The sequence below is a fragment of the Sceloporus occidentalis genome, unplaced genomic scaffold (genome assembly GCF_023333645.1).
Source record: "Sceloporus occidentalis isolate IW3139 unplaced genomic scaffold, rSceOcc1.0.p SCAF_246, whole genome shotgun sequence".
Classification (NCBI taxonomy): domain Eukaryota; kingdom Metazoa; phylum Chordata; class Lepidosauria; order Squamata; family Phrynosomatidae; genus Sceloporus; species Sceloporus occidentalis.
The window spans coordinates 675,368-747,456 of record NW_028317226.1 but is presented as its reverse complement, the minus strand read 5'-3'; the positions used below and the strand labels follow the sequence as shown (position 1 = coordinate 747,456).

Below are 72,089 nucleotides of genomic sequence, written 5' to 3'. Positions count from 1 at the left end.
GAGGGTGAGGGTAAAAAGAGAAATGGGCTAAGGGATATAAACATACATGGGAACTGTCCGGGTTTGACCCAGAGATCTTCTGGTGCAGCGCCTCTTCTGCGGGTCAACACCTGAATCCTCTGGGTTGTGGGAGTGGGGTCTTGACTCACCCCGCTCACTGCCCATTTGTCCTTTAAATGGGGGTGTTTCCCACATCAGCAGGCAGTCCTGGCCGCGTCCCGTGAAGATGTTCCCAGGTATGGATTTAAAGAAGTAAAAGGGGTAGGGGGTGAGAGTGAGGAAAAGTGCCAAGGGGCATTGACAGATTTATCTGTGCCACTTGCACCCTGTGCAAACAATTTCTCTTTTACCACCCAGGGAAAGCAGGAACACAACAGGGTCACGTGATGTAACCATAGGAATGACTATGCCCGCGGCAGCTGCCCCTTTTGCCCCACGTAAGACGTCCTTAACACACATAAGAAGGGGTTAAATTCCATACTTTAGCTGAAGGAACATAATATAGGCAGAAAAAACACCTCTGCAAGTATTCAACCTTCTTGCACCTCCCTACTTTTGAGGGTCACAAATCCCATAAATCTGGATTGGGGTGTTTTAAAGTATGATGGACACACGTGAGATTAGCGGGTTGTTTGCATGCTAGCCAGTCGAAGTCACGATAGATCAGCTTGTAGCATACCGTCACTTACATTTTATCGCCACCGTGTGTTAATATTGCTAATTGCATCCCTTTACCAAGCACAACGCCCAGCCTACCTCCTTATTGGCTGTAAACAGACCTATCGCAAATGCATTAAGATGCATGCTCAGAGGCGCTGCGGAAAGAGTCGCGTTATGATATCGCAACTATCGTCGGAGCCATTTTTGTAAAGGGCAACCAGAATTACATTTTGTAAGATAATAGTTATTGTTGAACTAACAAAACACGGTAGGCATAAATAATACATAAAGGAACAGTACACGACGACGTCTGTAAGGTTAAGGTGCTTCTCATAAGAACTGTTAAATATTAAGAAACCGTATTTCTGTTTCCTGGCAACCAAAAGACCACCCCCACCTTTTAGCGGCTGAGCAACATGGCGGCGCCTCCAGCGGCTGCGGGTAATAACACGGGGTGATGTTTTGGGGTGGATGTGGCTGATCGGATCATGGGTGCACATTGTTTCGGTGAAGAAATCAGTGTAATTGGAAAATTGTTTTGTTCGTTGTTAGAATCACAAACAAATAGTGACATAGATCCATCTGGAAAAGTTGGATATAATTGAATTTTCTGCCTCTCCAGATGTTGATTAATGCGAATAGTTTAACATGTTGAAGGAGTACGTTTCTTCATTGAGCATAATATATTTAACTGCGTGTTAGAGAATAAATTCATGCACTTTACGTGAATAAGTGATGCTGTAATATAGACTTACCTATATGTGTATACATTCTCATGAACTCCTGATTACTATATACTGAGCCAGACATTGACAATAGTGCAGCATAACCCCTATGCTACAGTAAGACTTTGACGTGGTATGCCTCTGCCCCTGAGGCAGCCTCCCCGTGCCGCAGCTGGCCCTGAGGCAGCCTCCCCGTGCCGCAGCCGCCCCCGCCCCGTGCCGCAGTTGCCCCTAAAGCAGCCTGTCTGTGCCCCCTCTGCCCCACTAAACAGCCTGCTTGTCTGCCATTTCTGCCCCTAAACACTTACTCACTTCATGCATTCATTCACCCACTCGATCTCCTGCACCCCTCTACCTCTCTTGCAGAATTCACTGGTCCGGGGGGGCCACCTAACACATACCTGCAGCAGCGTGAGGAAACTCTTTACCCGCCCAGGTTCCTGCTCCCCCTGGGCGAGAAAAGCGTTTCCTCACACAGTGCATGGGCGCCACAAAAGTGAGCTGCAGGCCCACGTTAGGCTGCCGTCGTGGCACCCCCCTGATGAGTGACACCCTTCCCCCTTTAGGTATGCTAAGGTATGCTTACAGTAAGAAATAGTTAATAGAGTCATACCCCTCTGTAAGGACGTTTTCTTTAAGGACGCTAAAGAGGAAGGACATAGTTGCAGCTCGACCATTCCCCATTCTTCACGAGAACAGACTCTCAACAGCATGGCGGCAGCAAGTCAGTCTGTCTTTCGAACCTTTTGTGGTGGAAATGATCCAATGATTGCAGTAACATAGTAACATAGTTCATAAGGTTGAAAAAAGACCAAAGTCCATCAAGTTCAACCTATATACATATTGTGTCCCTACTGTGTTGATCCAGAGGAAGGCAAAAAACCCTTATGAAGCAGATACCAATTGCCCCATACCAGGGGGAAAATTCCTTCCTACAGGCATTGATAAATGTAATAAGGTAGTACATTCTAATTTTAGATACATGCTCTGGACCCCATTGTGACCGATAACGTGGGGTATAGCTGGTTGGGCCAGCATTGTCTGCAGTCTGACATCTGGCTCGTACTGGTTTATTAAGAGGGGAAGAGCAGGAGCCAGATCCAGACTGACTGTCTTGTTTAGGATTCATGGCTAGGTCTTTCCTTACATTGAGGCCATGTCCAGCTCATCACATACGCATCGGCATGTGCCATGTCACTGGCTCGCTACTCAGCTGTAGTATTTGGTTTATTGACTAATATGTGAATTTCAGGGAAGTGGATTTAAAAAAAAAAAAAATCCGTACATAAATGAGGAGTAATGTCCAATGACCAAATTTTTAATGATGATAGCCATGACTTATTTAACACCATTCTCTGTGTAAAGATTTGAATTGCTGTACAGACTCCGTGCCACCTCACATGCACAGGGGAGGAAATTATAGTTTTAAGGGGCACTCAGCTGTCAGGGACACTTTTGATTATTTTATTATTATTATTTTTTATATAAATTAGCTCCTTCCCGTTCAACACAAAAAAGTAAAAATGTTTTCTTTTTCTAAGACCCTCATTCTTTGTCAACACCAGAATAGTCTTTTTAAGTCACAGATTAAAAAAAAGATAATTGTATATCAATATGGAGAGTATATGTGTTCTATGTGTGCATGTTATATAGAATTGTTACAGTCATTAAAATTGCTTCTTAATTCTGTTTACAACTTGTCCTCTGGCACTCGGTTTGTAAATATATGATGGAAGGAAGTGGGCCACCCCCTCCCTTTTTTGTTTGTTATACACAACCATCCTCTCAGCTTCCATTAATGTATGTGTTTCATATATATATATATATATATATATATATATATATATACGTTAAATGTACGTAGTACACAGTATGTGTGTTAAGAGTTTTAATGACTCATTATGGGAAGATGTTCATCCTGGTTACTAAAAATAGGAAATCCCACTTTTTGAGGCTTGTGTTAAAAAAAAAAAATAAAAGGTTCTTGTGGCTAATGACGCAGGAGGATATTTGAGACATGGTTGAAGTGGCATTATTTGTTGCGAGTGCCATTCCCTGAAGCTCACATACTTTTCATTTTTTCTCTTAAGCAAGATATATGTTTTTACTTTCGGGCATCAAAAGTTTCCCTTTCAGGCTCCTTCTTTTGTCAGCACTGGTGGTATTGTTTCATAATATGGTCATTTTTGGTCCTCTGAGTCATATTTGGCTTTTTCCATTACTGCTGTTAACAAAAATATATATGTACGTGGCTTACAGGCTGTTCCAAATTTGCGTTTCACTTCATGCCACCACTGGAATTTCACATTGAGTTCCAAGGGTTTCACACTAGGCTCTGAAATCATAACTTCCAACTGTCAGGAGAGGCATGAGTTATATGTTTGTACATTTTTCTGTATATGAGTTATATGTTGCATGGGGGTTTTGAAGACACTGGCGACAGATACAAACTAAGGTACACCAAAAAAAAAAAACTGTCAATTTTATGTAAATGTTTTTTTTATTATTATTATTATTATGTAGGTTTTCCAAACAAAAACAGAGTTGCAATTTTAGCAGAACTAGACAAGGAAAAAAGGAAATTACTTATGCAAAACCAGTCGTCAACCAATAATCCAGGTGCCAGGTAAGCATATATATATATATATGTTTGTGTCCAATGTACATATTCTAGTTTGGTTTTGTACATGGGCAGTCTGATTAGGTTTCTGTGCCATGGGTGTGTGTGTATGCAAAAAATGATAATAATGGTTAAACAACTTATTGCTAAAGTCAACAAAAAAATTAATGTTGTAGAAGGTAGGAGCCAGCCGCCATACAAATCTGGAAGCCAGCTCAATATTTTTTTTCAAGGAGACAAGATGTACAAAAACTATCCCCACTTATAAATGAAATGCAACAAACTTTGTTGGAAATTACATTTATTTGTAGCAGTAATATGTTTCATGTGTCTTTAGCATTGCCCTTTCAAGACCTAATGTGAACAAAGATTTACGTGACCACGCAGAGCAACAGCATATAGCAGCTCAACAGAAAGCTGCCTTACAAGTAAGTCTACCATAGAAATAATCATTCCTTGCCAAGAAGAGGCAACCAAATCCCACTCACCGAAACACAAATTACCATCATCTCAGAAATGGGGGTGATAACTATAATTATTTATGTTACTCAACACTTGTTTTTTTTTTTGTCTGTTCCTGCAGCATGCTCATGCACATTCATCTGGATATTTCATAACTCAAGACTCTGCTTTTGGAAACCTGATTCTCCCAGTTATACCACGCCTTGAAGCAGATTAAAGATGGAGTCCTTTCTAGATGCTTTTCTCCGGCAACGCACTGTGAATACTATACAATGGGAAATGCATACTGAACTTTTAAGGGATCCAATGTCTTGGTATAAATTATTGTTCTGGTTGTTTTTATATTATATGTAAACCTCTCTGATAAAAGCCTTAGTAAATGAGACGTTTGGACAGTAATCGAGTGTCTTATCCCAAGCAATCAGTAAAAGGTGGCATGGCAGTTTCTTTAAGTAGATTCTGGGATGCTTGGCAACATTAGTTCCCTTTTCACTATCCTGCCTGACTCAATTGCTTCCTAAACCTAAAACCAGGAAAGCCATAATCTTCCAGTATTTAGCCACATAGACCTTACAAAAGTTGATGACCCCCACTGAAATAGCTAGAAGCATCTCCACATCAAATCTGGGCCCGCTTTACTTTGTTAAAATGGTAAGAACCTGGTACTTCCAATGAGATGTACCTGTTTACTTTGTGCAGTGTAATTTCCCTAAGTGTATGCCTGCGTCCTGTATTAAAGTTTTACATTTTCTGTCATAACGTCCACATGTTCTTGAAGATTTGTTTTGGGTACGATGATTGTCCAGATCATCACATCTCTTGGGTTTTCTGCCGTCTAGCACAAGAGCGCACACCAATGTTCCCTCTACCATAGCTTCTCTTATTATCTCACTAACACTTCCCACCTTTGATTCTGTCATAGACTCTTCAGATGGTAGTCCAACAGAAATCTTAAATGTAAAATGCATCCTTTCGCAATATTGTAAATCATGCCAGCAGGGTACACATAGTAGAAGTTGGAAAGTGACAGGGTTCTCAGAATTAATATTAAATTTGTGTTTTTTCACACATTAAATTTGTATAATCTGTTGTGTCTTATTTGAAATGCAGACTTGAATATTTTTAGCTGCAGCCATATGTTTAGAGTTTTTACTTTAACAGAAAAGATATTTATTCTTAAAGGCGTATGTCTCTGAAATTCCTGAAATGGAAACAGACTCATTTAGCAAATGCAACTGAGTTTCCTCATATTGAACGGTATATTCAGTTTTAATCTTGTGGTTTTGTTTAACCAGATTAAAGCAAACTGCTGGATAGCCAACTGAGATCAAACCTATAGAACAGGTGGGTCAATGCTGAATTAGGGGAGTTATGGTGCTGAACATTTCGATGAACCTAATTATGGTAATATGCAGTGAGAAAACAGTAAGATTAAGTATTTTCTTATATTTCATTGTCTAGGGGGTCCAAAGAGTTAGTAATAGGGCACATGGTTGCCATAGAGTTAGTAGTGTAGTACATGATATGTGGAGGAAAACACACTATATCACCAAAAGAACGTTGACACTTGAACATCGCACCTTTATGTTTTTCACTTGGCGACCCCTCTGTCACTTTCTTTTCCACTAAGATGATTGGACTACCGTCACACTCAACCAAAGCATAAGGGTAGTGAGATGGATCACATCCCCATTAAGTTCATCTAGCCCAACGATGGGGAACCTATGGCACGCGTGCCACAACGGGCACACAAAGCCTTTAGTTGTTGCGCATGGCCAGGTTGACGACTCTACATAGCAATACTAAAAGGTATACATCTAAGAAATTCTTAACACACCATCTAAATCGTCACTTTCTAAATCATACTTTTTAGTACTTGCACCTCCATTATTTCCAGTAAACATTTAGTTGGCTCTTTGAATGGGATGCAGTGTTTCTCGCAAAAATCTATTGAGGGGGATTTAATGTTCTACGAGAGAAAAAAAAATGGCCATCAGTGTTTCTTTGTCAATATGTCAAGAAAACTATGTTCTCATCTCCACCTAGGTAAAAATAGTAACATTGCTTAAGATTCTTATGAAATAATGTTTTCTGGTTTAGATTCCTCTGTTATATGGGAGCTGAAGTGCAGAATATGTTTTTTAACAAAAAATTTACTAGCTGAATTCATTTTACAATTATGTACTGATTTCTAAAAGTAGACATCCATTATATTGATCTTTTATGATGTGTTGTTAACAGTATGACAAAAATATCTTAAAAAATCATTAATACTATGTGAACTTGAATTCGGTAGCATGATTTTAAAAAAGAGGTATCCAACCTAGTAGTTACTATCGGGGTTGGAAAATATCTATTTGCCAGGGGTTCAGAGGAAAATACAATGTATATAGGGAGTCCAAAATTTTACTTAGCACAAGCTTACATGTCGGTAGTCAATACGTTCTCCCCTAGCTTTCCTCATTGCCCTTAGTTTGTTGATATAGGACATTAACAAATTACCTCTCGCATCCCTATATGCATCGGAGAGAATCCAATCAATGCTGCTTTGTACTTCATCATCATTTTGTAGATTTGCCATCATTCATCAAAGTCTGCAACACGATAATTATATACCTGTACACACTATATGACCAAATATATGTCACTATATGTTGACTCCTGACCATCGCACCTATATAAGTTGTGGGAAATCCTATTCCAAAACCATGGGCATTAATATGGAGTTGCCACCGCTTTGTGGCTGTAACAGCCTCCACTCTCATAGGAAGACTTACCACAAGGAACTTGTGTGAGATCGGACACTGATGTTGGACGAGAAGGCCTAACTCGGCGTTCCAATTCATCCCAAAGTTGATCTATGGTGGTTAAAGTCAGAGCTCTGTGCAGGCCACTCAATTTCCTTCACATCAAACCTGTCAAATCATGTATTTATGGACCCTGCTTTGTGCACAGGAGCAAACGTATGCTGTAACAGGAAGGGGCCTTCCCCAAACTAGTGCTGCAAAGTTGGAATGATACAATTGTTTAAATTGTCTGTGTATGCTGTAGTTATTCACATTACCCTTTGGTAGAGCTAACCTAAGCCTAGCCTAAACCCAAACAGCCTCAGACCATTATCCTCTGCCAAACTTTACAGTAGGCACTATGCATTCCAGTAGGTAGTGTTGTCCTTGCATCCATCAAACTCCGATTTGACCATCAGACTTTCAGAAAGTGAAGCATGATTCATCACTTCAAAGTACGCATTTCTACTGCTCCAGATTCCAGTGGTGTGTGCTTTACGTCAGTAGAGGCTTGGCATTGCGCCCAGTAATCTTCAGCTTGTGTCCAGCTGCTCAGCTGTGGAAACCCATTTCATGGAGCTTTCCGATGCACAGTGCTTATGCTGATGTTGCTTCCAGAGGCAGTTTGGAACTCTGGTGTGTAATGCTACAGAGAACAGGTGATTTTTACACAATACGCACTTCAGCACTTGGCCACCCTGCTCTGTGAGTGTGTATGGTCTACATCTTTGTGATTGAATTGTTGTTACTCCTAAACGTTTCTACTTTGCAATAACAGCACTTGCAGTGATGAGTGTGCTACCAGATGCTACAATGGCTACCCCTTCTGGACAAATTTTTTTTAGGGGATTGAGGGCATTTTTAAGTAACAAACTATTGAAAACACACAGCACACAGAGGTTCCGAAAACACGGATGGGTGCTGTGTGGAGGTGCAGACTAACGCTCCAACAACACCCCTTCACATAACTTTGCAAGCAGCATAATACATTATTTATTAATTCTGTTGCTATAAAATTTTTAGAAAACAAATTTGGTCAGTATTTGTAATATTATATATTACCTGGAGTTTAGACACATCATTGAATCTCTAAGCACACATTCAAGCTATAAAACACAAACGGTGTTCATTGGGGACCCAAACATGGTATGGGAAGAGGCACTTTAACCAGCTCAATGCCCAGATCCCACTCATCACCACATCTGGGCTCAGTCAGTCAATGTACTGTTAAACCCTAAGGTCAAAGGCCGAGTTCCAGTGGCAACTCTAGTTAAATCTGGGGGAGGCACTAAAAAGGTCGACCACTAAATCATGCCACTGAATAATCCCCCACCCCTTGACCCCCTGTAGCGAGGCCTATGCGGAGTTCACTATACAAGAATGGCTGAGCTGGCCCTGCACAATTCCTGGTCCAGTCAGGTGAATTTCAAGAATTCTCATTGATTTAAATATGCTTTATACTGGGTCATCCAAGCTATCCTTGGGGTCAGGCAAGACTGGCGATGACAACGCAGCCCTTGCACTTTATTGCCACTTTTTACTCGTGTAGTGTTTTCATAGGCATTTCTAGCCATTGGGCACACATTTCCCTGGTGCGCTAAATGGCCAGTCCTACCTGCTTGGGGTAGATTATAACTGGGGTTGGCCCTTTCATAATGTAAAGTGACATCAGAAACTGCTTCTCTTCTGCAAATATTTCTGACTGAACCTTCAAGTCACAGCTTAGATATCAGATATATTCTAGCAGAAGATAATAAAATGATGGAATTTAAGTCTATCCTGCACAGAAGACAAGACCAAGGACCAAAAAAGTTTGGATTTATTTACAGCAGGAAAAATGGTCAGACTATGTTGGTCGGATGGTTCTTATCTCCTGAAGTTTCCATTGTTAATTTTGTATTATTCCTCTGTTGTTGCCATAGTGCTATAGAATCTACTGGTGCTCTATAAGTAAAATAGAACATAATTTCCATCTATACAGTTTTATAGCTACTGCCGACCTACCTTAGTTTTCTCAGTCTCCACTTACTGCTACTGGTTTCTGAATGACACATAATGTATCCTTATACTGTTCTGTAGTATTATCATCTACAGTAATTACCATTGTCAGTGTGCCATGGCAGCGCTAAATGCCATCCATTTGGTTAATTCTTGGAAACTAAAGCCTAAAACTCAACCGCTAGACACGGCAGTGAGTAACATATAACAGATGTCACTAATTCAAAGGTTGGAAAATAATTCTGTACTATACGTGTAATGCATTAGAACCTTCAATGCTGAATCAACCTGAGCTTCAAAGAAATAACTTCTTCTATTGATGCAGCCACTTCTGCAAAAACGGAAATACGCTCTAATGTATTAAGTACGGATACTTTAAGACTCACACTCGGCGTTACCTATGGCTCTGTATACTTTTTTGTGAGCACAAGTGGTTAAGAGCCATTAAAACCATCTAAGGTCACGTGATAGGCACTTACCTTATAAAAAGCACATTTAGCCCTTAAAAAGCCAAGACGCCATTGTAAGACAAGCTAAATAAAGAGACCTGGGGAAAGGTACTAATAATACGATGAAAACTTTAGTAATAATGATATTGCTTCTGATTTCACTATCCTGCTTTATAGGTAAGTTCTTGAATATACATTTGCCGATATTATGATACAATTTCATATTTAATAACTGTTATTATATAAATTTAATAACTGCATTCAATAACTGTCAAGCAATTATATTAACAACAAAATAGGAAAATATACGGTTTTCTTTTCTCTGAATAACTTACTGTCATTGAATTTATATAAATTAGAAAAAAGTTAAAATATAAACATTTTATTTTTTTATGAAATTACAGTTTTAAATTCTACACAGGTATCTTATTGTTTTCTTTAATACAATAATAATGGTTTCTGAGAATATGTTTTTCCTCCTCAATGTAGATAATTACGTTTAGGATTTAACTACCATATGTATTTTTTTTTCTGTTTTATTTGCGCCACAAAGTGTACTTCTTACTGGTATTTTTTTTTCAAGTCTAGTTACGAAGTTTGTTGTATCCTCATTTCTCTCGCGTAAAGTCTCTTTTTGCCTTTTATTGAGCTATGAATACTATAGTTGACTTCTAAAATACATTTTCTAATCATAATTGCATAAAATGCATTGCAGTGTGTCTGGAAACAAAGATGGTATGTGCTAGGATGCGACGAGCAGTATTCATTTTAATGTTTTCTGTATTATTACACAGATGCTTAGCCTTTGTGAGACTTATGCATATTGGTCCCACTGAATCTCATTGTTTCAAGAATTTTATGTCTAACTATCCATGATTTATTCAATTTCTCCTATACATAATGGTGACCTGCTTTCCTATTTAACCAATGACACTTCTACGCAGTGCATTCTCCAGGGCTGCCTACCCCTAAAGATATTTGCCACTCTTGTATCGATACGCTAAAGTGCAGTCATCTTGAACACATTTTTATTAGCGCAAAGCAGAAAAATGAGTAGATTAATGTAGGTGGTACGAACCAGGCATTTATATTTGCAGATAAAACAGTAAAAGGAGACCTTACAATAAATTTGAAAATATATGACATTTTCACAAAGGATTTCTAATTTTTTTCCCATATATTCAAGCAAAACAAGTTTCTAAAGTTCGTGACTATTGGCTCATGGCACAAGTTATTTATTTGGCTATTAATAGGGTTTTGACTTTATTTTTTAATTATTGCCAACAAAGACATTTCACAGTTACACCACAGCAGCTACAAATTGAGCTATGATGTTCCACCTATTGGATTTAATTAATTTAATAATTTGCTTAGTTAATGTAACATTAGAAACATAATACCTAGTACTACTGAATGCCCAAATCCTTCCCGGAATACATTTTGTTATCATCTAGAGCTTTGTGTCATTAATATTTTTTGCCAGGAATACTAGCACCTTTCATTTGATGGAATAGGCTTTGTGATCAAAAGGGATGAAGTCACAGTCTGGCAATTACCATAATTAACTGCTTAATGGCTTATTGCCAGTCAGTTTTAAACAATGCATTTAATTCTCTATTGGACAAATGTAGTGAATGGTTATTAATTATTTTAACCCACATAAATGTCTTAACATTACCTAAGAAAAAAATATTATACCCTCTACAAATAATGTATTTATGCCATTTTGTTTTCTGCCTTAAAAAATATTTTAAATTATGTTTATATATACGCACATGCCTGCTTGCACATGCCTGCTTTTTGAAGTTGCAGTTCCACTTACTCTGCTGAATTTAACACTTGCAGCAACTAAATGCAGCATTAGAAACATCATTCCTAGTACTGCCCAATTTTATCATAGTCATATTTTTTGTACTGATATCTTGTCATAAGAAATGAAAATGCTTCTTAAAATTTCTATGTTTTTGTGTGGTGTAACCTTCAAGGGAATGAATACAACGGCAGATCTATCTGTACTTGAGAGTACAATTAATGTTTTGTTAAGTGGAGCAATACTTTTATGTTTTCAAATGTAATTTTTTCATAAAATGCAAATCACCTGTAACACAATGGCTTGTGAAAGGAAAAAAAAGTGTCCTGGTCTCTCTACTGTATAGTTCAATATATATATATATAGTGTTATTTTGTTCACTTTAGGGCAAAGACAATGGGAAAGAAACTGGACCTCCAGTTCTATTGCATACATTTTATAATTTATGATGGAGTTAAATTTGTGCACAAGTGAAGAATATTAACCGCAGTGTTTAATATACATTTTATTCTGTATTGTAATTATTCCAGATGCTAATGGAGGATTTGAGTCTTTCAAAAGATCAAAGCCAAGGAGAGGTATGGTTATTAATATAATTGCTTTTGCAATGAAAGAAAAAATAGAAGTTAATGGAGGAAATGTAAGAAGGCGAATATCGAGAAATGATTACATTCATTATTAATGGGCCGTGTTTAAAATCTGCATCTAGGCTACAAACAGTTTTATAGCAAGCATGTACCCTGTAATAGAAAGAAGATAAAGTTATGCTAATATATTAAAAAATGTGTGTATCTCAATGTCTGTCTGTCCAAAACACAGCACAATGTTAACTTTAAAGTTTAAAGTGGCCAATAAATTATATATATTATAGAAGTAATAACATTAAATCAATGTACGTAGCTGCGTGTGGAAATAGTATGTACTCTGGATGAGTTATAACGTACAGTAATTATATGTATTTAGGACAATCTTTAAATATCTGATTCTATAAACATTAGCAAATCAGTACTTATGCTATACTGTGTATGGCGGCCATAGTTCTGTATTTAGTATATAAAAATTAATGCAGATATATTCAGAAACTGTGCACCAAGAAAACATTTGAATATGTTTAGCATTTTGATGACTGCTTGCTTATTGCCTATTTAGTAAAAACATTATTAAGCAATATCCATCTATCCATCCATCTATCCACATGCCCCCATGTAACCTGTCTCCAAGGTTGATATACTACAGGTCAGGGCTGGCACTCATTGGTGTTAAAAGATGGAACAAATGATTAGCCCTATACTAAGGGAACTTCCGAGGAGCCAAGCTGGTGAGCAGCGTCACCAGCAGATGTTAGTAAGCAAGTTCAGGCCTGCTAAAGATTAAGGTGTCATGAGTTTCTAAGTAGTTTGAGTAAAATATTTAACTCACCTCTGTTTACCTCATGTCTCTACTGGTGCTTTGGCTCTTGAAAATGTCAAATAGTAGAAACATATGCTGGTATTATCTCTAACAAATCAATTAACTCATTATTATGAGGCTGTGTAGTACTTGTTTTCCCTTGCCACCTCCTTACATAGAGGGCTGTAACTTCCACAGAGCAAGAGACCCCAGGTTCCACAAGAAGTTGGGCATGATAGAGCTGTGATCAGCATGAGAGGGGTCCTTTGACCCTGTCCCAGACGCCAAGTGCCCAAATTATGTCTCTGCAAGCCCTTTTAAGACGTGGGACGAAGTGCTGAGGCACTGCCATTGGGCGGTGCGGTGTGTGCACCGCCCCCCTTAACTTCATTAGGCGCCGGCGGCAGGAGGAGGCGGCCTGGGTGCCGCTTTCAATACCGCTCGTAGCCACTCAGCGGCTGTTTTGAAGGTTGGTCTGCCGCCGCCCGGCCCACGGAGCAACCGGCCCACGGGGAAATTTCCCGGTATCCCAGTGGGCCAGCCTGGCCCTGGTATGGACTACCATAGAAGCCTAATGTGAGCCCAAACTGTAACTGAAATTCACTATAATAAAGCTTGCTTGAGTTTAAGTGAAAGTTCAATAAATATTTTTTTTAAAAAAAATGTATTTTTGGAAAGATTTATAATAGCATCAAACTTACCTTTCATCATAAGGTCTAGTGTTCACATTTTTAATCAGTATGTAGTGATAAATACATTTTTTATGCACTTGAAATTGCATCTGGCAACCAGATTTTCAACAGAATGACATCCCTGGCATAACAAATGGAATATTGTGTGCAATCCTTGACAAAAGTGATATATATTTCTCTCTTTGTAGCTTTCTTTTCAAAAAGGTCCTTTCCACTTGATTACATTGAAAATACTGAATATGGTAAGTACTTATCTTCTTTGCAATGACATATCTTCATTGTTGTATGGATTAATTAAAATACAATAACTGTTACATTTACTTTACAGCCATGTTTCAATTTACTTAGTATTATTCCTTAGTATTCCTTAGTTTTAAGAAGCTCATTGCAACGCAGCACAAAATGTTGTTATGTGTTTGGTTCCTTTATGGAATTACTCGGCTTAAACGAACACCATTCCAGAGACGCAAGTTGATTCGTTATATACAGTATTTCAGCAATCTGGTTTCTGGGTAGGGTGTGCCTATAAAGGATTAATACGGAACTAAACATTTATGGATATGCTATTTACCATTGTCTGTGTTCTAGGTTTCATACCTCTTCTAGCTCATTTGGTAAAAGTCACAGTGTGTAGCTTCAGGTAATTCAATCCAGCCCCATATATATATTTTTTTGGAGGTGGGCAAAGCTCTAGCATACACATTGTCAAGATTTCATACATGATTGTTGCCAAAAAATGTGCAATAAGAGGGCAAGGAAATCACTTTGAAATGGTAAATAAAGCAGTGGATTCACTAGTGTGCAACAGCATTTAACATGGATACTGAAATTGCAAAGGTGCCTTTTAGAGAAAGATATCAATAATTAATATTGTGACGCACAGGCAAAAAGCATCCATGAACTTTAGTGGTCCAGCAACTGTATAGCCATGTGGCATCAGCACAGAGCTTAAGGTTTATCCCGGAAAATGGTATATTAACACACATATTCACCTTCTGCTCAGACTGCATCATCAAATCATGCGTACCTGTCCAAGAGAGATGCACGGAGGAAAACAGTCACCAATTTCAAGGTATATTTGCACCTAGTTATAATGTCTTTTGGGGGAAGGCAAGCTAGGTTTTTAATTCAATTTTTTTTTTTAACGTACAGATAAAATGAAAAGGGAAATTGAAGACATTACGTGCGTTATCAGCTTTGCAGTCTGTGCAGCTAAGTGTTTGGACAAATGGGGCAATCTCTGAAAGGACGTTTACCTGGTGATGGGGGTTTTATTCGGTGTCTTATAGTTCTTCTACATGGAACAGACATAAATCTGCAGTGCTGACTTATAATATATGTCCCATGTATGTCTATGTAATTTATTTCAATCCTCCCACATAAACACTTACTTTGTATACTGCCTGTGATTAATGTAATGTACTGTAATATAAATATATATATGCTATATTTTATGTGTTTATTCATGATTACTATTTATACAATATGTAAGTGCAGCTATTTTTAAATATTTCTTGCTATTGGTAATTTACTCCTTCTAAGGAAAACGTCAAAATGTTTTGGGGGTTACAATTCTGTTATTTCATGACAATTATTTTTTTTTATATTCAAGTATATTACTGGAAATGTAGATATACATTAAAGGGACAGCCATGCTCAAATCTGTTTTGTTAAAAGAATGTATGATTGGCAACAAACTATATATGAATAAAAAGAAATCTAATAAATGGTTTTTTTGTTATTTTCATAAACTCAACATATATCTGACATATCGTTATACGCAGGGTCAGATCTACCATAGACCCTGCTTCTTTGGCTTCTACTGTGCATGTGCAATAAGCATGCCTTAGTATGCTCCCTTCTTTAAATATAGGCAGCTAAGGGAGAAGTTAAATAAGATAAAAAAGTTATAATAACTAAAGTACGTATGTACCGATTTGCATGAAGTCAAATGTACCCAATGTGAACATATGGCTTTAATGATATCTGAGCATCTTAGTTGGTGCTTTTCTCACTGGTACATCACAACTGAAATCCCTGATTAAATACAAGTGACTTTATTAATAATATATTTACTTCCCTATGACAACTCTTATTAAGTATCCAGGATTCCTGTGTTGTTCCATTACACTTCAGTCTAAACCTGTTAACGTACAACCCTTGAAAGAGTTCCGGTTACACTAAATAACAAGACTAATTTGGCCACCATGTTTTTATTTAATAGTGTGTCCAAATATTCATCAAAACTTGTTATATGAAACGTATCATTAAAGCAGCGTGAAGAAAAAAATGACAGAATAGTTTTTATTGATTTAAGAACATTTTTGTCTAAAATTACCTTCAACAGTAAGAGAAGATCCAGTGTATAACATAGGGAAAACACATCTCCTTTCGGACAACAAACATGGCGCAAACAATAGTTCAAAATATTATACCACCTTTGAAGGGATAAACATATAAATGAGGCACTTCCAGATTTAGTTAAACTGTTTGATAAACAGAATTCAGATAGTACTTCAGAAGTAAAGTTACTATCTACTATTAGAGGACTTCAAGACATTTTTAATGAAACATTTCTAATTATGTTAGCTTATGTATGCAGAAACTAAATTCAATAACTCCTCTAAGGTGTAAAAACAAAAGTGTCATTACAGGAAGGGAACTTTTTTTGTGCCCCTACGTAACATTTTATGTAACATTTGAAGTAAAACTTTATTAATTCGCAAAAGTTGTACAAAACAAGATGAAGTATGTAAGAGAAAAGGTAGAACTTTATCCATCTTGGGCAAAAAGCCAATCACTAAGAGTCATACATTCCAAGCAACTACGGCAAAACTACTAGCAATGCAAAAATCTCTTACTTTTCATCATTATCTACATATGAGGATAAAGGCAAAAGTTCAGAAAGCCAGAAACGTTTGCTTGGAGGGTTACATTTCTGTTACTCCATGAAAATGGAAGTCGGATCCTCCGCCCTAAGCCTAATTCCTAGGCCTAGTTAGACTAGGCCGAAATACACGGCTAAAGTAGTGAGCAATAAGTGTTGACTTAGCTATATCTTAGCTATGTGTTAGAATTTGATTTAGCACATTCAATACTTATGTAAGATTTTTAAGAATCATTGTAATTGAATACTGGGGCAGGTAGTGGGATTATGTCTCTCATGGCTACTCGATAACCCCAAAAAATATCCTGTAAAAAACATTTTGAATAAGAGGAACCAGTTAAACATGTTCCACTGCTGTTCACAGTAATGACCAAATGAAATGTGCTGGTGAATCAGTCATTTTTACACTTTTAGATAAAAAAAAACCTTTGAAAACATTTCAGATTTCCAGAGCTCACCTTTATAATATCTCCTGCTGGTTAAAGCTACATACAAGTTATAATTGTAATATTTACTGGAGCGTGAATAAGGTGGTTAAAAGTTATTAAGAGGACCAAATTTTCTGAATGTCTGAGTAAACGAAACAAATGTGTAATTGTCACACTGATCAAGCTTAATTCGTTTTGCCAATTTTGGGACAACACCGCGCAAAGAGCGGAGCCCCATCCTCTGCTCCTCATACCAGATATTTTCCATCCCGCTGATCTCTTTTCGAGCTGTCAGATAAAAGGCTGAATGTGGCTCCATCTGAGTAGGTGGGCGGAAAGTATACATGTACTTGTACAGGAGACAGTATGGACACCGCTTGTGGCCATGTGAATGCTCATGATATATCTGCCCATAGCTCATTCTATTTGGGTTAACTTGCTTGTCTCTTTTTGCACCGTCTGTTCTAGCAAAAAATGGTCTGTTATTTGCGTCCTTGAGAAGTTCTATATCACCGTACATCAGATCTGCATGTTCCTGTAATGTCCTCATATTAAGGAACTGACTATTATATTTTACCACAGAGGACAGCAATGAGACTGGCCCATCATCACCCAAACAACCAATTTTCCACATTTCCTCTTCATCAGCCAGAGAAAAGTAGACAATGTTTCGTGACCGAGAGCCAGACATTCCAGCTTTGTTGAGCATTTTTAACTTTTCCTTGAGCTTTTGGGATGAGGAATTAAAGACACTACTGGTAATAGAGAACCCAGCACCAGCATTCTTCAGAATGCGGTCCAAACCCCGGCGGATGGCATGAAGGGAGGTGGCAAGGAAATCTGATCCATCAGTTTTTTTCACAGTGATATAAAAGTCCTCCAGAAGTTCATTCAGCTTAACAGCTGGGACCTTAGAAGAAAAATGAACAAATATGATGATTTATTATAGACACTACTCATAACAAAGGACTATCAGTCATTTCATTCTTATTTAGTACAATATATAATTATAGGCCTTCAAGCACTACACTTTTAATTCCTATGAACTTGAATGGAAGCTGCAAGTTGACCTGACAAGTGCATGTACATTTAGGTGTCCAAATCTAGACACCTGTCCTGGGGTGTGGCTAAGGGGGGGTCTGTGTTGCAACAGTACATACCTTAATTGATTTCAGAGCTTCTTGGACCAGTCAGGGAGATCAGAGGATCTTAACAACTGGACAATTGTCCAAAAACTGTGATACTTGGGAGGTATGAAATATTAAGAAACCCATTTTAACTGAATACCTCCAAGGATTTATAGCTAGTGTGAAGCTATTTATGTGTTCTTGATGCTTGTATTTTTGTGTCCCTCTATGCATTTAGGTACACTATATATTTTTTATGTCTCCAGCATATTTTGTTTTCAAAAAGGTGTATGTTGAGTCAAAAACATGTTCTTTCTTACACTGTACCACATTTTACTAGTAAATACTAATAAAAAACCAAAAGCAACCAGTGTAATAAAAGTCTCACTAACCTTTGTGAAGTCCATGCAGTCTTTGAGCCCTCTTGTCATGCACCAGTAACGCCATACATTTAAGGCATACAAGGTAGCCTTGGTAGTGTTTGAGCTCACGGCACTAATGCACAGGTCTTTCAGATCATCTTGAAAATTAAAAATTGGAAACCTGTTGAGTTTGGTTGAATAGGCTGAAAACACAAATATATAAAAAAACAAACAAAAAAAAAAAAAACGCAAGAAATTTATTGGAGTCCCAAGAACATTGAACCTAATATGATGTTCGAGTCACAATATAAGTGTTTGGGTTGAATATTAGACAGAAAAACATTCATAAAATTCATATTAGCCCATATGTATAAAAAAAAGAAGAGAAAAATACAAAAAGGGCACTCAGGAAAAACAGCAGAGAAGCGGCTGTGGTTTAATGATTGTTCAAGAGATCATTATATGCTTTTCGATTAATTATAAGACTAGAAGCTGAAACTAAAACATCTATTGCATAATATGAACCGTGTGCTTTTGTTATTATCATGAAAATGTGTGAATTGACCATAGAACCAAAGAGTGTTTGGATAATGGAAGCAATAGTGACACTACTGTAAAGGCAGATAAAGCTGCTGCCTACAGCTCCTCAGAAAATTATATTACTGTGATGCGTCTTTCAGATAAAGTCAATCAGAATAAGCAATGTACTGTATTTACCTTGGGCATTGCCCCAGGCCTTTCCCATGGCATCTTATCATGGTGCTTTACCTCTCAAGGACACATGGGCAGAGTATATTACAATATGGAGGCAGTGTGAATGGGCCTGTTGGGGAGATCAAAACTCTCCCTTGTAACCCACCCCTATCCAGGGGCACATCAAGGGCCGTGATTGTCCAATGGGGTGATCTGCCCCCCAGTTTTGTATAGACTTGGGCACCAGGGGGCTCTTCGTGTTCGTCTTCGGGAAAAAAACAAACAACTTAGTATTCCGCGAATATTCGCCTGGTCCGGTCTTCTCTTTGGGCGAATATTCGTGGACATTCTTCGTGTTCGTTTTTTCTTCGTTTTCCCCGGTTAAGGGGTTAATACGGGGTTAAAGCCGCTCTAGCGCCAGGAGTTTAAATGTCCATATGAGCAACTCTATTGGTTGATGGCAGACGAGCCCCCTGCTGGCGACCAATAGGGTCGCTCATACAGACTGCTAAACTCCTGGTGCCGTAACTTGTCCGTCAGATCCCACTGGTCTCCCTGTTCTAGCATTTATTAACTGATAGAACAGGGAGACCAGTGGGATCTGCCGGGTAAGTTGCAGCATTGGGGTTTTAAAAGTCTGCACGAGCGACTCTGTTGGTCGCTCGTACAGACTTTTAGGCTCCTGGTGCTGTAACTTACCCGGCACATCCCACTGGTCTCCCTATTCTATCAGTTAAATGTCCGTACGAGCGACCAATAAAGTCGTTCGTACGGACATTTAACTGATAGAACAGGGAGACCAGTGGGATGTGCCGGGAAGTTGCAGCATTGGGGTTTTAAAAGTCTGCACGAGCGACCAACAGAGTCGCTCGTGCAGACTTTTAAAACCCCGATGCTGCAACTTACCCTGCAGATGCCACTGGTCTCCCTCCCTGTTCAATTAGTTAAATGTCCGTACGAGCGACTTTATTGGTCGCTCGTACGGACATTTAACTAATTGAACAGGGAGGGAGACCAGTGGGATGTGCCGGGTAAGTTGCAGCATTGAGGTTTTAAAACCCCAATGCTGCAACTTACCCTGCAGATGCACTTTACCCTGCAATAGCACTTTATGGTCTGTGGTTGTCAAGTAAGCCGATGGGTGGACATGAGAGGCCGCATGTTACGCTATCATTCTCACGTAGTGTGGGATTGGCATATCCACTCAGTGGCCGTACACTGCAGCGCCTGATCTCCCGTGCCATATGGAGTGTTTGTGGTCAGAGGCCCACTAGGCATTTGCCCAGTGTGCCAGATGGCCAGTCTAAGCCTGCCCAAAACTCTCCCAGAAATAATTTAAAAATATTTTTTTAATTTTCTTCTGGGGAGCATATGTATCAGATACTGAAAATGCACTCTTAAAAGAAACAAGATGTGACTTTGTTTGTCATACTAGAACCCAATGTATTGTCTAAAAAGAACAGCACATTTAAGAACCACTAATGACAGGCTTAATGATTGCTGGGGTTCACTAAAATTGATATGAGCCAACTCTGTTAGAAGAAAGTGTCAGTAGTAATCGTTCTTGGGTGAGCTGTAGGCAAGAAGATTTAGGAACAGTGAGGGAGTAGATGACCTGGCCAAAGATCCATAGCAAAAGGGAAGGGAAAAAGGTATAATACCGCATAAACGTCAATGTTTACATAGTACTATGGATCAATGGTATAAATATGGCCGCCAGCTAAATGGACACTGCCTCATGTGGATAGATTATTGCTTATAATTGGACTTGTCCATTGTGCTGAGGATCATATTAGTTTCATTGTTGCCTCTGTTACGCTTTGAGGAAAAGCGTGATCAATTCAACGATACCTCCCAAGTGTCCTGTTTTTTTCTCTCTCCAAACTTTTATTAATTTGCATTTTAACATCAACATTTATACAACGTATATAGCATTGTAATGAGTCGTGGCATCAATGTTCAAACAGCATATTGCTATAGCAGTGGGAGATTATAGCCTGTTCGCCTGATAGACCCTGTCGAAATTTATGTGGTTTACATTTCCAGGTCTCTATATTACACACTTAGTTCTTGATATGTTTCATCAGGAACCTGTAATATTACCTCCTGCCTACAAACTCATGTCATCAGGGATTTGACTCCTTGTACGTGTAACCCTTAATAATTGTATCCACAGTGCCCTCTAACCAACTACCTCTCCCTCACCCTTCTCTGACCTCACCAACTGGTCAACTAATCGTATGTTGTTTTGTTCCACAGGTTTTTTCCCCACTCACCCCTTTTGATGCATTCTCTCCATCGTCCAAGTGTCCTGTTTTTATCAAGGGAGTCCTGATTTTCAGGAATTGTCTAGCTGTCCTGTTTTTGTGGGCAGTGGGGATGATTAAGCATCCCCTTCATCTCCCCTGACCAGACCAGGGAGCTGTACAATTGATTTAGGTCTGTGCTGTTGCAGCAAACAAGCAAACACCTCTTTTGCAGCTCCCCAGAGGCCAACTCTCAATGCTAGAAAGCTGAGTGGTAAAGGGTGGCTCTTCAGTTAGGTGAGTTTTTAGAATTTTTTTTGCCATTTCTGATAAACGCGAAAAAAGAGGAATTTTTAAATAAATTATGGGTAACCGTTTTGGATGATTATCATTATATTACATTTTTACGTTTTTTTTCTTCTTCCCTTTTGAAATAAAAAAAGGTACCTTAATTTTATGAATGAGATGATCCCATTCCTGTTTCCCTGTTTCCATTGTGTCCTTAATGTGAAAAATAAATTTGACAAATCTTACATATTAAATATACACATGCTTTTGCAATATTTTGTACCGAATTGACAAAAAGATTGTACGTTATTAAAATTTGGGTGTACAATGCTGTCTGTTTGGAAGTTTACTGTTAGGAAAAAATATATGTGTTATAGAAAACCATGAAATCTATTAATTGGTTGAGTCATGGCATTAAAATAATTACAGGCTTTAATGGATCTTGTAACTCAGGAAACAGACACACTCTAGATTATTCATGATACCAAATCTTACTAACACCTTTATATAACATTTTAACTTATTTTCTAGGCTGTATCTTTACAAAGGAATGGCAAAAGTGTAAACAATTTCCAAAGCTAGAGGCTCATGCTTTTGCTAAACCAAAAGCGGTAGAGTCCAAGAACCGGGTAACAATTTCCTATTTGTAGTGACACAATGATTCCAGTTGACTTTTTAATACTAAATTTTAGGAAAGCTAAAATTCTAAAAGCAATTGTCTACTTTGAGAAAAATTAATAACAGGTTAACATTGTAAGCAAGCAGCCGCCAACCTTTTTTCTCACCTCTACAGCCAACACTCCATTCTCACAAAATTTTGCGCCTATCCATACCTCCAAAGTGTCCCTTTAAGGACTGACAGGCCCTCTTTTGGAACCATATCCCTTTGTCCCTCTTCTCTTCCCTGATGTGCCTCTTTTGATCATCAAGCCAATCATAAGCCTGAGTGTCTATATGGCTGTAATAAGGACAAAAAAAACTTAAGCGGTGGAGCTAGTCTACTTGGCTCTGGCTTGCACGCTTTGATTTCTGATGAGCTGGACCAAGCCAGGTGTTTGGCTCAAGACCATTAATGCTTGCCTAGCTATAGGCAGATGTGGCAAATGCAACATACAATTGCTATTTGAGCTTTACATAATATGGATTTAATGTAAGACAATGAATGAAAAGGGACAAAAAGGCACATACCAATACAAAAAATTGATAGGTTAATTTTAAATAATTTACTGGGGCAGACCTGAATGACCAAGCAAGACGAAGCTCTTTACTCTTATGACAACATGAAAGCGGCTGCACAGCATTTAACCCCCACACACATCCTTCACTATACATGAGTGGCGATGGCTGCACATAGCAATGGGAAAACGCTAAGCAAAAAAAGTAGATATTTTGATCCTAAAACAAAGAAAATGGACTTGCCAGAATTAGGGAGAGAAGACCTAGATAGCACAAATTGTGTCAATGGTTTTGACAGTCCATGTGCAGAGTCACAGAGACCCTCCTTAGCAGTTATGCACAAGACCATCTACAAAGCACAACTTCCATACTGGTAATAAAAGAACTTCTCAATGAGCTCAAACGCAAAAGTTGATAAGTTGGTTGATAACCATATGGCCAATAGGCATGTCTCCTTAATAATATGCCAAGTATGAATAACCTCCATATGTGGTATCCTAGAGATATTCCACAATCTAGTTTTGTACATTTTTTTATGTTTTAATGGCTATCCCAGCTAAAGAGAACATTTTATATCATGTCCACTGATTCCCTAAGCTTTAGGCTACCAAGACAGAATTAGCTTAACCCCTTAAAGACAATGGGCGGTCCCTAAACCCATTGAAAACAATAAATTTTGAGCCCGTACATGTACGGGCTTTGTCATTAAGGGGTTAAAATGATATCGCAAAATACATTATTTCTATGTTCCCAAGTTGCCAAGAAATGTGCATATCTGTCTATCCCTGTAGACATTACAACGCAGAAGGTAGTTTCCTCCAGTCCCCACCAAAAATTTAACCACTGTATCCTCAATCACTGGCGGTTCCTAGCTTGTGGTGCTACAATGACTGTTACTGAGTTGTAAAATGTATCAGTAGGGAATAGACCATCCAATCTCCCAATCCCAAAATACAAACCAGTATATTAAACACATGGAAAAGTAAAAAAAAAAACCAAAACAGTACAGGGCAAATGATCATCTAAAGATTGTTCATCATATTCTGCAACATACAGAAAATAAGTTCTGACAATACTGTCCCTACTTCCTGATACCCTATGTGGCCAAACGTAGGTGTACATATAAAGCTTGTTGGACATGCCATTTCAAAACCATGGGCATCAATATGGAGTTGGTCCCACCTATTACAGCCTCCACTCTTGTCAGAAGGCTTTCCAAAAGATTTTGGAGGGTGTCTGTGGGAAATTGTGTTCATCCAGCCAAAACATTTCTGAGGTCCGGCGCCGCTGTTGGATGGGCAGTCCTGGCTCGCAATCGTTCCAATTCATCCCACAGATGTTCAATGGGGTTAAGGTCAGGGCTCTGTGCAGGCCTCTTGGGTTCCCCCACATCACTTGTCACACCATTTTGGACCTTTCCTGTTCATGCTTGAAGAGGAAAGGGCTTTCCCCCAAACTGGTGCCACAAAGTACCCTTCACTAGAACTAAGGGGCCTAGTCCAAACCCTGAAATACCAAATAAGTAGGTAGCTTTCTCTTGTCATCCACCAAACCCAGATTAATCCATAAGACTCATCACTCAAGAGAACAAATTTCCACTGATCCAGAGTCAATTGGAGGTGTGCTTTGCACCACTCTAGTCGACGCTTGGTATTGCAGTGTTCTTCAGCTTGTGTGCAACTGCTCGGCCATGGAAACCCATTTCATAAAGCTCCAAATGCAAGGCGCTTGTGCTGATGATGCTTCCATAGGCAGTTTGGAACTCAGTAGCAAGTATAGGGGACAGGTGATTTTTAATCACTACATGCTTCCACAACGAAACAGCTCCCCCATCTGTGTGTGTAGTATTGCTTTGTGGCTGAGCTGCTGTTACTCCTAGATGCTTTTACTTCACAATAATAGCACTTACAGTGCCGTGGCAGATCTAGCAGATCCATGTTTAAAGTCACAAAGCTCTTTAGTATGAACCATTCTTGGCTACCTATGTGCTTTTATGGATTCTATATATTTGTTAGCAAAGGTCATATAGTGTATCTGAGAAGGTAGGTTACTACAAGGGGATTGGCAGTCTTACAACCGAAGGTGGCCTGAGCTTGAGTTTGTTTAAATTTTCCATTTACTTTCTTGAAGAAGACCCAACTAATTATTTTCCTTTAGGCTATGTTCCCTTGATTATGACCTCAGCTTTCTTGGCTGGATAAGGACAACTCTGCTTGATAAGTTTTAAACATGGACAGATATAAGAGCTATAAGACTTACCTGATATCCTTAAAATGCAGCATGTGAGGATATGACATAGCATAAAGGCTGGTAGCTTCAGAGAGAAACTGGAGATGTTGTAGTCCTCTAAAGTGGACATTTACAATAGAATACCGCTATTCTCATGCTTAATTTTTAAGAGCTTTAACATTTTTAAGTGCTTCAACATTTTTTTATCCATATATTTCTTTATATACCATTAGTACAAATGACCAACAGGTTTGAAAAATTGAAATACAATTTATCATTCACATGCTTTGTTACTTCACTTGAAATTTCCTCTCCAGTTGGGCATTTTTTTTTGTTTTAATCAATGCGCAAATAAATCCACAGCTATGAAGTAAAAAGCAGAACCCATTGCTTTTCTGCTCACTAGACTAGTACAGATATCAGCAGTAATAGAAAAGTCAGCTATTCTTCTTTGTACAGTTATGCGTAGTTTCCTCTTTTCTGGACATAACAAAAACACAGCAAATAATGTACTTTTTTTTTTTTTTTTTTAAATCACCTTTTGTGAATCTTTTGCCACCAGGAGCAATATCGCTTTCTATTTGAAAGGTTACTTTAAATACCATTTTCAGTGATTACTTTCTTTAAAAAAAATATTTAATTTATTTTAATTTCATTTGGGCTCAATTTGGTGGAAATAGCACAGGTAGTTTCAAATTGTGAAGTAATCACTCCTTAGCTTACATTAAGTGATATTCAAGTATTTTGCCTTTGGAAGGAATATATTAGGAATTGCCATTTCATTTTGAAAACTATATGCTCTTTTTTCCCACTTATGTTAAAAAAAATAAAAAATAAAATATATATATATATATTAAAAAAAAGAAGAACCTGGAAATTATTTGTGTCAACACAGATTTACTAAATACCCCCCCACACACACAATGTGTAAAAGGGAAAACATTTGCATAAAATAAAAGCAAAGCTTAAAAAAAAAAGGTATAGCCCTCCTTTGAGCTGAAATATATATGATATGATCTTCACACAAACAGCTAATTGGGAATTATAGTCTGCTATGCATTGTGGGTAACACTATAGATATAGAATAATCCTTTTATGAACTAAATTGCTTTTCAGGATCCAGCATGTAAAAACTGCAATAAGCAACTTCCAACTCACGGTAACAGCAAATAGTGTTGAGAAAAGTGTGCTATGTATTGTGAAAAACAAATTATTAATAAAACTGATGTCCATCAAAGCAAAACGAAAGAAGTCAATTTCTGATCAATGCTCCTAGTGGGTACATGCAATATCTGATCAATATTTCACCCAATTGTTGATTCTACCTACAAAGCACGGGTACAATTCATCTAGAACATTACCCATTACGTCATTTCAGTTTGCATTTAATACTACAATAGTGAAAGTTACACAATTTAGCTCTAACTTCCAAACATCACTGACAAATCCAGCTATGTAGGGCTCCTGGCCACTAAATATATAAGCGTGTATATTTAGATTACTTAGCATATACTCATTTGTATCAAATTAATTGGAAATAAAAATCAGCACTTTAACAGCAAATATATATTGCAATAAACCCTTAAAAAGTACATGATCAATAAATAGACCAATAAATAAAAATAATGCATCATATATTATATACCAACAATAATCAAGGAGTATGAATGAAATAAATGTTGCATATTAGTGGATAAATAGTTTAAAGTGCTATATTATCTTTTTGTTCTAGTTAGTTCAGATTTATTTTTTCAATCATGTACTTCATGTATCTCTCACTACATACTGTTTTTTTAAATACAATACAAAAAGATCCAACTTAAAAATCCGCGTTTAAGAAAACATAACCGAATATGTACTAAGCAGTACAAAGACATTCATTTTGGTGCCCTGCGTTTCCAAGGGGAGAGCAGGATTTAACACAGAGCTAGAGCATTCATTTGCATTAAAAATGTATATTTCTGCTTGATTTGTGAACCTAATTACTTAAGATAAAATTAAATATAAAAAAATCCTCTCTATATTAAAAACATTTGCATTGAAATCAGAAGTCAGAAGTACAGCTTAGCTCTCCAACCAGTGGGGCTTAGGTTCTTCTATAAACCCACTTGACTAACATTCTCAACTCATACTCAACTAGAATCTGCAGTTTTCAAAAATCTCAGTGCACATTCCGTTGGCTCTCTATGGGGTAAATCACTTATGTTCGATTTGTCACTCAAATGAATAATTTTGTCATTCTAATAATGTCAGAAGTTATGCTATTTATCAATACCTAGCATCCAACAATATAGTAAAAAAAACAACCCTACATTTTCCCCACTATTTCCCCATATATGCCAAACTAAAATATATGACAGCGATCAGATTTTACTGCAGAGAAATTCTCAGATTTTAACTATACATGCAAGGCTTTAACAAAAAAAACTTCTGCTAGGAGGTGAAAGATGTCTGACGGCTAAGAAGTGGTTGCCATCTTGGTTTCATATTGCCAGCCACATATCATACATGTGCTAGGCACTGAAATGGTTAAAGAGCTAACTCTTTAACAACTATACATCAACTAAATAACTTGAATATTCAACACCTAAAACTATAAGTACGGTAGTTAAAATAGGAAAATTGCAGTTGAATGTTTGTAAACTGGAATTCAAGATTAACTCAACTTCCAATTTGCATGAACTTAAATGCAACTAGTGAGAGTGGTCAAGTTATCTATGGCCCTTTCACCATAACCAGTATAATTTGGGATGTGTTAATAAGTAGGACAGACTCCATAACTCTGCTTCAATCCATCCATTGGTTCTTGTGCCACTGTCTCATGTACCCATAGCCGATACTGCTCTCTTGTGGTCCATACTATTACTATTTCTCTGTACTATATTATTTCTCTGTAAAACATATCTCTTGGAAACTAATCAATTTGATACTCATTGTGCATTCATAAAAAAAAAAAAAAAAAAAAAAAAAAAAGAGTAATAATATTTGCAAGGTCGCAAGGCACCTTTGACCTTACCAAGGTTGATACTAAAGGCATGGTCAACTAATTTGATGAACTCAACCAATTTCCAAAGAAAACATCAACTGCAACTGATTTGACAGATGCCCATACAGGTCTCACCATAGGTAATTTGGCGCCCTGTGACATTCATCCTGTTATGATGTTGGTACACCCATTTAATCCGCAGTTACATGCAGCTATATTTGACAAAGGCAATCTATTTCTGTTCTAGAAGGCTTCAAATCCCAAGGCCTGGCCTTGCTATGAATTTAGTGTTCGATTCACACATGGAGCGACACTTTAGAAAGGGGAGATACCTGAGTAGATCTATTCACTACCATGCAAGGACATGCTAATTTGCTAGTATAACCCCATTGAGGATTAGATGGGTCTACATGGGCTCCAGGCCACCAAGGACATACATAAACTCTGTGTAATCCTATGGATTAAATGCATCTGGACAGACAAAACCCTGTGGGAACTGTTTATTTCAGATAAATTCTGAAAAACCATCATTATGCGGTTCATATTGCTTTCCTTACATGCAAAGATTTCCAATTCAGTGTCTAAACAGTACAATGTATAAACACAGGTACCGAAGTATGTAAATCAGGTTTGTAACAGATGGATTTTATGAGCTGAAATTTACAGGTGAGAGTTCTCCGGTGAAATGTCATGAATACTTGGGGCTATTAGGTGATTTCTCCTAGCTACAGACACCTGGAATGATTTTGGAAATTACCCTATGCTCTATGTTTAAACATCATTAATTGGAGTCATAGACAGTACCTTGATCTTTTGAACAACAGGATTAATTTGTAAATCTTTGTAACCCGATATGTAACAAGTGAATAGGATGAAACAAGAATTCATTTTAATTTGAGTTTTCCATTTAACAGACACCATGAACAAATTATTGAATCTCAACTGTTTTAAAATGTTAATGCGGCATAGGCTAATTGATGCCATATTGATTAATGAAATATCTTGTTCAGGAATCCTATAGAAGGTTTGCAAGGCAATATTATCAGACCTGACTATTTTATTAGCAGCAAAAATTACACAGAAAGGGGAGTGCACAACCAAAGAAGCATTAAAGCCATACACATGCAGATTCCCAGGTTGTTACTATAATAATAATGACCAATAAGTACACAAAACAAAGCAAGAATTCAGAGCATACCCAGTGAACGCCATTCAAAAAACACCTGAGGCATACATATTGGGCATTCCGTCAAAGTACCAAGTTTGATGAGCCCTAATTTTGCATTGCTATATTGCTCACCAAGGAGTTGGATCAGTGGGACTCTATTGCATGTAAACCGGATGAATTTAAAACAATATCTGGACACCAATAACGAGGCAACTGTGTGACAGGTAGGGCTGATCAACGCTAAGGTTGCATGAGTTCTCATTGGGTTAAAATGCAGTCCCTTCATTTGTTTTGTGTATGTATTGGCTGTTATCCCAGCAGCAACTGTGAATATGAATGTATATGCCTTTAGGTTGTCTGCTCCCCTTTCTGTACATTTTTGTACTATACATATTTGTAGGTTCCGACACACAGCAGCCTCATTGATAGAGTCTAGAAAAGGCTTTAAATTGCTTGTCTCAGAGGGCTAAAATGCAATGCAGTCCCACTAATTCAGCTCCTTGTTAAGCCGTTTAGCCATGAAAAATTAAAAATAGGCCAGAGTTGATGTACTTTGATGTAATGGTGGAATAGGCAATATCTGGCCATATAGTGTGACAGACTTCCCAATATTTATGCCTTAGATGCTCTTTTGATGGTATTCACTGAATTCTTGATTTGTTTTCTGTTATTAGCAGCATGAGCCTGCAGATTATTTGGCAAGCAAACTAGTGTTCAACACAATGATTGCGCCATACATTAAGCCTGGCCAAATATCTCCTTCATGATGGGCTTGCTCTATTTAATCCAAACTTCAGTTAGTGAGGAAAGGCAATATGAACAGGGATGAAGAAGATCTTCTTGCAGAAGAAACTTGTTGAGGTTGGCCTTACTCAATGCATAGTGAGTTTAAAGTGTAAGCTCATTGGCCAACTACCGCTTTAGTGAATATATATATATATATATATATATATATATATATATATATATAGCGATTATACCGTAAAACCTTTCATGAAGAGTTTATACTCTTTTTGACTCCAATCAGGAACATTTTAAATCCTTTAATTGGTGTAATATTTACGACTGTAAAAAAGAAAGTTGCCTATTTTTTTGGTAGAAATGTGTGAAAACAAAACGCGCTAAATGGGAATCCACTGGTATTGAATGGTGCATTGTCTAGAATTTTCATACAAATGTAACTGCCAGGCTTCCATTAATATATCCCTGTAGATGTGAAGTCTAGAGTAAAATAAAATTGTCAAATTCATTCAAATTTTTTTGTGAAATATTTTGGAACAATGAATAAAGTCATGAAAGAGATACTGTAATATTGATGCTGCCTGGTGTATCACCATTTTGCTTTGCATTTAAATTTTATTTTTTTAGTTTTTAAAATCTCGTTTCTTCTCCCCAACTCTTTCTTGTTTTAGATGTTTCCAATATCCCTGGCTTATTTGAATGAAAGGGTTGAATTCTGACACAATTTGAATACTTCTTCGATAATACTAAATCAATTTATTCATAGTTTAGCAAAGTGTAGCATTTATATTGGTGGCTTTTAAGTGAATTATAACAGTAATAACGTGTGTGATTAACAGGGGTTTCAGATGAGAAGAAAATGTATAAATGCATAAAACGTAGTGGTTCTATATACCAAATAGTCAAACAGTGATGCAGATAGGCAGGTAAATAGAAAAATTAAAATATTAATACTAATAATAATAATAAAGCCACCCAATTCAAGATTTTTTAAAATTATTTCTACAGGGGAAATATTTCCTCATGCTAGGAGCTTCTTTGATTAATAAGGGAGTTGACTTTCATACATAGTAAAATAGTAATTTAGGTTGGAAAAACTCCATCAAGTTCAGCCTTTACACTTATCCTTCCTGCTTTTGATCCAAAAGAATGCAAAAAAATGATATAACCGATTTAAATATGCTTAACACAGGCCATCTAAGATACTATTGGAAAGCTAATACATAGCTTTAAGTTGGTGAGATGAAACTCTCCTGCAAACTCCCCCTTTAGGCTGATGTCGTCTTCCTACCTGTTAGTATATCTGAAAATGGCTTACTTTCAAGTTAAAAGGCAACAATTCATTTTTAGCAAAAAAGTTAAAACAAAATCCTGGAAGATAAAACCATGGGGAAAAAATCTCCATAAAAAGCACGTGTTTATAGTCAGGGACTTACTAAAAAAAACACAGGGTCCTGGAACAAAACCTGCCCCAGGCCCCCCAACAGCTGGTCTGCGCCATCACTGTCCCCCAATCTCGTTACCCCAGCACATGCAGATTTCCAAAAGTACTCCCATCTATTATTCAATATATTTTGGTCAACATATGCAGAATACCCAACTCAGATTTTATGCTATGTATTACAAACAAGATTTTGTTTGAAAATTCCAAAAATGCGAAGGCATTGTAGGTTTTTTCCATAGGGGCACTAGGAATGAAAAATTGTCCATCAAACCAATGAGAAATCCCTGCTCCTAGCGGACCAAGGTGTTAATACAGAATCACTTTACAGAAGTACTTCTGAAAGGACAATGGGATACTTATTACCTGCTTTATCAGTTAGCGGTTAATAAACATAAATGGCATTTCTTTGCTAACTGAAGTATCTCTCCGAATAAAAGTTGACATAAAAGGGAACGTAATTGGAAAAAGGATAAAACATTATTCGAGATGTTTGAATCTGCACACTGAGCTGGCAAATATTCACTCATCTGCTGGATGGAATACATAAACCTCATTCTAACTTGAAGAAGATAAAAGTCTGTACATGTATTAACGTGGCTGTATTATAAACATGACATGTTTGTCATTATCAAGGTTACACAATGAATACATGGAAAACCCTTTGCAAGAATCAATGTGTGGAAGTATTTAACAGGTAGTGATAAAACTGCAACCAGCTAGCTTTGATGTCATAATTACAAGATTTTACACAGGAGCCAATTGTGAGATTATGTGAGAAGAAAACAGAAACTCGGTCTTGCGAGTCTTCTAAGAATACCGGCTCTCCCTGAAATAGAATACAAACAGGCGGTATTTGACTCCCAAAACATTTGTCTAAAATATAATAATTTGCTTCAACAAGGGACACTGGTCACACAAGAGACTTTAAAAGCACACACCAAAAAAAAATGCAAATCTCATGTATTTAGTTGTTCAAATGTAACATTTCAGTAGTTTTACATGCCTCGGTAAGCACAGTTTCATTAATGACATGAACATTTGTAGCTGTGGCTTGGCTAACAGTTCAACTACTTTCTAGAACAGTCTTAATGCCATGGGCACATGTGCATATTGCTATTAGTGAGATCTTGCTCCAGTGCTCTAATTGTACCAGTCCAAACATGGCCACTAGCATTTGTTGGATTGAGAGTCACGTAAAAAAAAAAAAAAATCCGCCAGAGGCAAACACGACAACGTTACCACTACCTGGCACCGGCCAGTGTCCCAAACCCGACTATCCTTCTAAACCAACATGTGTATTAGACATATTAAAAATAAAACACTTAATCGGCTACCCTGTGTTTTAAGTTCTAAGATTACACGGGGAGTTCTAAATCCATTTAAAGTAATTAAGTGCAAGATGAAAAAAAAGGCCGCTTTGCATACTTTTAAAGTACCATTCCTTGTTTTAAACCTTGCAGGTATTTGGGAGCTAGAACAGCTTCATGCTCATTACTTTTAAATTATTGTTCCTAAAGATAAAATATTATTAAAATATTAGCACCCTTTATAGACATGTCAGTCTTCTTGCTGTGCTCCCCAGTGAAGACATATGTATCAATTTAAAATACTTTAAAATAACATTTTTTTTAAAAAGCCCCTTAAATTTTTACTTCTCAGCTTTTTGCTTTTGAATAGTTCATCTTTGTCAAGGCTACAACATGCATTTTGGTTGAACACTACTGTATAAATACTATGTCAGGTGCAATACTAAAACTAGATCTGAGAAAAAAAAGAAAAAATATATATATTACAGATTTCAATTTTCATAAACAAAGGGAAGAAGGAGAGGGACTCACATACAATCACAGTTTTGCTTTTTAGTGCTAGTAAAATAGTCACGTGTTAGACATTTTAGGATGGCCACCACTCAGGTGGTGTCCGAAGATGAATCGTATGAAGCAGAGACTATAAAGTTTCCAGGACCAGAATGACTGGCCATAGACTGGGCAGCTTGCTGGCTCAAATTGTTACATATAAGCACTAACTGATTGCTTTGTGCTTCAGACAATGTGCTGCAACTTTGGTAAACACTGAAGTTGGTTTTCCGCCCAGGGATGTTTCCCTTCTCACACATTGTCTTCACCATCTTTGCCAGTTTGTTTTTCCCAAGGGCCTGGCAGTTATACCAGTGAAGAGCAGCTAGGTTTACAACAGGCTTAATGGACAAATAAAAAGGAGCATCTTCATAACGCATGGCTGGTGGACGCCTCTGTGCATATTCCTTGTAGTCCTGTACAGGGCAGGTCTGTGGAGAGTGTGGCGTGGCATAAACCCTGCATTCAGTCCCTGCTCTCTTTATTTTGGCATCAGGGCTTTCTTGACCCATCCATTCGAGGAACTCCAGCCCAGTCTCCAACACTCGAAGTCGAACATCACCCCATTTGAGTGTAGAGCCATGAAAGCCAGTGCAGTGCCCAAAAGCTTTGGTGTTATTCAACCAAACAAGGTTTAGCAGTCCTTCGGGATTGTATCGGCTAAGAAGGCCTCTCTTACGAAGTATGAGTTCATCAGCAAATGTAAGCTTCATAGACTTGTGTGGTTTGTTACCCTTTCCTTTACACCGTAGTTCAATTTGTTTTTGTTTCAAGGCTTCCTGGGATCTCTTAAACTCCTTGTCTCTAGTGATGCTATAACCATACCTATGTTCTTTCAGGTAACGCTCCAGTCCACATTGATAGTTGGCAAGACTATTGGGTTCATATTCAGATCCATCTTTCTGTCTGGCATCAACAAAGAAAGAAGCCAAGTAGTCATCTAGTTCTTTGCAAGGGATCATATAGATTTCTCGAGTCTCCATTGGGTATTTGGAGATGATGAACTCCCTAAAGTTGCGCAGAGCTGTTTGTGTGCTACGTATAGTTTTTTCATTTTGCTCTCTGTTCAACTCAGCTGCTGCCTCGTCTTCGTCTAAGGAGAGAAAAAAAGGGAAGGAAGGGAATAGGAAAGAAAGGAAAAATGGAATAAAGTAAGTTGAGTGAAAAGGATGTTAGGAAAGAATTCAAGTCAATATAAATAAAACAAATGTTTAAAAAAAGGGAATTAAATTAAATACATGTTGATAGAGAAAAACAGATAACAAGTGGAGAGAAAAAAAAAATGAAGAAGCAAAAGTGAAGTCAAAGAGAGAGGGAAATTGGGAAGAAAAAAAATAAATGGTGAATTTTTTGAATATTGGGTTCTTTCCATTAAAATTAAATCAAGGGCTCATCTTATAACTTTGTTACATACCTTTCTTGTTTGGAAAGCCAACTTCAGTAGTTTCACAAATGATGTACAAGTACATGAGAAAAAACGAATTCAAAACACAAATTCTTCATGTCACTGGGTACTTTTACATTGCATGTAGATTTGCAGGGAAAAAAATACAAATTGGCGATAACCTTCATTTTTTTTTTTTTAGATTGGGGAGGAGTGAGATACAAGCAATTTCATTTTTCTTTTCTATTTATTTATCCCATTGCATCACGCATGTCAAATGAATTGCTAAAGCCATTTGCATGTGCTTCATTTGTGAAACCAGATGTTGTACTGGTTCCAGTTTGTTAGTTTTATCTTTCACGATAGTTTTCACATGCATTAAGAAAAAAATATGGTATCGATTTACATATAGCCTGCAGGAAAACAGAAACTAAATATTTTATCCCTAATAATATGGCAAATAACATGACTGTCTGAATTGCCAACACAAGTGGGTAAATATAAAACCAGCAATTGGTTGCTACACAGTTTTTTTCTACATTCTTATTTCAAGTTTCCTAAAATAAAGCAATAACAAAACCGCATTTTATACTGATCAATAGAGAAGTGTTATGGTAACACTTCTTTCTACTGAAACCAGAAAGCATACCTAAGTATGCTTCCACCACTAGCTCAGTAGCATCCCCGCTTAAGTTAAATGGTGCTGAGCTCCCTCTGAAATCATTATGGATAGTTGCAGTGAATCAGATATATTCTAGCTAAACACACATGTTCAGCTAGGATACATGTGATTGGCTGTTGCCGCTCTCATTGCTACAGAGCATGTGCAGGAAGTGTACTAAAGTATGCTTTTGACTTACACGTATTGGTTTCGGTACAGGCAACAGGGAGGATTTAAATGAGATAGAAATCTAATTTTCTCGCTCCAATAACTACAGAATGCATGCTCTATTTGCATAAAAAAATGGGGGACTGGACTTTTCTTTTTAAAAAACAAAAAAATTGAAGAAATATACCAACATACTAAGAGTAAGATATATTTACTTCAAATTGCCTATGTATAGAGCTCATTGTTGCATTTTTTTTACTTAACATGTTTAAAATACCATTTTTTGTTTCATTATTTCTTCACCTAAATAATCGGTCAGTAACATTGAAAATTAAATCAAAGCAGGAACACATTTGCCATTCAGCACAGGGGCATTGGAAATCAGTTCAGCAATGGAGTCGAGAGCCACAAAATATCAGCATAGATAAATGTTCAGATTCATATAAATACATATGAATGCATTTTCAGCATTTTAAGATGCTAATACATCCACCCATACTTTTCAATATCAAAAGTAAAAAAAAAACAAAAAAAACCCTCCAGATCAGATTCAGTATAGGTGCCAGGTCCTTCTAATTGTACTTTTTATTTCTTCTCAGATGAGCACACGCAAATCTATACGCAAGTATATAACCTGTGCTCATGTAATGAGAAAATGAAAACCCACCTCAAGATAAGCACCACTTAAAGTTAAAAAATAAAAAAAGGTAATAGACATACACCAGCATTTTCATGCAAATGATACTCCAGTAACTTACAAAAAATGATGACATACAGGCAGGTTACTTGCAATGAATCCCATAAAGGAAAATGTCTGGATCACTGGGTTCATCGATAGCCCCAAGCTACAAGGGTTGAACATATATAATTGTATTTATTATTTGGTAATGGCTATTATTGTATGCCACACCACAGGACCTGAATCTGTCCAGGACATTAGCTAATTAGGTCTCTGGGTGGAACACGTCAGTTTGTTACCTTATCTGCACCTTCCTGCCTATGCCAGAGAGTGCTCATTGCAAGTGATTATATACTCATTGTTAGATAACAGGTCATTCGGTTCACGTCTTCTTAATGTCTGCTTGATCTGCCAAACTGGATCACCGAAAACAGACATTAAAACAGGAAAGCCTTGAAAATGCAGATAAATGAAATCCAAGCTCCTAGAATTTCCTGTGGTATATTTTACATGCCTTCTCTCCACTATCACCACACAGGAATATGGCAGTCAGTCTTAAGAATTTTCACCACTTGCTCTGGTTTGTCTGGTATTGTGAAATATCTCTAGAGCGGAAGGGGAGGTTATTATGGATGCTGTGGGCATTTAGTATAAAGCACAAGTAAATGGATACTAGTAGTGAATACATGGTTCTTCATTTCTGACAATGTGAGTCAAATATTTAATCTTGTCAACCTTTCTATGCAATATGAAGGGGAAATTGTATACATTCTACTTCCCGGAGGGTTGGTCTTGCACAACACATTGTGAAACTGGTAAGAGTTATATGTGGCCAGATGGACCCTTCTTGTGGGAGAAGCTTGCCAGGGTTGGTCAATCATAATGCATATGTAATGAAGCAAGATTGAAAAATCACACCTAAAATACAGAATGAACCCTCGTATCCTAGGCTGTTCAAGTAAATGGCTTATATACAATATTGGGTATTTTGAGAATTTTGAGAGAATTGAAAACCAGTTCTAGCATAGAATGCAATGGAAAATATGTGCTACAATGGGAATAGCTACATCTTGTTTAATTAAATCTGGCATCATGTGTGTATAAAACAACAACACGTTACTAAATTTACCATATTTCCATTTTCGGGAACTCGTAATGCAGCAGAGTTCTTCTACCTAGGCTAATTATCAAGTCACTCTATAAATAAAACCTTGCAATGCTATTATCTCAGAGTGGAGAGATTGGTACAATAGGAGGTCGTATTGAATAAAAGGCATACAAGCTTAATGGAGACGGCTTTAAAAAATAAAATAAAAAAGCTTAATGGATCCAAATGTGACTGCCAATGTGGTCATGCTGTTCTTGACATGTAATGAGCACCATTCTGTAGGTTTACAGAAGGAACAAACAAGAGGTCGACATTAATGCCGTGAACCGAAGGCTGAGACATTCAATACTTAATGCTTTCAACCAAGCCAAGTGGCTCTTAAAGTGGGTACTATCAGAACAACGTTATCGTTAATAAAAAAAGAAGCATGTTATATTAGCGTTCAACCCTCTTTATCACAGATGAACAAGTGAAACATTGATAGAGAGTAAAGACATGTGAGACACCTGGTAAGTGTGAAGCAGTAATATAAGCAAGTGATATAGGAGGTGACAACTTATAGCACAGATCGCAGCCAAGGCTGCCATCTGTCTCATTATCCCTCAACCTCGTAATAGATTGTAAGCTCGTAAGAGCAGGGCCCTCCTCTCCTTCTCTACCAGTATGCCGTAACACGTGTTCATCTTATTATCAAATTGTATATTGTCAATTGTAATGTTGTTGTTCCCCCTACAAAATCTGCTGGTTATCTATAAATAAAGGTAATGTAATAAAAAAAAGACTGGATGGTATGATCGACAAACATAGGAACATCCAGGCTCCAACTACCTACCCAGAGCACTCCCTTTTCGGGATGTGGGTAGGGTGTCCCGCTTCCAGCCATGGGAAGTCCCGGTGAGGAGAGGGGAAGCATGGAGTGCCGCAACACCACTTTCAGTGCCCAGAGTTTCTCCACGGTGACCCAGAGATGTGGCGTTTCACCCAGAGAGTTCCTAGGCATGATGGTCAATGGCATGAGAAGGCAGGGGTTCCTTTTTAATTTTCACATTCTACATTCTGAATTTTCATGCCTGTTTTTTGAGACACTAAAGTTCTAATTGAAGGAACCATCCTAACATGCACTAATTATTAAGAATAATTGAAATCTTAAAAAAATAAATCACACTTTTGTGACTCGAAAAAACTATGCACTATTATTTTCTCTTTGTAATCTAAGTCAACCATCTGGTGACACGCTGGCTTTGAAGTGTATTATTTAAAGCTGGAGCAGGCAAGTGGATTCAACTCCCTGTATAAGAGGGACTGTCCCTGTTTCAAGTGTCTCATTAAGAATAAGTGATCTGTCCCTTGCCTAACACGAGGGATGGTCAAAGTTTCTGCACTTTTACAATTTCGTTGGAAGCGGTCAAAGCGGGAGGAGTAGTAATTGGTTGTGTATTGGCGTGTCACGTAACTAGTTCTGTCTGGCAAGCTGGCTGCCCTTGCAGTTTAAGAGTGTTCATCCCGGGGTGAAGATGGCTGCAAAACTTATAAATTGCACCTAAGAGGAACAACGTTCTGTCTTACGCTTTTTGTGTGCCAAGAGCACAAATTCATCTTGGCATTTGTGCTCTGTATCGAAATAACATTCTCTCGCCTAGAGTCCTCTGTGAGCGGATTGAAAAGTTTGAAAATGGCGGTCCTGGTGTGACTGATGTAGAGCACGCCAGACGTCCAGCTACAGCCACGACCAATGAAAAAAACCCTGGAACTGATCCGTATAAACACAAAAGAACATTTGAAGGGGTTGCAGGAAAGCTGAATGCGAGTGTTGGACCTGCCTATGCCCTGATTCATGCCTTAAGTTCTGTAAATAAAGTGTGTGTCAGGTGGGTGTCTAAGCAGCTGACAGAGGAGCACAAGCACAGACATTTGTTCCTGACACATGGCCCGTTATCATGAAGAAGTTGATGATTTTCCACAGAAGATAGTGACTGGTGATGATAAGTGGGTTTCACCATTACAAGCTCAAAAGCAAGCGGCAGAGTATGCAGCGGAAGTATCCATCATCTCCTGTATCAAAGAAATTCAAGATGCAACCGTCAGCAGGAAAGTCTTCTGGGACTCTCAGGGGCCTAATCCCAAAACGTATCGTGACATGCTTTAGAGACAATTCAAACCCACGATTCGCTCTAAAAGAAGAGGAATTCTGGTGTTGCACGACAATGCCCAACTCCACACAGTGGAAACCCTCAGACAATTGAAGTAGGAGGTTATGGAACACCCAGCTTATAGTCCAGATTTCCACCTTTTTGGACCGCTCAAAGAAGCTTTAGAGGGAAGATTTTCATGCGATGATGATGATGATGATGATGTGAAAGCAGAAGTGGAAACGTGACTATGCCTTCAACCAAAAACATTTTTTGCTGACGGCATTAAAAAGTTGTTAAAACGTTGGGAAGATTGCATTGCAAAGGAAAGTGACTATGTAGAAAAGTGATGTAATTTGTTTTTGATGTGATTAAATTTTGAAATAAATAGTTAAACAAATGGAAACCTTTCGAACGTCCCTCATATACATTTCATTAAGAGATCTCACTTCATACACAGCCATGTATGTTATTTTTTCAGTAGAAGCTTGCTTGGGTTGTCCTTTCACTATGTAAAGTGCAGTCAATGATGTAAATCTGCAATTCTCAGTCCAACTATCTCTTTATTGAATACATTTATTTAAGAGATGAGTGTCTGCATGCACATCTGCTTAACTACTATATCTGAATCCCGATACATGAACTGGGAATAGCACAAAATCCCTTCATACCAAGAAAACTTCACAGACATATTTCAAATAAGTCAAAATTGGGATGGCTTTAAGTTGCTGGGGGCTATAAATGAAAAGGTTTAGGGCTACTTGTAACAAGTTGAGTAAAATATACACTAATAAAAAAAACAACTACATGGGTGGTATGTATAAAAATGATTGGGGTGCAAAGTTTGGAACATGGTCTTATCACCATACCAACCAATTAAATTGTCAATTTGGCTAAACGTGGTCCCACTTTTAGAGAAAGGAGAGTTCACGGGTACATCCACTCAGCGAAAGAGTCCATAGATACCAATTTGAGGTAGCAGGAAGATGCTTAGGGAACGCTGAATTTTCAAAAAAATCTGCACTCTTGGCATTTTTTAGTTTCTCAAGCAAAACACAGGAACTTCTTCACACATATAAAACTAGGTATGTAGATAACCTGAGGAACATGTCAGGTGATTTAAATACTACAGGTTCAGAAATGCCAGTATACATGTTAAATAAAAAAACTTATGTAAATTGTTGATTTACTCCTTTGTAACACAGGGTTTAAACCCATGAGTGACAGGAGCTTTTTTCTTGCCGTTTTTAGCATATTTTTTGTTCAGTGATGATCCTTCTTTTCCATGGTTAGTGTACCCATGCAAATGACATATAATCAATATAATCTTTTATTTAGCAAGAATTATATGTAGAACATTTCCAAGGATTGAGTTATGTTCAGCAACATCCCCTTAGTAGACTATTACCTGACATGGATAGGCTTTTTTTATTATTAGAATTATTATTATTTTATACATACTAATTATATATATTTATTATAAAATGTTTTTGCTTGCACTTTTTTTTTTTTGAGATCCCTTAGGGATCTCTCCTGGAAGAGGACGAGGGTACCTCTTATGATGTCATGGTGACATCATTGGAGTCTGTATTAAATTTTCTAAATAAACCCCCCCCCCCAAGTATTTTTTGAAGAGGGAGCCTTTTCCCTCTTTTCATTTTGATCCTTACTGCTGCTGAACACAGGACGATCAACAAGCAGGTCTCCGTTTGCATTACAGACCCTCTGGGAAACTCTTTACATTAAATATTGTTTCTGGTGGTGTCATGACTGTGCCACTACACTGGATCCGTCAGCAGGAAGCTAGCAATGCTGGCTTCTGCTGACAGGGGAGACCACATGCTGTCGAATACCTTGTACCAGTAGGGAGATGTCCCACGTCGCAAAACCATAGTATGTACTATTACATCCTCTGTCATCTATGGCATGTTTTAGAAAACATTAGTACATCTTTTGTAAAGATGGGATTAAGCGCTAACAGATTTAATTTCTGCTTTACAGCTTTAAGTATAATGAAAGATCTCAAAAAGCGTCCTGGTCGAAGAGCTGTTATAAAACCGGCAATGACAGATAATTTGCAGGTGCAAACTTGTATTGAGCAGAATGTGATGACATGCTAATTTAAATAAGGTGATCTCATTTTGGTAGAGCAGGGCTAACTCAAAACAGGTTACCAATAGGTGGGCAATTCAACTCTTGCATTATTTGAGGGAACACAAAAATATAACAAGTTAAACATACTTGGTAAATTGATAACCAAGATACAGGTGAAATCACACAGATGTGTTATTCATTATTGCCTTTCAGCTCAATTCAATGAACCCCAAGCAATGTTACTTTTTTCTAAGAGCATTCAAAGATATGTGCTTTTGTTTTCCCCCTTGAGAATTCAATGCATTCATTTACATATAACAGAAGAGAGTATATATTATGATGCTGAAACATAGCGAAAGAAACACTGGCACGGAAGACCCGGCGGACCAGGCATAGCAGGTAGGGCCCTATTTAGCAGTGGACCACAATGCCAGCACCAACACCACCCCTCCATGCAGCGCAAATTGCTGGGGTGGCAGGCCACGCTCAACCAGTCCCAGCACCAAGATATGACATCATTTCCCAGATGCAGGGTGTCATGGTCAGGACTACTTGCCAAGACGTGACTGTGTGGAGGGCGTGGGCATGAAGGGGTTAATAGCACCAGGCCTCTGGATTTACTAACTTCACCCCTTAACAAGGCATAAGTTATACCAAATTAACCCCCAAATCCTGCCTGTATCCCCACAGGTAGTCTGTCACCACTCACGATTTTGGTAACGTGTTATCGTCTCTTAGGGTTTGTGGATATCGATACTAGAGCCCAAAGACAGACTTGGATTATGAATATTTTAATAACAAAAAGACAAAGACTACACAGTGACAGAATTACAAAAAACAAGACATACAAAAGAAAAAGAAAATGGCAAACAGTTCTTAAAAAGAATGGGACTTAAACACAGGACCCTCACTCACGAGTTTCTCCAATAAGTAGGCCTGTGGGAACTCCTTAAGTCCAGATGGTTTCTTATAATGTTGTTCTGATCACAGTATATCATGGAGTTCTGCTTTTCGGTCACTGCATTGTCCCTAAATCAGACTCTGTTTCAAGAAAATGCCCCTCTGACCACATGTCCAATTATATGACACCTTTTCCAAGAATTGGTTCCCATCTTTGATGTGCCAATAAGTTATGGTGGGGTAAAGGTGATGGAAACCCCTCCACTTAAGATAGGAATGGAATTCCTATAACTAAGGATCCTTATCTGTTAGGCCATGAATCATCACAGGGGTCCTTTGGGAAGATGACACCTCTTGCCAGAACAGATACAGAGGGCATTCACAAAGAAACACATTTAATTAACCTCAGATTAACTCATTGAATGCTTAAACAAAGAAACTAACCACCTCTGCTGGGTTACCCTTCCATACATCCACTACATTATATGAGTTATTCATGACACAGGGAGCATGAGGACTGCGAGGGAGTAGAATGATTGTCACTGGCCGTTAAAATATCAGCGCTTTCCAGAGCATGCTCACCGAGCCAGTGCTGAAGCGGACTGGGCTATTACATACTTGAGATGTGTTCAATCCCAGCCTTTATTGAAGGTTATGAGTGAGAGGATCTCAACTTTTCAAGATGCAGAAATAGTTCATGGCCGTTATAGTATAGTGAAAGAAAAAAAAGCCAAACATAAAAGTAAAATGTTTGGATATTTTCTTATATTTCTTTTTTAGTTAATGATCAATTACACTGTACTATAGTATCAGTAGTATTCTGATCTGTGTCTTCTTTGGCTTGCCCTGTGTCTTCTTTGGCTTGCCCTATTACACAAAAGTTATTTTGGTGAGAAATTCAATATTGAGAAGGCTGAGCATTGTGACCCATCCCTGACTACCAGGACTTGCAACTTGATATCTTAGCTTATTCACTATCCACTTACCTACTCATTCAATACCTTACCCTACTTCTTGCATTGCTTTGGCCTAAGTGCTCTATCATCTCCTTGTGTGGTTTTAACAGGAAAGGTCTAGACCAGTGGTTCTCAACCCGTGTATCCTCAGGACCCACATTTGTCTTTGGTCATTAAGTCGCGACCCAAAAATAACCTCAGAAAAGATGAGGGAGTGGAAAGGCTGTCCGCGGGCTGCAGCAGGGAGAGGGGAGGAGCAATCAGAGAAAAACTTTATTCACCTCCCACTAGGAGCAGACAGCAACCGCAAATCAATCAAGCAACTTGCTTTGCGGTCGAGGAGTAATACTAAATTACATGCTGGACCGGAGGCTGCCTGACGGCCCTGATTGTTGTGGCCGCGGTCCTGAACGCCTGCTGCTCGCGCATTGCCGCTAGAATGTGTAAGGCAGCCCCGAGAAAGTTAAATTTACCCGGTATGCCTCCAGTCTGGCCCTGACCCTCCGCGACTTTTGGGTCGCGACCCATGATTTGAGAACCACTGGTCTAGACGGTTGTCCATCTGACTTTGCCTACATGATCAACTTGAATCAAAGGTCAACCAGGCACACGGCGGCCCCAACATCATAGAACAGTCATCCAGTGACCACTGAACAACCAACTGGTTGCACTGGGTCCTTTCAGCATTCATATTTTTATAATTTGTGCAATAACATTCTAGCACATGCGTGTAGCACACCATGTAATCCGTTCATGTTTATTAAAAGCATCCCTTAGAAATGTGTATAAATATAGATTTCATAAGAAACTGTAGCATTTTTTGTCTGTTTAACGTTCAACAAAGATTACATATTTTTTAACCAATTTTGCATCATTTTTAGGCAAGCTAATAGCATGGTTTTCCAAGTATTTTTGCCAGTAGAATCACCTTTTATTTTCCTTCTGCCATTGTTTTAGGCATCCATAATAATGTGTGGTCATAACTACTTTATTCAAAAATGTATGTTTCATAAACATATGTTTAACAGTAACTTCTCTTTCATATTTAAATTTTAATAGCAAAGAGGTTGGTTTATAAGGCTCTTCTTTTTGTTAACGATCTCATGCATAACATAGTTGGGTCTAATTTGTTAAAACCATGGACCCGAGTTACCTGAACTTTTATTGCTTGTGGTAGCCAGTAAACAAGACTTTCTTTAGCCATCATTAGGGGGAGTAGCAGCAAACAGAAATATGTCCATGTGCGTGTGGCCTTTCCCTCGATATTCGTAAGATTGAGATATTGGGAGAGAAGCTTTATTTCAAGGACTTTCCACAAGGCTAGACAAATCCCAGGAACTCAGAACATGTTGTGCTACGGTATATTATCTCTATGCATGCATATTTTCCTGGCTCCCACAAAGTATACAAGCTGGCTGCTAAATTCCACTTACATTTGTCAAACCCTGCTTATCATTATATCAATACAGGTATCTAAAAATAACAAACACCAACATATCTGGAGGAACACCTTGTTGTGTGTCTAACATGTAGGTATTGTTGAAAATATTTTTCTCAGAAGGTTAATTGAGAATGGTAGGGCAATTATTAGCAGTGCAAGTATAATTCAGACTAGAAAAGAAAAAAAAAAAAAGAAATCAAAACAGGGCAATGAAAGACCGAGTAGATATGATATCAGGAGTGGATATAATAAATATATATATATATATATATATATATATTGTAGGGGACAGCTCACGCATGGGGCGGCAATGACAGTTTCACACAGGTTTCCAACGTAAATGCGTGTTTATTTAGATGTTGTAATCACAGAGCACCTTGTAAACAAAACAAACTATAAGCCTGTCCGGCTCTAACTAAACAGCAGGATACCTCTCTAGCAGCCTAAGGTCTGACGCAAAGCAAAGTAACCAGTTTTGTATGGGGTAAAGCTTCATACCTGGTGGGCTGCAGCGCTGGCTGTAGCTGCTCCTTCTTTCAGTGTCTCCCTCCCTCTGAAAACCTAACAGCCCTTTCTTTTAAGGCCTCCTCCCCAGTAACGAGCTTAGGAAGCCTCACCTGAGAGCACCTGGGATTGCTACCAGGCCTGGCTGAGGTAACCAGGTGAGACATATATCCCATCAACCACTCTCCCATACACTTTACCACAATATATATATATATATATATTTATAGCCACACACAAAAACAAGGAGAAATACATTGCTGAAAACAAAGAAAAAGGTCAAGAATCAGACAGGAGTGAGACAGACATGGAAGAAAGCCATGTGCTCCCTGTTAAAGTGAGAAGTGCCTAATGGATGGGCAGAATACAAAGCAATGTGCCATTATCTTTTTTTCATCCACCTTTACAGAATTATAATTAATTTAGGATTTTTGACATTAAATGCACAGGTAATTACCGTAAGTGTGTCCCAAGAGCATAGCCTTGTATGTTCAGGGCAGAACAGATGGGTTGAATAGTTATCTGCCACCAAATACTGTTACAGGGAAGGTGACAAAACAAGACTGAAGTACTGCCTAAGTACTTTAACCCCTTCGTGACAAAGGCTGATTCTATTTTTTGTACCCTTCGTGACAATGGCTGTTTTATCGTTTCTGCGGTGTTTGTGTTTAGCTGTAATTTTCTCTTAACCCATTTACTAAACCCACACAAGTTATATATAGTTTTTTTCAGGACAAGAAGGGCTTTCTTCAGACACCATAATTTTTTATATATGATGTAATTTTCTATAATAAAAATAATAAAATATGACGAAAAATTGAAAAAAAAAAAAAATTTCTCACTTTTATTTGAAAAATCTTTTATTCATCATAAAAAACTACTGAAAAAAACCTGCTAAATAGATTCTACTATTTGTCCCGAGTTTAGAAATACCCAATGTTTTTATGTTTTTTTGCTTTCTTCTACACGTTATGGGGCAATAAGTACAAGTAGCGTTTTGCTATTTCAAAACCATTTTTCTCTGAATCTGGTAATTCTGTCTCCATGTGGTATTTGGGGCATCTTTGAAGCCAGCAAATTAAATTTACCCCACCAAACCATATATTTTTGAAAACTAGACACCCCAGGGTATTTTAGATGCTGATAGTTTAACCCTTTCCATGCACTAATCCTACCACCAACCCTTGTCAAAGTTTGTGATAGTAATTGTTTTTGCTGTTTTTTAAACATACTTTGTACTTCAGGTGTAAAATTACAGCTCCTGGTATATGTCACTGTCACACAACACGATATGTGTTCAGCAACATCTCCTGAGTACATTGATACCCCACATGCATGGGTTTGTCAGATTGTTTGGGGGCAAAAGGGCCAAATTTGGAACATGCCTCCTCAGCCGTATACCGCTGCATGGCAACAATTGCAGCAAAAATAGTAGGGAAGGAAAGGGTTAATGGCTCTAATAAAAAAAATTAAAAAAACCCTAAAAAAAAGTAAAAAAAAAAATAAAAAGTAAAAAAAAATGTAAAAAAAAAGAACCCCAAAAACAATTGCCACTATGCAAGATCACTGTTTATGCAGTGATCAATGGCAATGAAGGGGTTAATATTAAATGGGTGGCTCTTATAAGAGCCTTTGGATCAATAATAATATATATTATTGAGAATACCTAAAAACACACTGATCTGTCTCTCTCCCTCACTAGAAGCAAGTGAAGGAGGGAGGCAGATCCAATACTGATCAAAGGCAATGTTTAGAAAACATTGCCTTTGATTTATCAGATCATGATCACTCTTATGAGTGATCTGACCACTAGGGGTGTTATTCACTGGATGTCCATGACATCCAGCAACACCCCCCCCCCCGATGATGACAGCAGGCTCCGCCCCCGGCTTGATGGGCGCCGCCATCTTGAAACACCGCATGTGTTTCGAAGACGCCGGCACCGGGAAGGTAAGTTGAGCATTTAGGAAGCGATCGCGAGTCGCTTCCTTTGCTAAACAGGTGTTGCAAAGATGCCTCGATACTGAGGCATCTTAGCAACACCAGCTAAGCAAAGGAAGCGACTCGCGATCGCTTCCTAAACCCGTTTTTCGGCGGCGGGCGCCGCCATGTTTGAAAGACGTGCAGTCTTTCAAACATGTTTTTTTATTTGCTCCTAGGAGCGATCGGGGGGGGGCCGGGAATGTTTTTTTTGGTGTTGCTCAATGCCTCGATGTCGAGGCATTAGAGCAACACCGTTTGAGTGAAAAAATCGATCACGGATCGATTTTTTCACCCGTTTAAAGACGTGCCGGTCCTGGCACGTCAATTGTCATAATCGTCACGATTTTCGGTGACGTGCCCGGACCGGCAATTGTCATCAAGGGGTTAAAATACCTTGAGTTCTGCAAAAGGAACTAAAGTTTTGACTGTGCCTAGAAAAACAAATGTTTGCTTTTAATAATAAATATTTGACATTTTAAAGAACCATTATTTAAATGCCTGGTGAGCCTTCCATGTTCTAACACTATTTAGAATTAAATAAAAAAAAAAGTTTTTTACTAAAAATAAATAAGAAATCATCAAAATGTATATAACTAATATGGATTCATTTAAAATATATTCTGCACAATTTTACATCAAAACAAGATCAGAAAATTACATTAAAATTCACAAAATAGGTACATTTAGTTTATGTCAGTTTACAACTTTCAGCATACAGGTTGAGTATCCCTTATATGAAATGTGACCAGAAGTTTTTTGGATAATGGATCTGTTTTCACCCGAGTCCGTTCTGTTGTTCAGGCTTTTCCCAGGGGTCCCAGTGCATTTCCAGGTTTCCCCAGAGCACTTCCGGTCCAGAAAAAGGAGCGGAAGTTCAGGCTTCTCCAGAGCACAACAAACCGGAATAACTCTGGGACCGCAGGGAGAAGCTGGAACAGCTGAGCAGACAGCAGGGAGAAGTCGAAAGGGAGGCTGGGAAAGAATCTACTGGACTACAGGAAAGGTCAGACACCTCTTTCCTGCCACCCCCCTCCTCAGTTGTGAATATACCTTATCTGAACTTCACTTATCTGGATAAAAAAAAATAAAAAAATGCATAAGGGATACTCAACCTGTATAAGTTTTCAAAAATAACTTAGCGCCCATAAGAACATTATGTTAATTTTCTTTCTTTTCTATATACATGAATTAGAGAAAAACATTTGTTTACCTGGGATAGACTGTGCTGATGCCTCACAGCCAATATTGGGGACACTATTTGGCTGCTGTTGACTAGAGGTAACTTCTGGTTCGGCACTTATAGAAGGAGAGAGTGCTACATCACATGGCAACACTGGCTTCAGTACAGGAGGAAGAAGCTCTTCTGTAACTTCTTTCTTCTCATGGCCAGGCAACTGAAGTGCTGATAGCGGTATATTAATAGGCTGGCTGGGGTTTCCTGTGGAGGTGCTGACTGGCATCTGAAGTCCTATTTGTTGGGTGACTACTGAATTATTACATGGTGGTTTGCTCTGGGGAGCCAAGGATGGCCTCAGAGTCTTTTGAGGGGGTTGCCGTTGTAAAACTAAAGGAGACGATGCTATAGGCTGCAGATCCAGTTCACTGCTTTGTGAGGGTGGCACAGTGCTGGGAGGTTTGGACGGTCCCACAAATGGGGGAGTGGAGTGTGTCTGATTCTTTTGTTTGGACATCTGTGTAATAGATATTGCGGGACCATCAGCCCCGCCAGCGAGTTCTGCATTAGCAACAATGTAGTAGTCTTCAGGACTCTCCTGTTTGATTTTTTTGACAAGGACGTTGTTACTGTCTTCATCGGTAGTATGTGACCGAGACGCTAAAACAGAGGAAGTAAGTCCACCAGCAGGCCTCTTTCGGGAAACATTCGGGGATTGCTGGGCTCCACGCTCAAAATCACTGTCTTCATCGGTTACTGAGGATTCACACACCATGTCAAATAAGGTAGTTTCATCTTCATATTCTTCCACCGGATCATCCAGCTCTGACGGTTCACTGCAATAGGAAAAATCACAGGAGTCCCTTGTTCTGTTGCAGTCTAGTTTTGATTTACTAGATCTTGGATACCTATCCAAAGGGCTTGTTTGAGTCTCTGATGGAACTCCAAGTATGCTAGGACTGTCAGAGTTGAAGCTTCTACTGTCCTGGAAACAAACTCTTTCCTGGGGTCCAGCCCTACAAGTTGTAGTTAGAGGCCAATGATATGCATGGCCAGAACTACATCCCCACATAGCTGTCAAAGTGCCATGGGAGCCCTCAGAGAGCAAATGCTTGAGGTTAGGAATAAGGCTACAAATTGTCCCATGACTGTGTGCCCAACTCACTAGCTTGGAGAGGTTCTCCGAAGAGGTGTGTAGACAGTCTTCCATTGTTTGTGGTCAAGAACTCTCTCCCTACAAAATAACCAGGAGACTAGTCAAACTTCAAGCATAGGTACAATAAATACAACAGTGTTGTGTAAAAAAATAAAATAAAAATACAGCATCATACTCTGTGTGTTAATCATGGGCTTTATCAATGAGACATAACTGATGTTATGTTTCGGAGCAGTTATGTAACTTTCATCCTGTTAAACCTCAGTGTTATTCTTTCTGGCTTATATACGAGATAACATAAGATGTACCTAAGCTTTTCTGTACAGAGACCAGACATCAGAGCATCACACATTATATAAAATGCCAACCTGATATTTCCATCAATATTTTTTATGCAATCACAAGTTGCATAATGGAAAATTTCGAATATCGGTCCTGTAGTAAATACTACCATAGGCAGCTGTTCAGTAATTGTCTGAGCATGGATTTTGTGTTTAATTGTTCCTTAAGTGCAAATGTCTAGGAAAATTAAAGGGGAAGGACTTATCGTATTTCCAAAAAGCTCTTTAGAAAATGTTTTGAATGTTAACTGCACCACATTTACCTCTTGTACCTCATGACCAGTTCCTGCGCAGGAACTGGTCATGTTAACTTTTGGTAAATATGGCTCACAGATCACTCCTCTGATACATTGAGGGTCAATGTATTAAGTGCAATTGTCAAAATTGAAGTCAAGCAATTTCAGTTGGTTACTATCTGCTCAACATTTGCCACTTTGCACCTGGATTACTTTTTGCATATTATAGCCAATATTATAATTGTTCAGTGATACAAGAAAAACAAATATAAGCACAAACAGAAAAATTAGAGAATTTGTCAGGTTGGGATTTTATTAAAATTATGGTTTTATTTATACTGAGCCAACAGATTCTGCAGGGCCATACAATGAGTTGGTTATACCGATACTACCACATTAAAGCAAACAGAGGCCAACAGTATAGAGGGGCCAAATCAACAGCCCTCATAAAAACCCATACATAGTTATGAAGGTCTGTAAAACTAGTACTAAAAATTCTATAGTGTAGCACATTAAAAAAAAGACCTTCCTACCCCGTTGACAGCAATTAACAACACTTCAAGCTTCAAGTAACTTTTTAACCCATGCACATCCCCAAGTGTTTGTATTTTTAAAGGATATGGCACAGATCACTTTAAAATGGCCATCATGAATGGTAAGATGGAGGACCTGCCAGATAGCATGACCACATCAGCCATTTCTGTACAGAACACAACTACATACCACATGTTGCTGACCAGCTTAGGTTGCGCACTAGAGCTCTACTCAGGACTGTTTTCTTAAACCAGCTCCCACTGAATTTGTGACAAATGTGTTCCACTCCCGCAACATGCGTGTTCCACTCCCGTCCGTCCGCTCCCGCAAACATTCTCATTCACAAATACTCTTTAATTTCCTCAATCACGCATACTCGTTCATACACCCACCCTCTTACCTGAACTGCAGATCTTTCGGTGCCGCTCACAGACTTCCGCAGGGGCTGCTACTTCCCTCTGCGTTGCTCGCACTCAGTGCAAACAACTTCTTTTGTCCCACCTAGGGGAAGCAGGAATGGAGCAGGGTCATGTGGCGCAGCATAAATTCACATGACTTTTCCTGGGCAGAACAATAGAGCCGTGTGTGCGAGCAACGCAAAGCCAGCCTTGCGGGAGTGCGTGGGATTACTGTGACCTGCAGGTAAATTGTGTAGCTGCCCGCTCCCACCTACAACACACAAAATACCACCCGCAAGTTTTTTTTGACGGGTCCCGCATCTCGATGCAGTCCTCTATTACTTGCTGCCCTACAGTCTGTGGGATGTATACGTTCATGTAAAAGGGGTCAGTTACTGAGTCATACATCCCCATACCTGGGAGCTTCCCAAGGTAGCCTATTTCTCCAGGGGAGTGGTTTTATGAAGAGGTAGGGCTAGCCCTTTAGAGGGTAGGGAAATAGGCAGAGATTAGGCAAAACATGGGCAGACGGTGGATGCGTCCAACCTCCCCTGCCCAGAGAAAGATGAAACAGACCCAGAGACATGGGAAGCATGGTTTGAGCCAGAAACTCCAGGTCAAGCCCAGAGAGTTCCCAACTATGTACATCTTGCATACTGCAGGACAGCACTTTATGTTTGCTAATCAACAGGGTGGGATATTTATACAGCCCCTGAAAAAAATGGCCTGTGTGGTCACCCCTGTAATAAGCTGTGAAGCAGCCGTACAATTCAGAAGAGACAAGAGGATACAAAACATATTTGTGAATATGATCGATTAAAAAAAAAAACATATGATCTTTTAAATTAATTCCAATATTTGGCAAGCAAATATTTGATAATTTACAAAATCTTTAATTGATATATTTTTGTCACAAGACTCAAATCTATGCATGTGATATCTTTGGTAAAGAAGAAGGTAAACATAGAAATCATATGCAAAAAAAAAACAAAAAACCTAAAATACAAATTATAATGCCTATTTGGAGCTGAGCTTCAAAACTTGTTTTGCTTGAGCATGGGCCTTACACATAGGAAAAGTCATAAGGTGTTTTATGGTTTTCTCTGGGTCTTGAAAACGGTGCATACACGTAGGAACTAGGAGGACAGAAACCCGTTCATATAAGATTACCCTGCCCAATTACAACGGAAATATAGGCCTTTAGGGCCATACACAATCAATGAATCTGGTACATATTTGCTTGAACATACGTATTTTAGCCATTTTGATTAAGCTATCTGCATTAGACAGTATACATAAAACCTCAGGCCTGTTCATGGCCTGTTCATAGGACATGTACGTTTTACACACTCTTTACCTGCCCAAATGCTGCCTTGCGGTATGTGTGATGTATAAATGAGGTCCTGAATTTTGTTTCACTTTCTGAAGAATTAAAAAACACTTTTTCCCGCCAATTCTCTCTGTGATGTTCCTGCATGAGGGTCGTCAAAGAACCCATTACAGACCCTACAGAGACAAAAGGGTCAAAACTGTCAATGATGCTGCCTTCTACAAAGAGGGGAGACTAGGCTGTCAGTAACCATAACCCCGTTTTTTTTTTCTGCTATGGTTTATGGTTGTAAAAGTATCCCAAAGGGAGTCAACCAGTTAAATTCCCTCATTTTATTAACTTCTACCACTTCTGCTGGAAGGTTTTATCAAAGACACTCAATGCTTCACAAATCTACATGTCATCCTTGCATTGGGGCAATGCTAATTCCCTCATTTTATGCACAGATCTGTGTCTCAACGGTACTTATTTGCTCACGGAAAATGCACGTCGACAGAACACCCAGCTGAAATGTGATGCACGTCATGTAACAAAAGGAGCGCTGTCTAGCAAGTGATGTTTGATAAGAAATAAATAAATAAATAAATAAAGACATGTTTACTCCGCACACGCTATGAAGATAATCAGATGCTGCCTCACAGCTCCATGTATTTCTTGTGTGGATTAACACTCTTGCCGACCTCCGCCAGTAGGCCAAATAAACAATATTGATGCTGTTTAGATTACAGGCCAGCCTGCCTAGCAACTTATTTAATGCAAGAGTACGCTCATGTAAATAAATTGTGGCGAAGATAGACTGCCTGTCCCTTTCTTGCGACCAGACCCCCATCACATTATTCTAGGAATACTAATAATGTCAGCTGTATGTGTGGCATGGAAGAAGTTAAAAGAACTCTACAGCTAAAAATAAAGGCTTCTTCTAAACATGCATTATTATTATCATTAAGAAATATTTAATCGCAGATTCTAAATATATCTTAACACGAAGCGAGATCTTCAAAGCCCAAGAGACGCAAACACTAACGCTGATCAAGAAAGACGTCATGAAAGTATAAATTAATGAATGTCGTTTTCCTCAGGAAATCTTGTTTATATACAATATCTAGACCATATTAATGAAACAAGCTCTTACTGAAACCTAATAAACAATATCTGTATAGAGATATGCTGCACCTGATACATTGACCTTAGCGTAAAGGCATAGCGCCCAAAGCCACAAATTACCTATAGATCTATTCATAGACATATTTATTCATTAATAAGGCCTTCTCAGCTTCTCGCTGGAACAATTTGCCAGTTTTGGCCCTTCGTAAAAATAAAATAAATTTATGGAGTTGGAAACACAACTCTTGGAAACTGCCCTGCCATTTCTCCCTTTAGTTAATGGACCCCTATTGCTCTGAGCAAGGTATACTTAATACCCCATATTGGGGTATTTAATTAGCCTCCTCGTCATGAACAGGGTGTGGGATAAGGGATGTGGCCTCAAGTACCTCGGTTTTGTTTTATTATTACTTTTATATTTTTTTCTGATAATTGGGCAAGGGCTGCTAGCTTTTTTCAACTCACATCCACTCGACTCTCCCTGAGACACCTATTTAGCATTAAGGTGCACATTGTACTTTTGTAGTTAACTTTGTGCTCCTCTGCAAAATGTATTGTCGCCATGGCCACCTGGTGCCTCAGGTTTGTTGATTCCTGTTAAAGACTTGTAAACAGATTTCCAAGAAAAAAGAAAAAAAAAACATTTTACATAGTTTAACCCCTTCGTGACAAAGGCTGATTTTACTTTTTGTACCCTTTTGAAAAAAATGACTGTTTCTAACTTTTAGTTGAAAAATCTTTTACTCATCTATAAAAGGTAATGAAAAAACCTGCTAAGTAGATTCTACTATTTGTCCTGAGTTTAGAAATACCCAATGTTTTTATGTTTTTTTGCTTTTTTCTACACATTATGGGGCAAAAAGTACAGGTAGCGTTTTGCTATTTCAAAGCCATTTTTTCCAAATCTGGTAATTCTTCCCCTCATGTGCCATTTCGGGTATCTTTGAAGCCGGCCAATGCAATTTACCCCATCAAGTCATATATTTTTGAAAACTAGACAGCCCAGGGTATTCCAAATGCTAGTATTTTAACCCTTTTCAAGCACTAATTCTACCATCAGCCTTTGTCAAACTTTATGGTAGTAATTTTTTTTGCATTTGTTTTTTCACACACATTTTACTTTAGGTATGAATAAACAGGTTCTGGTATATGTCACTATCATAAAACACCCCAATATGTGTTTAGCAACATATCCTGAGTACAGCGATACCTCACATGAATGATTTTGCCTGGCTGTTTGGAGGCAAAAGGGCCACATTTGGGGCATGCGCATTTTTCAATGTTGAACTTTGGCATTTGGGGATCCACTGCCCATGCCCTATTTGGTACATCTTTGAGCCAGGCCATTTCAGTGTGCCCAATAAAGCCATATATTTTTGAAAAGTAGACACCCCAGGGTATTTCAAATGCTAGTATTTTAACTCTTTCCATGCACCATATCTACCACCAGCCTTTGTCAAACTTTGTGGTAGTCATTTTTTTGCATTTGTTTTTTCACACACATTTTACTTCAGGTATGAATTAAAAGGTTCTGGTATATGTCACTATCACAAAACACCCCAATATGTGTTCAGCAACATCTCCTGAGTACAGCGATACCTCACATGAATGATTTTGCCTGGCTGTTTGGGGGCAAAAGGGCCACATTTGGGACATGCGCATTTTTCAATGTTGAACTTTGGAATTTGGGGATCCACTGCCCATGCCCTATTTGGTACATCTTTGAGCCGGGCCATTTCAGTGTGGCCAATAAAGCCATATATTTTTGAAAACTAGACACCCCAGGGTATTTTAAATGCTGGTATTTTAACTCTTTGCATGCACACATTTTACCACCAGAATTTTTTCAAAGTTTGCAGTAGTATTTTTTTGTGTGTACAGCTCCTGGTTTATGCCGCTGTCACATGACACCCCAATATGTGTTCAGCAACATCTCCTGAGCGCAGTGATACCCCACATGCATGGGTTTGTCATTTTTTGGGGGAACTAAAAGGCCACATTTGGTACGTGTGCATTTTTCTAATTGGAAATTAGATGTGTGGCCATCCTTCCCCCTGTGTTATTTGGGACATTGTTGAACCCGGCCAATTCAATTTACCCCATCAAATCATACATTTTTTAAAAGTAGACACCCCATGGGCATTTAATATGCCAGTATTTTAACTCTTTACATGCGAGAATTGTTTTAAGCTAATGTGCTAATTTTAGGACTTGCTCACAAAAATATATTTTTTATATATATATATTTTATTTTTTTTGCCTTTTTTAAAAAAAATGTAAAAATTTTTTTCAACTTTAAGGTTCCCCTGATAGTGACATCAGTGGGAAATTATTTTTACATTTTACTATTTTTTTCTAATTATTATTAATTTTATTTTATTTTTTAATTTATTTTTACTAATCACACTGTGATTAGAAAGCTGGCTCCATTGACTTGCATGGTTGAATGCAGTACCTGTATTCAACCTGCAAGTGGAGCCAGAGTTCTCTAGAGGGTCAGGAGACCGTCTAGCGAACTTTTTCACCTTTATTGTTTTTTTTCCCGGGCTCTCCGGAGCGGTCACAGTCCATCCAAAGGTAAGTGTTTTGTGTCGCTGGATGCCTCCTGATCGAGGCATTCCAGCGACACCATTTAAGTTTAGGAGGTGATCGTTGATCGCCTCCTAAACGCTTTTAAAACGGGCGTCCGCCGCCATACAATGTATGGCGGTTCTTGACGCCCCAGGGAGGGGCCAGACATGGCCCCTGGTGCTGATCGTGGCATTGCTGAATGCCTCGAGGTCGAGGCATTACAGCAACGCCGTTTGGGTGCAGAAAGAGAACGTAGATCGCTTTCTGCACCCGTTTAAAGGCGTGCCGGTTCTGGCACGTCATTTGTCATAATCGACTTGTTTTTCCGTGCCGTGCCAGAACCGGCAATTGTCATTAAGGGGTTAAATGAAAGTATTTGTTAGGCATAAAGTTCTCAGGGTTAAGCACACAGCCTCCTACCACACAGGTGCTTTATTAATAGTCCAGAGTGGGCTTTAATCGAAACTGCCAAGCTAGGATTAAAAAAAGTCACCAAAAGTGGGGTACTTTGACGTAGTATTGCCATATAGTGTGATGGAATCCCCATGGGATGTCCTCAGGATTTTTTTTCTGGGCACAGGAGGCAAAATATACTCCCCAAATGAACCCTCTCTCACCCCAATACATCCCCACCTCCTCCCCATTGCCTACATTTGTTGGTTTAGAAGAAGGGTTTCCTGGTGGAAGGAAAATGTTAGTTAACTTTTGATTTAAAAAAAAGTACATGGCCATGGTAGCAGTAGCTTACAGATCAGCATGTACCTGCGCAATAGCTGGGGTGGTAAAGATTATGTTATGCCTTTCAGCAAGTTTTATGTTATGTTGTGATGCTTATTTACTGTGTTTCATTTTGCATACCACAGCCTGGTAGCTTCAGACTAGCTAGATAGACAAATTGTTACTTGTGAGCCACTGTAGCTACCCATCATCCTAGTGGGCCAGGAAATTAGGTCACAGGAAAAGTGTCAGCAGCCATCTTACTTTAACAGTTTAATAGTTCCAGTACAGCCCCAGAGTCATCCAGCTCCATCTTGGTTATCAGCCTATCTGTAGCATTGCTGGTAGGTTTAATCCTCTTTCCCTAGTTAGACTAGAGTGTCAGGATTGTATACTTTATAGGGCTGCAACTAACGATTATTTTAATAATCGATTAGTTGGCCGATTATTTTTTCGATTAATCGGATAAAAAAACCAATATGCAAATTCTTTGTTTATTTAAAATAATTTAATGAACTGGATGTTAAAAAACAACTTAAAATTTACATTAACATTCTTATTTTGTTATGATGTAATAAAAAAACAATATTTTCAAAGTACAAAAACCCAAACACAATATTTATGAAACAAAATAACCCCAAACATTCTGAAAAGAGGTGGACTATTACTGTTCAAGAAACTTTGCACCCGGCACTTTGCACCCGGCACTTTGCACCCGGCACTTTGCACCCAGCACTTTGCCCCACCCCTGGCACTTTGCACCCGGCACTTTGCCCCAGCCCTGGCACTTTGCACCCAGAACTTTGCACCCAGCACTTTGCACCCAGCCCTGGCACTTTGCACCCAGCCCTGGCACTTTGCACCCAGCCCTGGCACTTTGCACCCAGCACTTTGCACCCGGCACTTTGCACCCAGCCCTGGCACTTTGCACCCAGCACTTTGCACCCAGCCCTGGCACTTTGCACCCAGAACTTTGCACCCAGCCCTGGCACTTTGCACCCAGCCCTGGCACTTTGCACCCAGCACTTTGCACCCGGCACTTTGCACCCAGCCCTGGCACTTTGCACCCGGCACTTTGCACCCGGCACTTTGCACCCAGCCCTGGCACTTTGCACCCAGAACTTTGCACCCAGCCCTGGCACTTTGCACCCAGCCCTGGCACTTTGCACCCAGCCCTGCCACTTTGCACTGTGCCCCTGCACCCAGTCTCCAACTCTGCCCTGCACCCAGCCCTGCCCCCACATTCTGCCCTGCCCCCACACTCACACCCTGCACCCACTCTGCTCTGCACCCACACTCACACTCTGCCCTGCACCCAGTCTCCAACTCTGCCCTGCACCCCCACCCCCACTCTGCCCTGCACCCAGTCTCCTGCCCTGCCCCCACACTCACACCCTGCCCTGCATCCCCACCCCCACCCTGCCCTGCACTCAGTCTCCTACCCTGGCCTGCCCACCCCACTCTGCCCTGCATCCCCTGAAACCCCACCCCCACCCCCGCGAATCGCTCTGTGCGAACGGACCCACTCGCACAGAGCGAACCGCTCTGTGCGAACGGAGCCACTCGCACAGAGCGAACCGCAACTAAAAGAAGGCGCGTGTAGCGGAAGCGGGGAACGCTCGCGGAGGTAAGTAAAAGGAGCCGAGTGCTCCAACAACGAATCGATCACTCGATTAATCGATAACGGAAATCGTCGACAATGATTTCCGTTATCGATTATTATCGATTTTATCGATTCGTTGTTTCAGCCCTAATACTTTATGTGCTGTATATATTGATTGAGTGTTATTTTCTTGTTCCCAGTTTTACTCTAACTTCCCTACAATAAAAGTTGAAATGTGGACCCAGCGTCTGCCTCAATGAATTGTTAAGGGAGAAGAGTTTAGCTGCCTGTCTAATTATACCTCAACCACGTGTAAGGAGGACAGAACAGTAAAACAGCAGCTTCTAAACAGGCTAACACCGCTGCAAGACACCAGCAATAACTACAAGTTCTGAGCCTGTACTCATCATGTCAGAACAATTTGAGACCAGATCTCACATCTCAGCCAGCTCCAGAAGCTCAAAGAGGTCAGTGGGCAGCAATGCAGCTGCCATTGCCCGTGCAAAAGCAGAAGCGGCAAAAGTGAGGGCTGCCTTTGCCGAAAAAGAGATGCAAATGAAATTAGAGAAAATGCAAATGGAGATAGAGAAAACACGCATTGAAGTTGCATTAGAGAAACTGGTTGTAGAGAGGGAAGCAGCAGCGGCAGTAGCTGAGGCAGACATATTAGAGGAACTAGCAAACCCCACCAGTGAGAGACTCAGAAACATACTCGAAATTAAACCAGAGTTTAATGACAATTCGCTGCTTACTTCAAAATATGTGCTGCAACATGCTAGGTCAGATGACCGCCTTCATACAGCACCAGAAGCAGAATCAACCCCTGCTGAAAAGCCACAACAAAGTCCTGCCATGCAGCGATTAACCCCTGCTGACCACACACCCTACGTTAAACAAGAAAGTAATCCCATGTGCAGCCAGCCTCCAGTGCAATCTACATCCAGACTACCAAATTCCTATGTCACCCACTTCAAAAAGGAAGGATCACAGAGTAGCGATCACAGTGACAGCATATCTGACAACCATGATTGCCCACCGAGTCCTCCTCACAACAGAGCATCTCCAGATCACTCACACAGAGAACAAGGTATGCCAGATTTTCTCAAGTTCTTTGCACGGCGTGAGCTGTTGATCAAAGGACTCTCAAAGTTTAACGATCAACCTGAAGCCTATAGAGCATGACGATCATCCTTCAAAAATACAATCAGAGGCCTAGATCTGTCTGCAAGCGAGGAGGCCGATCTCTTAGTCAAATGGCTAGGGAATGAGTCAGTAGAGCATGCAAGACGGATCAGGGACATCAACGTCAACTATCCAAGCAGAGGACTGAACATGATATGGGAGAGACTATGGTTCCCCAGAAGCAATAGAAAATGCGCTTTTTAAAAGAATAGAGCACTTTCCTAACATTTCTAAAAAAGGCTTCCAGAAGCTAAGAGAATTAAGCGACCTGCTGATGGAACTCCAAGTTGCCAAAGCAGAAGGAGACTTGCAGGGCCTTGCATTCCTAGACACAGCCCGTGGTGTCAACCCCATAGTGAGAAAACTACCTTACAGCCTACAAGAAAAATGGGTTACCCAAGGCTCTAACTACAAGCAAAGGCACAATGTCTTATTTCCACCATTCTCCGTCTTCGTGGACTTTGTGCGCCAACAAGCAAAGACTAGGAATGATCCCAGTTTTGACTTCTCATCATTAGACACTGCTTACCCAGGAACAAGTAAGCCTGCCTCAACCCGCATCTTCAAGGGCACATCTGTTGCAGTACACAAAACAAGTGTATCTTCCACAGACCCTTCGAGTAAAGCTTACAGCACTGCAGAGACTGAAAAGACTTCAACAATGGACCCAGGCAGAGAGTGCCCTCTACACAAAAAACCTCACACGTTGCTGAAATGCAGAGGTTTCAGAGAAAAGGCTCTCCAAGACCGCAAAACCTTCCTGAAAGAAAATAGTATTTGCTACAGGTGCTGTGCATCAACTTCTCATTTCGCAAAGAACTGCAAAGCAAGCATCAACTGCTCAGAATGTGACAGCAAGGAGCATAATACCGCTCTACACCCAGGTCCAGCTCCATGGACTCTCACACCCTCAGACCAGACTGAAGAACACGGCGGGGAGAAGGGAGACATAGTACCTCCCGTAGTGACACCCCAGTGCACCCGAGTCTGCGGAGAAGGTCTCCATGGCAAATCTTGCTCCAAGATTTGTCTTGTCACAGTTTACCCCATAGGCCACAAAGAAAAGACAGTAAAGCTGTACGCAATCCTGGATGATCAAAGCAACAGATCACTTGCTAGCTCAGCTTTCTTTGACATCTTCAACATCAAGGGAGCCAGCTCTTCATACTCACTCAAGACTTGTATGGGTGTAAGTGAAGAAACTGGGAGGAGAGCCACCGGTTATCAAATTGAATCCATGGATGGCCAAACATCCCTGCCCTTGCCAACCTTAATTGAGTGCAATCAGTTCCCAACAGACAGAGATGAGATTCCTATACCTGAGGCAGCACTGCATCACAGACATCTGAAAGACATAGAACATCTCATCCCTGCACTTGACCCCCAGGCTCAGATAGCACTTCTCCTTGGGAGAGATATCATCAGAGTCCACAAGGTGAGAGAACAAATCAACGGCTCCCATGACTCTCCCTATGCCCAGAAGCTGGACCTAGGATGGGTTGTCATTGGCGATGTCTGCCTGGGAAATGCTCACAAGCCTACCACGGTGAACTCCCTTTTTACAAAGACATTGGAGAATGGGCGTCCATCCCTTTTCCAGCCTTGCCCTAACAAATTCCTCATAAGAGAGAAGCCTGTTAACGTTGTACATTCTAGACTTACAAGAAGTATTTACACCAACCAGCATCTCTTTGACGAAGGCGGAGATCATTTGGGATGCACAGTCTTCCAGAGGACAAAGGAAGACCACAAAATTGCCCCATCTATTGAAGACGAGAACTTCTTGAAGATAATGGAGCAAGGATTCTATAAAGATGAAGCGAACAGCTGGGTAGCACCGCTGCCTTTCAAAACCCAGAGACCCCGCCTCCCTAACAACAGGAAACAGGCATTAAAACGCCTTTCTTCACTCAGACACAAATTTCAAAAGAAACCAGATATGAAAGAAGATTTCTTCTCATTCATGGGCAAGATATTTGAAAACGACCATGTAGAGGTAGCTCCACTCCTGAAGGAAAAGGAAGAGTGCTGGTACCTACCAATCTTCGGTGTTTACCACCCTAAGAAGCCAGGAAAGATCCGGGTGGTATTTGACTCAAGCTCCCAGCACAAAGGAGTCTCGCTCAATGATGTCCTCTTAACAGGACCAGATCTTAACAACACACTTCTTGGTGTCCTTATCAGATTCCGCAAAGAAGCCATCGCCATAGTTGCGGATATCCAACAAATGTTTCATTGTTTCCTGGTCAAGGAAGAGCACAGGAACTTTCTGAGATTTTGCTGGTTCAGAGATAATGACCCCGCTAAGGACATTATAGAATACCGCATGAGGGTACATGTTTTTGGCAATAACCCATCCCCTGCTGTCGCTATCTACGGACTCAGGCGGTCCGCCCAAGAAGGTGAAAAGGAATATGGGCAGGATGTCAGACAGTTTGTTGAAAGAGACTTTTACGTAGATGACGGCTTAAAGTCACTTCCATCACCTGAGGCTGCAATTAGCCTACTCAAAAGGACTCAAAGTACACTTGCATGTTCAAACCTCAGGCTGCATAAAATAGCTTCAAACAGCAAAGTTGTTATGGAGGCCTTCCCCCCTCAAGATCATGCCTGTGATTTGAAAGATCTAGACTTGGTAACAGACTCTCTACCCATGCAGCGCAGCCTAGGACTCAATTGGGACCTCAAGTCTGACACCTTCACCTTTCAAGTTGACCAAGAGTCAAGGCCATTCACACGAAGAGGCATTTTATCCACCATAAATAGCCTGTATGACCCACTCGGATTTGCAGCACCGGTGACCATCCAAGGTAAGACCCTGCTCACCTCCGCCACATGTGATTGGGACTCTCCACTTCCCCCTGAGAAAGAGGCATTATGGGTAACATGGAGAGACTCTTTGAAAGCACTATCCAATCTACACATACATAGATCGTATGCTCACGCTCCCCATGCAGAAATTCAGTCCAGAAAGCTATGCATATTCTGCGATGCTTCAGTAAAGGCAATAGCTGCAGTTGCCTACCTTAAGACAATAGATGTTAAAGGTCAAGTCCACATTGGGTTTGTAATGGGTAAGGCCAAGCTAGCCCCACGTCCTGAGCCTACCATACCAAGACTGGAACTTTGCGCTGCTGTTCTAGCAGTAGAACTAGCAGAACTGGTTACATCAGAAATAGATGTAGAATTTGATGACACAGAATTCTATACTGACAGCAAAGTAGTGTTAGGCTACATTTACAATGAAACTAGGAGATTCTATGTCTACGTAAACAACAGAGTCCTAAGGATTAGGAAGTCTATACAACCTACCCAGTGGCGTTATGTACCAACTGATCACAACCCAGCAGATCATGCTACAAGGGCCGTAGCAGCATCCCGCCTTAGAGACACTACATGGCTTACAGGGCCACCCTCTCTATACAAACCAGCACCTAACACTGCTGAGAGAGTTGTGTATGAACTGCTGGAGCCTGAATCTGATACAGAGATCCGCTCTCAAGTTTCCACACAACAATTTCCGACAGGCAGCTGGGATCCAAGCGCTTCCACAGATTCTCCACTTGGAAGTCACTGCACAGAGCTATAGCCTGCTTAATTCACATAACCAAATCATTTATAACACCTACAGGATCCGAACACTGCAGAGGTTGGCACTATTGCCACAAACCACATACAGTGGATGAGCTCACACAGGCTCAGAATGTCATCATCCATTGTGTCCAACAAGAGACTTATGCACAAACACTAGACTGCCTTCAAAACCAAAAGAGCATTCCCAAAGATAGTTCCCTAAAGAAGCTCGACCCTTTTTTGGACACTAAAGGACTGTTGAGAGTCGGGGGGCGCATTTCCAATGCAAAACTTGATAGAGATGAAACCAATCCAGTAATAATTCCAAGTAATCATATTGCGTCTTTACTTGTGGAGCATTACCATGTACAGACCAAGCACCAAGGGCGTTTGTTCACGGAGGGAGCCTTACGTACAGCTGGACTCTGGATAGTTGGAGCCAAGAGACTTGTAAGTAGAGTCATTTTTAAATGCATTACTTGCCGCAAGCTCTGTGGCACGTTCCAGACTCAAAAAATGGCTAATCTTCCTGCAGACCGACTCAGCCCAGAACCTCCCTTCACAAATGTCGGTCTTGACGTGTTCGGGCCCTGGTCTGTCATCACACGGCAGACTAGAGGAGGCACTGCCAACAGCAAACATTGGGCCGTCATATTCACTTGCATGTGTATCCGAGCTGTACACATAGAAGTTATTGAGTCCTTAAACACATCCAGCTTCATAAATGCCCTCAGGCGTTTCATTTCCATTAGAGGCCCTGTCAAACATATCCGCTCTGATAGAGGTACCAACTTTGTTGGAGCTTGTAAAGAATTGAACATCACTTCAACCCTTGACAGAGAACATCTAGAGAGGTATCTTTCTGAGCAAAGTTGTACATGGACATTTAACCCACCACACTCTTCGCATATGGGAGGTGCTTGGGAGCGTATGATCGGCATAGCCCGCAGAATCCTTGACTCTATATTCCTACAATTAGGAACTTCAAGGCTCACCCATGAGACTCTTGCAACCTTCATGGCTGAAGTAGCGGCTATAATAAACGCCAGACCTTTAACGTCCATACCCAATGACCCAGAAGATCCCTTCTTGCTTACCCCTTCTACTCTTCTCACCCAGAAAGTTGGTGTAGCTACAGCTCCTCCTGGTGATTTTGACACTAAAGACTTATACAAGTGTCAGTGGAGGCGAGTGCAAGCCCTGGCAGATGCTTTCTGGAACAAGTGGAGAAAACAGTACCTTTCCACCCTACAGACAAGAAACAAATGGCAAGATAGCAAACCCAACTTGGAACCCGGCACCGTTGTTCTTGTGAAGGACTCTCAGTCGAGTAGGAACGAATGGCCTTTAGGGTTGGTTACCCAAGTGTTCCCAAGCGCAGATGGGAAAGTCAGAAAAGTGGAGGTCAAGGTCGCCAGAAACGATGGGACTAAACCTTTCCTCAGACCTGTCTCTGAGTTGATTTTGCTATTCTCCCCATTATAGATGGTATCCGTCGGATACCAGGCGGGGAGTGTTATGCCTTTCAGCAAGTTTTATGTTATGTTGTGATGCTTATTTACTGTGTTTCATTGTCCTTAGAGGTGCATTTAATATCTTTACCTGGTGACCTTTTGCATACCACAGCCTGGTAGCTTCAGACTAGCTAGATAGACAAATTGTTACTTGTGAGCCACTGTAGCTACCCATCATCCTAGTGGGCCAGGAAATTAGGTCACAGGAAAAGTGTCAGCAGCCATCTTACTTTAACAGTTTAATAGTTCCAGTACAGCCCCAGAGTCATCCAGCTCCATCTTGGTTATCAGCCTATCTGTAGCATCGCTGGTAGGTTTAATCCTCTTTCCCTAGTTAGACTAGAGTGTCAGGATTGTATACTTTATGTGCTGTATATATTGATTGAGTGTTATTTTCTTGTTCCCAGTTTTACTCTAACTTCCCTACAATAAAAGTTGAAATGTGCACCCAGCGTCTGCCTCAATGAATTGTTAAGGGAGAAGAGTTTAGCAGCCTGTCTAATTATACCTCAACCACGTGTAAGGAGGACAGAAGAGATTAGCTAAAACTACCCCAGCCTACAATTCCTATGATGTTCAGCCAGTAACGGCTGACTGTATATATCATGGGAGCTGGACTACAGTGTGTAGTGTAGGCCACCACAACCCCAGTCTCTAACTACAATTCCAATGAAGTTCAGCTAGCAATATGCTGGCTAAATATTATCGTAGATGCAGTCAGCAAAACTTGGTGTTTGTACGGCAGACATAGTGTAGCCCCCACCCCCCAAGCCAGATCTACAGTTACTAGCTACCATTCCCATAATAATTACCGTATTTGCTCGATTATAAGACAAGGTTTTTTCCAGAGCAAATGCTCTGAAAGATACCCCTCGTCTTATAATCGGGGTCGTCTTATAAGCAGCGATGCAGGGGACCTGGATCCTCCTGTGAGTCCCCGGTGCTTGGCAGTTGTCTACGCGAACCGCGTAGAGTTCTACACGCTGCCCGGACTAAGAACCAGGGACTCGGAAGCACCGGTAAGTTTGGAGGAGGGAGGGGGAGGGAGTGTTAAGTGGGGGGCATAAGGCATTTTTGGAGGCAGAGTGATCTGTGAAATGCCTTTTTTAACCCCCTTAATGCCACTCTGCCTCCAGAAATGCCTTTTAACCCTCTATGCGCCACTCTGCCTCCTGAAATGCCTTATACCTCCCTATATCCCACTCTGCCCGATAATATGCCTTTTTAACCCCCTAAATGCCAGAGTGGCATATAGGGGTATAAGGCATTTCTGGGGCAGAGTGGCAAGCCTGGGGGCAGATGTGCATAACTGGGGGGGGCAGGTTGTAAAAAAAGGAAATAAAAACAAAATATTTTTCTCAATCATAGCTTTTATTAACAAACAATTGTTCACATAGTTTAACTGGTAAAACTTTTTTCCTATAGGGTCGTATTATATTCAGGCTTTTTCTTTTTTTTCCTAAATTAATATTCAGATTTTGGGGGTCGTCTTATAATCGAGCAAATACGGTAACTAGCAATGTTGCTGCTCAACATCATGGGAGTTGTAGTAAACAAAAGTTAACGTTGTGTAGCGTAGCTCTGATGCACAGCCAACATTCTGAGGCATTACAACAACAAAAAAGGAGAGTAGTAAAAAAAGAAAGTAACATAAAAGCTTGCAACCAAAAGAGGACTCTTGGTAGATTTACAGCAGTTGTGGTAACATTTGGAACTTAAAGTGCTGTTATTACATTCCTCATGAAGTTTAGTCAAATGGATGGCTGAGAATCATTAGATCCGCATTCCACAGCAGCTGCAGTACCAATCCATAATGACACAAAGCTAACCTTTCGCGCTCCAGTCGTTTCCCATAACACTGAATATATCAGACTGAGTCATGGGAAATGTAGTCTCAACAGGAGTATTAACTAATCCTAGCTACAATACTTTTGGAATAAACTACCTGGTGTCTGCAGCATGCAAACTGGTCTCTGCCAAGGTGAGCATGCTGTGCCTGTGAAGAAGCAGATGCCAGAGTGAAGAGGAGCAGATCAGCCAGAAGAAGAGGAAGAGATCAGACCAAACCACTCTGACAACAGGGGCTGTACAGAATTAAATAAGGACTGTTTGCTTCACTCCTTAACTATCATGTGTTTTTTCTGCTCTCTATGTTGGGATGCAACAAAAAGCCATCCACAGAGCCTCCTGCACCTAGCATTCATTCCAGATTGAGGTCAGCCTGAATATTTTGAACCCTCACAGAGCTCAGCTCACAGGCCTCTGAGGAGGGCAAAGCCCAATCTCCCACCAGTTCTTTATACATGGAAGATGGCTAGATGGAAGGTTTGACACTGCATTGCCATTGCTTGCGCACTTACATCCTGTGCCAGAAGTATTTCAGCTCCGTGGAAGACGGTTTTCTTCAGCAGGATCTTAAGCAGGTGGTATGGGACAAGGTAGCCACCCTAAGCACCAACCTCACATCCCTTGAGCAGAGGGTCTTAAAAATCAAGCAACAACAACGCAATTATGCGTTGCCATGATGGGTCCCCTTTGGGTCCAGTGGTTCTGCTTCACCCAGGGAGTGGGGCTGTTGACGGAGACTCTTACCCCACTCACCTTGCAAATTAGCAATCTTCGCCCTCCTGGCACACTCATACCCTCCAGCGTCGTCCCCATACCCCATATCAAGGTACTTACCACCTTTTACGTCCACCTGGCCAGACTCCTTCTTTCCCTCAGCCGATCTCACCCTTTTCTAGATCAATGCTAGGGGGTTTAAATATGGGACATACTAAAACGAATGACAAAATGGAATGCCCATAGACTATAATGGGGAGGAATGCCCATAGACTATAATGGAAGGGAAAAGAATAATTGATTTTGAAATAAAAGTTTAAGACATATCATTTAGATCTTTGGCACACATACTCCCCGAGCACAGACACAAGATCTAAAACTCAGATTATGTGGGATTATAGCTGTTTTCTATGGAATGACAGGTGAATGACGGTTTTGAGTGAATGCCCATAGGATATAATGGGAGAAAAATTAAACTTGTTTTATAGAGAAAACCCTCTGACATATCATATAAATCTTTGTCATGTATACTCCCCTAGTCCAGTTATAGGTTCTAAACCTCATATTAAGTGAAATTATAGCTGTATTCTATGGAATGACAGGTGAATTACAGTATTGAGTAAATGCCTATAGGATATAATGGGAGAAAATTAAACCTGTTTTTCAGACAAAACCCTCCGAAATATCATATAGATCTTTGGCACATATACTCCCCGAGCACAGACACAGGATCTAAAACTCATATTACGTGGGATTATAGCTGTTTTCTATGGAATGACAGTTTTGAGTGAATGCCCATAGGATATAATGGGAGAAAAATCAAACCTGTTTTTCAGACAAAACCCTCTGACATATCATATAGATCTTTGGCACATATACTCCCCTAGTACAGAGACAGGATCTAAAACTAATATTATGTGGGATTATAGCTGTTTTCTATGGAATGACAGGTGAATGACAGTTTTGAGGGAATGCCCATAGGATATAATGGGAGAAAAATGAAACTTGTTTTTTAGAGAAAACCAATTTAAATATCATATAGAACTTTGGCACATATACTCCCCTAGTACACACGGGATCAGTTTAAAAGTGTTTTTAAAAAGATATGGGTTAATTGTTTAGGATATATTCTTAATTTGATTTGCAATAAAATTATACTTTTAATGTATTTTTGTTCTTCATAAAGAAGTCATTTATTTTTACACTTCAACTGTTGCTAGACATAAAATGTACGATGACAGAACATGAATTAGTATAATCCCTTTAATCCAGGGTTTGTTACATTGACCATTTAAAGCAAATAGAAATCCTTTTCATTGTCAAGACTGTAAATCCAGGCATTCTCAAAGTAGCATTCACTTTGTCCAACATGATTACGGTATATTAAGCACAAAAAGTTTGCTGTAACTAATACTATGTTTAATAAGAAATCTTACAATTTCTGTATAACTATCTATTCAGTTGATTTTATGGACCCTGAGAGAATAAGATTTCTATGGTGGAGTAACCATCATAGTCTCAGTTACTCACAGGAACCAAATGGCTAAGGCAAAATGCCAGTATTAGCCAAATAGGTGGTATGCTTATATTAAGTTGTAGTATGCTGTGTCTTGGATAGCAACATTTTTGGGTAGCAAAGTATGCCTAAATTTACAACCCACACGAGAATCCCTCATATTACGATTAGAGAGCAATATGGTAAAGTAGTGTACAACGCCAGCTGCATGCATTCAGGCTTCTAACAGACAAGACACTACATTCAAGTTCCCTTTTCTGCACTGCCTGCCTCGCTATACAGGGCAGAAATTAAACTGCGTGTTCCATCGAAAGGTCCCTCATTTCACCCAGTATCTATCACCAAGTCTTGCTATACATTAGCGTGCTAAAGTTTTAGGCAGGTGTGTAAAGTGTTGTAAAGTAAGAATGCATTAAAAAAAAAAAAACAGACATGCTAATAGTTTATATTTTTCTTTTTAACAAAATTTAAAGTGGGTGAACAGAAGAAGAATCTTAATCAAATCAACATTTTGTCTGACCCCTAAAACAGCAAGTACACTTGCACAAAATTAAGTATTTTGTAGGCTTATAGTTAGGTATATGATGAAACAATTATACAATATAGGTGCTAATAATCATCAATTCAATATGAAGGTTGAAACACAACCATTAACTGAAACAGCTGTGTAGGAGGAATAAACCTTGGTAAGGAAGAGCCAAACTCACTAACAAGGTGAGATTCCTGAACACAGATTAATGTCCAAAGCCATACACCATGGCAAGACTCAGCACAGCAACAAGACACAAGGTACTGCAAAAGTAAGGTCTCTCCCACGCAGACAATGGTTTCCAAATGTTCTGGCCTAGCTCCTTTTTAGATGCAAAGAAACAGGCAATGTTAAGTACTGTAGACAGTGGCAAGCCAAAGAAACTAGTGCATCAATGCTTGCCTCCTTTCGCAAACAGAAGAGCACTCCAGATTATTATGGCGCTATAAAAAAAAGTGGTCTTCATGGAAGACTTTGGGACAAAAAGCCATAGCTCCAAAGTGGAAACAAGGCCACCGAACTTAACCATTCCCAAAAACTATTCCACAAATCCATTAGATTTGGTTGCACTGCACACAAGCCGCCTCTTGCGCCTGGGTGATGTGCAACTGCGCACTTGCCTCAGTGACTCCTATAGCCAAGCATGGGGGCCCGCCCAGGCCTCATACACAGTACCAGGCATTTCTTCCTGCTTTAACAGTTATATACATGAATAGGTCTGAATGTGTAGTAATTGTAATATTAATCTACTTTGCACAGTACCAAAACAGTTGTAACGGAAGTAGTGAACACTAAAAGCCTAGCTGTATGGAAAGCGAGACACATAAAAGGAGGACAATTCACACAAGGAGGAAGGCCTGACAGCTTGCAGCTCCTGTTAGCCAGAAAACCAACAGACTTTACAAGACACTGACACAGAAGTTGTAAGTGGAAAAAAAAGAGACTAAGTAAATACAAAACACTAGAGTCAAGGTCCTTCTTATGCAATGAAATATCTATTTGTTTCCTTGGCAACACTGTAGTGAGCCTTCAGACACCTTTAGCGCAATTATTTAAAACCTCTTTAAATCAACTTATGAACGAAGTACAGACCTATAATTTTAGGTTATTTCAACTACACTATTATGTGTATACCAGCCATCTAGTCTTTATATGATGTTTAAACATATACTGGGTTGCCAGAAATGGTACTTAAAGCAGCACTTTTCACGTATATGAAAATGATACTAAAAAATATTTTGAAAAAAACATTTTTTTTTAACTTAGCAATTATATAGTGGGTCTTCTTTCCTAACCAACATTGTTTTTAGTGCAATCCTTTATTTAAATAAAACCGGGGCTACTTGCTTTACTAACTTAGACCTGCTTTTGTATCTTAAATGCCTTTATACAAATAACTATCCGTGTGATGGTATTAGTAAATGTTAACATTAAAAATTACACCTACTTTATTTGTGCTGTAAACTTTTTGGCACATCACATGTTTTAAAACGGTGGTTTGCCCTAAGGCATTTCTAATGATACCTTTAATGAGGAACGTCATGCTTGTAACACTATAGGATCATCCACATTCTAATGCAGATGGGGTCCAGAAACTTCTTATAATTCTTGGGAAGCGGAGGAAACTTTGCATTGAGCTAAAAACACGTCATGGGTGTGATGTCAAAGCTAGAATGTAAAGATGAGTAACTTATCTTATTGTTACACAAGTGAGAATGGACTTGCTTAATCCTTTCAATGCCAATGACACAGGCACCATATGGACAAGTATTGGGACACCCCTTTCATAATTATTGAATTCAGGGGTTTCAATCAGACCCATGCCACAGGTGTATAAAATCAAGCACCTGGCCTTGCAGTCTGCATTTACAAACATTTGTGAATTAAATGGGTGGTTCTGAAGAGCTCAGTGAATTCAAGTGTGGTGCCACCTTTGCAATAAATCACTTTGTGAAATTTCATCCCTGCTAGATATTTCACGGTCAACTGTAATTGGTATTGTGGGAAAGCGGAAGCGTTTAGGAACAGCAGCAACTCAGCCACAAAGCGGAAGACCACGTAAAGTCACAGAGCGCTGAGGCGCATGGTGCATAGAAGTAGCCAACACTCTGCTGATTCCATAGCTGAAAAAGTTCAAAACTTCCACTGGCATTTATATAATTTTTAATGGTATTGGGCTGTTTTTAAGGGGTTTGGGCCTCTTACTTCCAGTGAAGGGAAATCTTAATGCTTCATCAATACCAAGGCATTTTGGAAGATTCTGTCAACTTTGTGGGAACAGTTTGGGGAAGGTGCTTTTCTATTCCAGCACGACTGTGCCCCAGTGCACAAAGCAAGGTCCATAAAGACATGGTTGGATGAGTTTGGTGTGAGAGAACTTGACTGGCCCACACAGAGTCCTGACCTCAACCACAAGGAACACCTTTGGGATGAATTGGAACGGAGATTGCGAGCCATGCCTTCTCGTCCAACATCAGATGAATGGGCAAAAAAATCCCACAGAAACACTCCACAATCTTGTGGAAAGTCTTCCCAGAAGAGTGGAAGCTGTTATAGCTACAAAATGGGGGGGCAACTTCATATTAATGACTATGTATTTATCATGTGATGTCATAAAAGTCTCTGTTGGCATAATGGCCAAGTTTCCCAATACTTGTCCATATAGTGATAAAGTAGAGCCCACGACCCAACATTGTATATCTCATATAAGCAATCGTGGAGAAGACATTTTTGCAGTGTTAGTGGAAACTAAAGATTACCTCCCGAGCCAAGAGTTGCCAAAAGGGTTACAGAGGAAGTCTTCCTAGTATAGTGGTACAC

The 72,089-nt window shown here is 39.6% G+C and overlaps 2 protein-coding genes across 2 annotated transcripts; one reads left to right on the top strand and one right to left on the bottom strand.

The window, feature by feature from the left end:
* Positions 1-3,973: 3,973 nt before the first annotated feature.
* On the top strand, positions 3,974-4,684 carry LOC149276126 (SOSS complex subunit C). The gene is made up of 3 exons (XM_089503882.1): positions 3,974-4,011; positions 4,343-4,433; positions 4,589-4,684. Exons 1-3 carry the CDS (start codon positions 3,974-3,976, stop codon positions 4,682-4,684), a joined length of 225 nt encoding a protein of 74 aa, XP_089360008.1.
* A 12,328-nt stretch (positions 4,685-17,012) lies between these two features.
* On the bottom strand, positions 17,013-49,613 carry LOC149276125 (uncharacterized protein KIAA1958-like). The gene is made up of 5 exons (XM_089503864.1): positions 48,440-49,613; positions 33,280-34,315; positions 22,456-22,580; positions 18,426-18,598; positions 17,013-17,816 (listed from the first exon to the last, which is right to left on the bottom strand). The coding sequence occupies exons 1-5, from the start codon at positions 49,611-49,613 to the stop codon at positions 17,013-17,015; spliced, it is 3,312 nt and encodes a 1,103-aa protein (XP_089359990.1).
* Positions 49,614-72,089: the final 22,476 nt, after the last annotated feature.

What these genes read in the sequence shown, in the direction of transcription:
- LOC149276125 (XM_089503864.1), bottom strand. Translation starts at nt 49,613, where the DNA reads ATGGAAGACTGTCTACACACCTCTTCGGAGAACCTCTCCAAGCTAGTG. An exon ending in GATTCATCTTCGGACACCAC is followed by an intron (nt 22,581 to 33,279) that starts CTGAGTGGTGGC and finishes TCCTTATTACAG; the next exon opens with CCATATAGACACTCAGGCTT. An exon ending in CTTAAAGGGACACTTTGGAG is followed by an intron (nt 18,599 to 22,455) that starts GTATGGATAGGC and finishes TTGTGTTTTCAG; the next exon opens with CCTATTCAACCAAACTCAAC.
- LOC149276126 (XM_089503882.1), top strand. Translation starts at nt 3,974, where the DNA reads ATGCAAAACCAGTCGTCAACCAATAATCCAGGTGCCAG. An exon ending in ACCAATAATCCAGGTGCCAG is followed by an intron (nt 4,012 to 4,342) that starts GTAAGCATATAT and finishes ATGTGTCTTTAG; the next exon opens with CATTGCCCTTTCAAGACCTA. An exon ending in AACAGAAAGCTGCCTTACAA is followed by an intron (nt 4,434 to 4,588) that starts GTAAGTCTACCA and finishes CTGTTCCTGCAG; the next exon opens with CATGCTCATGCACATTCATC.